Genomic DNA, 61,420 nt, shown 5'->3' with positions numbered 1-61,420 from the left:
GCTGCAACTCAATATTAAGAGGAAGGTGTTCCTGTATAGTCAGTGTATATGTGTATAATATATGTAAATGTATAAGTATGTGTAATACTTATATGCTCATATATGTGTGACACATGTAGTATTCAAATGTTTATTACATATACACTGAGTATACCAAACATTAGGAACACCTTCCTAATATTGAGTTGCAAACCCTGTTCAAAAGCACTTATTTTGTCTTGCCCATTCACCCTCTGAATGGCACACATACACAATCCATGTCTCAATTGTCTCAAGGCTTAAAAAGTATTCTTTAACCTGTCTCATCCCCTTTATCTACACGGATTGAAGTGGATTTAACAAGTGACATCAATGAGGGATCATAGCTTCCACCTGAATTCAACAGGTCAGTCTGTCATGGACAGAGCAGGTGTCCTTAATGCTTTGTACACTCAGTGTAGTATCCTATAGCAAAAGCCTACACTGCATGCCAGTCACATACTTCTGTCTGTGTAAAATCTCACACAGCAGGCCTAGCTACTGCTAAAAATCTATAGACTAAATCAAGTCAGTCTTCAAATGATTGATGATTGAATTGATGATGATCTAATTGATGATTGATATTTACAATAGATTACAGTTTTTCATGTGAAAATGTGTCCTTTACAGTTTTCCCTGATGGCACTTCCGCAAGGCACTCAAGGTCAGTCTGCTGAACTGATAGGTCAGTTTCTTCTTCACCTTGAAGATCTCTCCAGACTGGGTGTAGTTCCTCAGCGCCCTGGACATCTTCTGGTAGGTCATGGGCCTCCTGTTGCCTTTCCTCTGCCCCCAGAGTGCTGCTACCTGTTCCTTGTTCCGGGAAGAGAAGCGGAACCCTCCGTCTGCTGCCACTGGCACCCAGGAAACGCAGTGGGCCATGCCAAGGTTCTCCAGCATCTCAAACAAGAAGTGAAACAGACACACCTTTCTACCTGTAACCACAGTAACAATGATAAGATAGAGTGGAGCGGTTAACAATATCCCATCATAATTGATAATAAAAATCCCTTTTTGAGATGACCAGCTGTGATGGTGTTCAGTGGTAAAGTTGTATGTATGTAAAACGTACAGAGATAAGCGGTGTATGGGACCATTGTCCTTTACAGTTAAAGGCAGGTCTCTTTAGGCATTGGTCCCTCAGGGCAGCATGAGCTCCAGTGGCAGTATCTGCTAACCACAAAAAGGGAAGTTGCCTCTCTCACCAGGTCCAGTGTGGTGTGTGGGTGCTGGTCTTGCTGGCATAGTATGTGGCAATGTGTGGTCTGTCCCTTTCTCAGGCGGTGTAGTGTTGTTTTGGTCCAGTAGTGTTGTTGGGTAGCCACCATGTGATTGCAGGGCCTGAAAAACACGTTTTTTTTAACCAACTGAGTTGTATGACTGAGACAAGCAGAACATCGCCCAATAAACTATAGCCATATACTGTGTATCTTTCACAGATCAAAGTGCTGTCTATGACAGGCTGACCTAAGCATCATGGGGAGGCTTATATCATTGAATGCGTACCTTTTCCTCATGGCACCAGTGATCACAACAAGTTTCACCAGAGTTTCCTTCCATTGTCACTGGTGTAGGCAAAGCACAGACACCTCCCACTGCAATAGTGTAGAACAAGAGGTGGCATTAAAAATATACAATAATCCATTTATTTGTGTGATTCATAACGCTAATAGAGAATTACCTTTTTCTCTGCCATCTCCAGTGCCCTGTCTGTAGTGTTCCTCCAGAAAGTCCAAAATCACCTCCAGATCTGTCTGGTTGTCTTCGAAAGAATTCGGACAAAGATAACCGGTTCAAATTGCACAGCACTCACACATACAGTTCAGTTTGAAAGTGTGACATCAATATACATCACTGTGCAGTTATCCTTAAGCTTATAACCGTCTCATATTTACCATCGTTGCCGGATGCACGTAGATTGCTGCAGTCACAGGTCCTGATCCCAGGTTTTTCACAGAGTTGTGTGTTAGATGAAATGCATGAAGGAACTGTGTGACACCCAGGCTTTTATTATGCCTCCGCAACATGACAGCCAGTTGGGGCTGCCTTGCTTATCGCCTGGCCTGCACTTCTCACCACAACTACCGTAAATAAACCTTCACCACAGGAACAATGACCACCACCAGAGAAGCACTGTCTCCCAGGACTGACCACATCCTCACCGCTGGGCAAGATAAGAGCAGCCATGGGCTCTCTTGACAGGAAAACAGCACTTATCACAATGGTTTGCCTTTTGGGATAGCGATACACCTTGTGTTCATGTCTTACAGAGTGTGGATTGATGGGGAATTGTGAGTGAGGGGTAGACAGTGTTATTATTGCCGTTGCACAAGCAGACATATTTGGCTCATTCAACAAAGTTCATGGTTTTCTCTTTTTTTTCCTCTTTTTTTCCTAGGACACAACAAGGATGGGACACTTGTTGGAACTCATGACATTTTCGCCATTGTTAGGTAAGCAAGAATAGCACGGTTATGTAGTCAGTGTTGAAGTCAGTGTTGATGCAGTGATGAATAATTCATTGCCTAAAATAAAACCATATACACAGTACAAACACAAATGATACAAAAATGATTTATTAAAATACATCAATGTGTGTGAGATACAAAGGATTTAAATTCATTATTTACAAAATGACATGCAGTAATACATGTTCTTATTTGAATCCAACATTGTAGTTATTTCCCTTTACATGTACAGTACCCACACCGAAGGCTTGTAAACTGGTTCACAGTTCTCATAGGTAAAAAAAGTTGATATATTTTCATTATTTACATATTCAATGATCCACAATACCTGATCAATGGTCATTACATTTTCTTTTAAATGGCATAACTAACGGAGAGTAAACATTTTTACATTTCTTTATGTTTCGTTACGTTTCCTGACCCCCATAACACAATGGCTGCATAACAAGGCCCAGTTGTAGGCCCCCGCAGAAGAATGAGGGAGTAGCCGTATGAATTGACAGCTAGCTAAAGCAGCTTTTAACCTCTGTTATTTTCCACAGTGACATTACCTGAGTTCACGCCTTGGTGACTGTGGATGAAGTGAAGCTTGTGGCAAGATCACAGTCTCCCTGGAGGGAGTAATGTCCATACCAGTTGTGCCAGTCAGGTGCAGCAGCAGAGCCATAGTAAGCCTGTTCAGCTGGGGCATGTTGCTGGTGGAGGAGCACCTCCCGCCCAGGGTGGCCAGCCCCGGGGTGCCCGGCGGGGGGAATGACGTGACTGATGCCCCCAAGCCTCTGGATGATCGACGGGTTGAACTGGTAGGTGAGTTTGCGGCGCACCTTTACGATCTCGCCCGTTCGGCTGTAGTTGCGCAGCGCCCGTGCCATCTTCTGATAGGTCATGGTCTTGCGGTTGCCCTTGCGCTTGCCCCAGCACTCGGCCAACTTCTCTTTGTTCTTGGAGATGAAGTGGAAGGTGCCGCTGCCACGGTCCGTCCACTGGATGGAGTCAGCCGTGTTGGGATCGCCCAGAGCCTCATGCAGGTACTCATAAAGACGCAGCTTCTTGCGACCTGATGAGATGAAAAGGTTGACTTTAGTTATAATAAAATCATAAACAGGCAGAGATTCAGTTGTAACGATGTCAATTTGATACTTGCCAATCAAAAATCTGAGGTAGTAGAAACATGTTCAATTCCAGCATGTGTAGTTGTGCTCTGACATCTCTTACAGACATTGTCAACACTCATCGCTGATGGCCAAACACTGCTCACCTTTGCCGCTCCTCGGTGGCGGTGCGATGGAGTAGAACTGGGGGTAGTCCATGGTTACAGATGGACCCAGTGAGCCGTAAGGAACAACATGAGGCCATGACTGGCAGGACGAGGAGAGACAAACTGGTCAGGTCAGTCACATCCACATGAGACATGACACATACATGTACTGTAACCTTACATCACAGTTGTGCAAACTTGGAGAAGTCAGTCAATAGTACTATACTGGTAAAACACAACCACTTGTTCTGTACGCTCACCGTCTGCTCATTCCAGTCATATGGCCCTGGCACATCAGAAGGGTGGGTGATGGGGTAGCAGCACATTATGCTCGATCGCATTGGAGGCTCAAAGTACTTATACTCTAAGTAGAGGGAGAAAAATATAGTCATTGAATAGTCTTCACTGCCAGAACCAATGAGACTAAAATGTATTGAATAATTTTTCTGACATGCTCAATACAAAAAAAATATTAACAATAATGTCCGTGCCTAATATAATGATGGTGATTGTTAGCGTTCAGATTTAAATCTGGTTTTCTGGAATGAGTTTTGAAGTGTAAGTTTACCTGTATCACAATACGGATCGTCAGAGTGCCGTTGAATCACATCAATTGCATCCTGGAAGTGCTGGTTGATGTCATTATCCAGTGAGCTCTAGGAAAACATCAATAACATGCAATCAACTACAATGTCGTAATTAGGAGAAAAGTTAAGCTACAGAATGAATAGGAATAAATGCCTTATTCGAAAACAACATGGAATGTATTTAAAATTAAACTAAATTGATCTTCAATCCGTCATGACTCACCATTTTGTATATTTGAGTGTAAACTTCAGACAAGGCAAGCAGTGTCTGACCACTGTCTGTGTGAGATGGATGTACTTGTGCAGGTGTATATATAGTGGTGTAAGCCCCAATATTCACCTTTCGGCTAAAACAAAGTGTCAGATAAAGAGATTGGTCGATTTAAATGTGTCAACGTCAATTCGTGGTTGGCAACACTTCTCTTTTTGGAAGAGCAGATCAGATACACCTCCCACAATCACTCTTTCACACTGTTACTAGATCAGATCACATGAAGATCACATGAACAACAATAACCTCTCTTATGACTTAATTTATCCAGGAATATCTTCCAATAGCATTCTAATTAGCATTTCTGGGTAGATATTAATTAACATACATATTGTCTTATCATAAATGCTCTTCAGTAAATATAGACTTTCCTGTAAATTGAAATCTGAGACCCTTGAACTGCTGGGGGAAATGTGTATATAATTTCCATTATATCTTCTGTGTTTTAAGTGTATTGTCTGACGTGGCTAACACTTACAGAGCCTATAGAAAGTCTACTCTCCCTTTCACTTTATTTTCACAATATGATGCGCTAGAAAGTGGGGTTGAAATAGATTTCATTGTCATTCTTTGTCATTGATCTATGCAAAATGCTCCATAATGTCAAAGTCAAAAGAAAATTCTACACATTTTTACAAATTAATAAAATTTAATAACTAAAATATAGTCGTTGCATTTCAAGCACATATTCAAATACAAAGACCAGGGAGATTTTTGAAAACCTAATAAAGAAGGTCAGTGTTTGGTAGATGGGCAACAATAACAAATCAGACATTGAATATATCTTTAAGCATTGTCAAGTTAATAGTAATGCTGTGGATGATGTATTAAAGCACCCAGACACATCAAAGATGCAGTCGTCCTTTTGAACTGAACTGAGGACAGGAAGGAAACTGCTTAGGGATGTCACCAAAAGGCCATTGCTGATTTTTAAAACAGCTACAGAGTTCAATGGCTGTGATGGGAGAAAACAGGATGGGGTCAACGTTGCAGTGATTCCACAATAATTACCTAAATGATAGAGCGAAAAGAAGAATAAAATATACAGAATATGCATCCTGTTTTCAACAAGGCACTAAAGTAATCCTGAAGAAAACAAACACAGCAAAGGAATACACTTTTGGCCTAAATGCAATACCTTATGTTTGTAGAAAATCCTACACATCACTGAGTAACTGCCTCCTTATTTTCAAGCATGGTGGTGGTTGCATCATGGTATGGGTATGCTTGACATTGGCAAAGACGGGGATGTTTTTCAGGATGAAAATAAACAGCATGGAGCTAAGCACAGGCAAAATCCTAAAGGAAAACCTGCTTCATCTGCTTTCCACCAGACACTGAGAGAGGAATTCACCTTTCAGCAGGACAATAGCCAAGTCTACACTGGAGTTGCTTACCAAGAATACAGTGAGTGTTTTGACTTAAATCTGCTTGAAAAACTATGGCAAGACTTTAAAATCGCTGTCTAGCCATGATCCCCGATACCTTGACATAGCTTGAAGAATTTTGAAAAGAATAATGTGGGAATATTGCACAATCCAGGTGTGCAACGCTTTTATGAGACTTTCCCAGAAAGAGTTACAGCTGTAATCGCTGCGCGAGGTGTTTCTAACATGCTTTGACTTAGGGGAGTGAATACTTATCTAATCATATTTTTCATTCCTCTTTTTTTTTAATTAAATTTTTCTTCCACGTTGACATTACAGAATATGTGTAGATCGTTGACAAAAAAAGTACAATTCAATAATTTTTTTATCCCACTTTATAACATAATAAAATGTGAAGAAAATCCAAGGGGGTGTAGATTTTCTATAGGCACTGTATCTGTAACCAAACTGCAGTCATTGACATCAAGTGATAAAAACCCTATTAGTTTTCCATTCTAAAGCCTGAGTATAAGCTCCATGTAGCCTTTAGCCCATCTAGCCTTTTTTCATAGTTTTTTCACATAAGTTATTATGGACACACGGGATGGCTCCTGATCTATCAAAAGTAGTGAAAAGTGTTGCATCATGTCTGGTAAATAGTTGATCTGTATTTCAGTAGATTAGCAATCTGTTGGTTTTAGAATTGATACAATGTTGCTGATTTATCCTGACGTGTAATGGATATTACTGTATGCCTAAGGCAAACACAATAAGGTGTGCATGATGAGTGTTGATTTCAGCAGGAGACTGAAAAGTAAATGATTAAAAACCATACTTCCCTAATTCTAATAATGGAATCATCTGCACCTGTTAAAACCTTGTGTAACGTGATTGCACCCTCTGAACCACTAGGGATTGCTAATGTACTCACCACAATAACAGCATTTGTTGATTTCATTTTCACCCTTGATACTTCAAAGCATTAAACAAACTAGGTGATGATAAAAATAATAAAAATACAATACATAAGTACTGTAACTATAACTTGCTGTGAGTCAATTACATAGATTGAACCTTTTTGAGATGATTAACATAATTATTAAATATTTCAGTAAATCAATGTGGGCCACACCATATGGTCACTGTTGCAACCATATGTTGTACAGCTATCACAATTTTTTATAAATAGATATGTGTTGCTTGACTGGAACTGTGGAACTGATCTATGCATTATGTCATAAAAGCTATCGTTAATGATTCATAGTTCAAGTATAAGTATTTGTCTTGTCCGCAAATCCCAACTCCTCCCTCTCCAAATAAACAAGGGATTTTTGAGAAGTTCATTTCTTAGATGCTGCCAACATACGTTTTAAATATCAACGGATTGACTTCTGAAGTTCCCCTTTCAGGTTCGCTGAGTGTGAATACAGCGGTGATCTTGCCTGGATGGGTAGATTAAAAGATTATGGACACAATGCAATAAAGATGCACAGATTATATCTATCCGTATCCCTAGCCTACACAATGGCATATACTGTAAAACCGCTGTCTACACTCACTGAACTAGACCATACATTTACATTTATGTGTGTGCGTGTGTATAGATGTGCGTGTGCTTGTGTGGGGTTTTCTCTCGGTGACTAGCATTGCTCGAATGCTAGAAACCACAGTACCTAAACGTTCTCCCCCTCTAGCTTTCTTTCCATTGCACACATTAACATGGTCAAACTTCTGTCAAAAGTCAAATATAAATCAAAAACAACAACCATGCAACCAATAATGCAGGCTCCCTTGACTCCCTCTATTTACTAAATGTATTTGTATAGATTGTGATCAAGTACATGTTTTGATTACAACATCACAGCTATAGTTCTAACAATTAACCCATAGCAGGAAGAATGGGGTTGAAATATTTACCTGAGAGCGTTCTGTGCGTGCGTGGGTGTGTATGAGTGCGTGTCTGTGCCAAGGTGTTTACATTTAATCATAAAGCAGCCATGAGGGCGCTTTATCTCTTCAAACAAAGAAGCATTTTTCTTCCCCTTCTCTGCAGGCTCTATTGAAAAGGTCTATTTATATCAACACCAATGAGGGAAGAGCAGTGTAACCGCAACACGGTCGACACCTATTCAACTTCTTTATTTACTGGCACTCAATGAAAATCAAGAAGTACTAAAGCCACTGACACAGATTAGATCTGTGGAATAAAGTTTGTGAGGCAACAGGGTTGTAATACTATATCAGTGAGATCATGTTATGGTCAGGGCATATATTTAGATTATGGATGTTGAGTTTCTTTTGTTATTTTGTATCATTTTTTGTTCTGCAAGAATGTATTTCTCTCTCACTATATCAAAGTAACTGTAGATGCCACTGGTTCCTATTAACGGAGAATGAATGAATTTGAGACAGTCAATGTCAACAGTGTAGATAACGTTTGGCTTGTGGTCCAACATGCATAGAGAAAATTTAATCACATGTACTATATAGAAAATAATGTGATGTATATCTCTGAGATTGTTTTAGATATCATTTCAAATGAAATAATACAGAATTAATAACGTAATTTCTACTCTTTCCATTTGAAGTTTTAGCCAGTGAATCCATGGACATGGAAATGTGAACATGAGTCACTTATAATTTATATCCACAACAGGAAAAACTGTTCCACACATGGCCACTAGGAGGTAGTAAAGACACATCACACCATGTCAGAAAACTATAATAATACATCTAATTTAGTCAAGCCTTCAGTTCAAAGAAAAAACGGTATATGTATGTACTTCATAGAAAGTGTTAAAATGTATTACTTTTTATAACAGAGCGAGAATTAAGGTTGGGAATGTTTCCCAGAAAGTAACCATAGTGTGTTTCACAAGGAATAAAAATGGCAAAGGGACATTTGCTTATCAAATCTATTTCCCCCACACCGGCCAATGTCGGAAAATATTGGAGCAATCTGAGTGCATTCAATTCTCTAGGGCTTGCAGAATACCTTTATTGATCTGCCATGTTAAACCGGAAATCCATCTCTACAGTGTGTAGACAGCAAACTGAGCACCAGAGGGCAGTGCAGAGTCATTACTGTAAACCCAGATATCCACACCTGCTACATAAGCTTTGGCCCTTTGCTGATTTGTAGCTGAGTCACTATACAGATGAATATCCACTAATACATTTGATAAAAAACTAACATAGTCACTGAGTTTGCCCACAGTGACACAGAACAAGCAATTATACAATACCCCTTGAAGTGGATCAACTATAGTCATAATTAGTGTGTGTGTGTGTGTGTGTGTGTGTGTGTGTGTGTGTGCGTGGGCGGGCGTGCGTGTGTGCGGTTTTATTTTATAGTGCATTGACGGGGACAAAAAATAAACAACAAACAAAGATCTGCTTTTTCAGATATTTTAAAAGTGTAATTTCCTGTGAATTTACAGAGAAACCAAAATTCTTGCTCTTCCAAATCTCCTGAGCACTTCCGTGAACTGAGGTAGCACAGGAAATAGATAAAAAATGCAACCAACCTTCATAATACTACATAGATGCAAAGAAATGCATTGTGTAAAGTCCAGTATGTACTTGGTGGAATAGTTTAGAGTAGATTTGAAACGACCTGGGTTATATGGCTGCTGGGGCTCACAGGTTAGGGGTTTGCTACTTTCTGCAGTAGGCCACAGCCCCATAAGCTAACACTCCCACAATAGCCACCATTGCAGCGCCCCCACACAGCAGCACAGGTAGCTCAGTGGCAGGGAGCCATGTAGCAGGCTCAGCCTCTGTCTTCTCTGGCGGAACCTCCTGCATCACTGGTGGGATTTCCTGTGTCTCCTGGGCAGCGTGGAGCGAGACCGAGGACTCTGGTTGGCTGTTAGTTTGTCTCTCATCTGGTGGCTGTGGTGCTCCTGGTCCTAGGACCGGGGGAGGGTGGAGCTGCTCCTGCATAGAGTATTGGAGTTCTGAATGTAACTCAGCTAGTGTAGGTATTGAGGGGACAGGAGTAGAGGAGGCAGAGGGGGGCTCTAGCTTCCAAACTGGCATGGGCATAGAGACGGTGGTGGCGTGGGATACTTCAGCAGGCTCCTCTTGGACAAATAGCTCCTCAGCCACAGACATCATTAAATCCATAGTCTCTTGGTGGTCAGCTGACACCTCAGATGAAGGTAATAATTCCTGGGTGTCCAGCTCCTCTTCCCTGAGCTCAGCCAGTTCTCTTTCTCCCCCAAGCACACTCATCACACTGGCCTGCAGCTCCTCCTCTTCCCCCAGGCTCCCGTCCTCCTCCTCCTCCTCCTCTGCCAGCATCTCCTCCTCCTCCCGCTCTAGGTGGACCATGTCGGAGATGGAGGAGTGGTTCTCGCTGTGCTCCTCAGCTAGGTGGACCACTCCGTCGCTGCTGTCCAGGCTTTTGGTGTCCTCTGTGTCCATCATGTCTCCCACGGTGGACCAGGACTCTACCAGGCTGCTCTCTGTCTGCCAGGGGCCAGACCCGCCACTGTCTCCCTGGCTCAGCTGCAGCGTGGCAAGGCCCAGCCAATCAGGCTTCTGCTCTCCAGACAGGGAACTGACCTCACCACTGTCATCCCCTCTGGACACTGCTGGGACCTTGCCCTCCAGACTGAAAACCGGCCACTAGAGAGACACAACAGACAACCAACCATTAACATGAAAACATAAAATCAACAATAAATTAATCAACTGTAGTGAGTTGAATATAAAACCTTTATAACTACTTAATAGTTGCTAGAACGATTGTGTGTTTTAATGACACAGAATCTCATAGGGTCTGTTTCTGCTCTCTTGCCAACTACTTATGGAATTGTTTGGCTTGAAAATGGCAGCAATAGAGTTGGCAAGAGCACAAACCGATTTGGGACTAGGCTATCTCATAGCTGTGGTCCCTGGAAAAGGTTAACCAACATATTAGAAGATGTCCTTCAGTGACGTGGACCGATCAAGTTCTGTGTGGAAAAAGTAGCACCCTCTGTTCCGTGTTGCAGCATTCTTTTCTATGTATAGCCTGGCCCTCACATGTCTGACTATGTATAAGCCCTACATATGTATTTCCATTTCAGCCAGGAGCGGAAGCTATTCCAGAGATTTCACATGACGTGACGTGTGGTCGAGGGTGGGGATATAGAGGAGAAGGGATTTTTACAAACCCAGCATGAATGGAGTACTGCAGTTGTGTCATTGAAAATGTCTCACACAGGAAAACAGAGGACACAACGCATTGCACTTGCACAAAACATTAGAGGTCGAAAAATACAGTGCATTCAGAAAGTATTCAGACCCCTTGACTTTTTCCACATTTTGTAATGTTACAATCTTATTCTAAAATTGATTCAATTGCTTTACCCCCTCATCAATCTACACACAATACTCCATAATAAGCAAACACAGATTTTTTAGAAATGTTTGCTAATTTATATAAAATAAAATAAACTGAAATATCACATTTACATAAGTATTCAGACCCTTTACTCAGTACTTTGTTGAAGCACCTTTGGCAGCAATTACAGCCTCAAGTCTTCTTGGGTATGACGCTACAAGCTTGGCACACCTGTATTTGGGGAGTTTCTCCCATTCTTCTCTGCAGATCCTCTCAAGCTCTGTCAGGATGGATGGGAAGCGTCACTGCACAGCTATTTTCAGGTCTCCAGAGATGTTCGATCAGGTTCAAGTCCAGTCTCTGGCTGGGCCACTTAAGGACATTCAGAGACTTGTCCCAAAGCCACTCCTGCGTTGTCTTGGCTGTGTGATTATGGTCGTTGTCCTGTTGGAAGGTGAACCTTCGCCCCAGTCTGAGCACTCTGGAGCAGGTTTTCATCAAGGATCTCGCGGTACTTTGCTCCGTTCATCTTTTTATCGATCCTGACTAGTCTCCCAGTCCCTGCTGCTGAAAAACATCCCCACAGCATGATTCTGCCACCACCATGCTTCACTGTAGAGACGGTACCAGGTTTTCTCCAGACGTGACGCTTGGTATTCAGGCCAAAGAGTTCAATCTTGGTGTCATCAGACTAGAGAATCTTGTTTCTCGTGGTCTGAGAGTGTTTATGTGCCTTTTGGCAAACTCCAAGTGGGATGTCATGTGCCTTTTACTGAGGAGGGACTTCTGTCTGGCCACTCTACCATAAAGGCCTGATTGGTAGAGTGCTGCAGAGATGGCTATCCTTCTGGAAGATTCTCCCATCTCCACAGAGGAAGTCTAGAGCTCTCTCAGAGTGACCATCGGATTCTTGGGCACCTTCCTGACCAAGGCCCTTCTCCCCAGATTGCTCAGTTTGGCTGTGCGGCTAGCTCTAGGAAGAGTCTTGGTGATTCCAAACTTCTTCCATTTAAGAATGATGGAGGCCACTGTGTTTTTGGGGACCTTCAATGCTGCAGATTTGTTTTGGTACCCTTCCCCAGATCTGTGCCTCGACATAATCCTGTCTCGGAGCTCTACGGACAATTCCTTCGACCTCATGGCTTGGTTTTTGCTCTGACATGCACTGACAACTGTGTGACATTATATAGACAGATGTGTGCATTTCCAAATCATGTCCAATCAATTGAATTTACTACAGGTGGACTCCAAACAAGTTGTAGAAACATATCAAGGATGATCAATGGAAATAGGATGCACCTAAACTGAAAATTCAAGTCTTATATTGAAGGGTCTGAATACTTAAGGTAAATAAGGTATTTGTCATTATGAGGTATTGTGTATAGAATGTTTTTAAATTCCATTTTAGAAAAAGGCTGTAACGTAACAAAATTTGTAAAAAGTCAAGGGGTCTGAATACTTTTCGAGGGCACTGTATTCCCCCAACACCCACTCCTCACCCTCTTATTGTCCCCTTGTCTTTCAGTCCATCATTTCCATTTAAATGCCACCTGTATGTAATTGTTCATTCCTTGTATATTGAAGATTGAATACATCTGTCCTTCACTGAGTGACCCTGATTAATCATTATGGATGCATGTAAATCTCATCCCAGGCACAGAGTCAAAACACTGAGATCAAGTCAGAGCTGTTTATTACATAATGAAAAAGCATAGAACCACAGTGGCAGAGGACATAGAGGTCACCTTTATCCATGTTTACGATAAATATTTCCTGATTTGATCAACATTGAATGATCAAACAGCTCATGCACTTGTGCCGTGCTACTTGTGTTCCTCTGCACGGTTACAGAACGCATTGTGTGTTTGTCCTGAGATGGACTGTCTCTGAGAGGCACATCAGCAGAGACCGTGGATTAAATATCTGTTGGCTAAAGCTGAGTGTAAGCTGTAAGCATGCCGAGAAAGCTGCCCTCTCTCTAACATCGAGGCCTGCCAGGTGTATGTTACTAGGCATTTTGGCACAAGGGGAACCAGTGACATGGTGATCACACTCTCCCTGCAAGGCACAGAGCAGACCTATAGGCAGATATCCACAAACGTGTTTATGTGGAAGGTTATTGTACAGTACCTGTTCTAAAGCATATTAATTGCTAAATCTGTCCAATAAGACTCATTCACTCTTTGATTTATAGGTTTCCAATGATCCACCCCTGACAATGGCTTTTAACCCCCACAGAGTTTAATTAAAACAAATCCCTATAATGTGGAGTCCCACTCCTTTCCAGACCTGGGTTCAATTACTATTTGAAATCTTTCAGATACATTTAGTGTTTGGTCTTGTCTGTCTGGAGTGCTAAATGGACGAGGTTTGCACGTTTGCGACTATTCTATTGGCTCCATTGCGCCAGGAAACTTCGATCAAACCCAGATAAAGTATTTGCAATGATTTCAAATAGTATTTGAACCCAGGTTTGTTCTCTTCCCCATAGTATCAGATACCCATGGTACTGATGTCAGAGACTCATGGTCATGATATCAGAGCCCCAGAGATAAAAGGTCAGTCTGAATGTCAGACAGAGGAAACGAGACATTCTCAGCCCCTCGTGAACCATCTGATGATCTTATCCGATTGGATTTCTAGAAACAGACACATGACAACAGACACACACACGCATGTGCACACACAAACATATACACAGGGACGTACGGACACAGACACACACACTCGAGGAAAGGCCGCACAGAAGCTAGTATTTTCTGATGTCAATGACAAGTTAGCTGGACACAAGACTTCGAACATAGTCCTGCCCCTGTTGATTTAATCAGTTACTCATGACAACCACCAAACAACACCCGGAGAAACAGACTTCTTTACGTTGACAGGTGGTACACAAGGTTAAAACCTCTTGGAGTTGTGCCCTTCATAACATCAAAGAGCTCCATGATGGCTGATATAAATGGCTTTTATATTGGTTTAACAAAGCAAGCTTTTACAAGGCCCTCTCCCCTCAACTACATATATTACTACTACTTGTGTGTACTATTATGTCCTACTAATACTACTACAGTAGTATACACTCACACACCACAATTCCCCTAAAACTGGGCTCTCCAACCCTGCTCCCAGAGAGGTACCCTCCTGTAGATTTTTCGCTCCAACCCAAGTTGTAACTAACTTGATTCATCGTATCAACCAGCTAATTATTAGAGTCAGGTGTGCTCGATTAGGTTTGGAATAAAAACCTACAGGATGGTAGCTTTCCAAGAACAGAGTAAGGGAGCCCTGCCCTAAAACAACAACAACAAGATATCCTGTGATGCGGCCTTGCATTCCATTAATTAAGAGCAGAATAAAATAAGTGTCTTTCTTACCTGGCTCTTCTCTGTAAAGTGTTGAAAGTTGTAGGTGAGAGACAGATGTTGAAATAGAGTAAGAGACGTGCACTCGGACAGAAAGTCAGGGCTGAGGACACAGCGACAGAGAGGGTGACATACACGCTGTAGTTAGCAATGGACTACCAGCTGCTCCACAGAACACAGGAGCCTACCCCCCCCCCCCTCTCTATCTCACTCTTCCACTCTCTCTCCCACTCTCTCTTTCTCCATCCCCTGTCCAGTGCCCAGACTATGACATAACAGTTGGCTACAATGTGGCCATGCATGTTTTATGGAGGGAAAAATAAATATATTCCATTTGTAAGAGGCTGCTATAGAATTGCAGCATGCAAAGTGATTGAATACTTCATCATTGTGCCAGCTTGGTAAAATAGCTCTGCCTTCTATTATGCCTATTGTCTTGCACTGGGTAGACATAACTAGCTGTAAGTCAGTGAAAAACCTCTGAGTGGCATAATAGTTAACAGTACAGAGGAGGCAGAGAGGGTAGTGCTGTCACAGGCAGTTGGCCAAAGTTTTCTGACACACTTCCAGATGGCAGACAGTCATTCACTGTTCTGTAGAAGGAAAGAATGCAGACTGAGTCATAACCAGAATAGAAACTCTGTGCTATTTTTATGGAATTCCTCTAACCCTCTAGCATCATCTACTGGCAAGCACCATGGTCTGCACCATTGACTACATAGTCAGTCTGCAGCGTGCAAATGTTTTCCTGAGGATTATTACGAAAATCCTTTAAATAAATATTGGTGGGAGGGGCTACAGGAGGATGGGTTCATTGTAATGGATGGAATGGAATAAATGGGACAGAGTCAAACATGTGATTTCCATATGTTTGATGTGTTTTATACCGTTCCTTTCATTCCATTCCAGCCATTACAATTAGCCCATCCTCCTATAGCTCCTGTCACCAGCCTCCACTGATGTTGACTTTATCCACAATTGATTTCCTTCTCATTTTTATCATATTAGCTACAATTATGTATCAAATAATTTAACATATTAACATTTGAGAAAACATTTCAGTGAAAAGTCCATGCTTGACAGCTTTATTTAATTGAATACACGCATTCAGAAAGTATTCATACCCCTCGACTCATTCCACATTATGTTGTGTTACAGCCTGAATTCAAAATGGATTAAATATATGTTTTTCTCTCATCTACGCACAATACCCCATAAAGACAAAGTGAAAACATGTTTTTAGAAATGTTTGCAAATGTATTGAAAATGAAATACAGAAATATCTAATTTACGTAAGTATTCATACCCCTGAGTCAATACATGTTAAAAATAGCACAGAGTTTCCATTCTGGTTCTGACTCATTCTGGATTCTTTCCTTCTACAGCACAGTGAATGACTGTCTGCCATCTGGAAGTGTCTGCCTTTGGCAATGATTACAGCTGTGAGTCTTTCTGAGTAAGTCTCTAAGAGCTTTGCACACCTGGATTGTCAATATTTGCGAAATATTCTTTTTTAACATTCTTTATGCTCTGTCAAGTTGGTTGTTGATCATTGCTAGACAGCCATTTTCAAGTCTTGCCATAGATTTTTCAAGCTGATTTAAGTCAGAACTGTAACTAGGCCACTCAGGAACATTACATGTCATCTTGGTAACCAACTCCAGTGTATATTTGTGTTTTTTTTTACCTGTGCCCAACACTATTTTGTTTATTTTTTATCCTAAAAAGCTCCCTAGTCCTTGCCGATGAAAGGCATACCACAACATGATGCAGACACCACCATGCTTGACAATATGTATAGTCCTCAGAAATGTGTTGTGTTGGATTTGCCCCAAACATAACACTTTGTATTCAGGACATAATGTTAATTTCTTTGCCACATTCTTTGCAGTTTTACTTTAGTGCCTTATTGCAAACAGGATGTATGTTTTTATAATATTTGTGTTAGTATTGTGGAGTAACTATAATGTGGATCCATCCTCAGTTTTCTCCTATCACAGCCAGTAAACTCTGTAACAGTTTTAAAGTCACCATTTGCCTCGTGGTGAAATACCTGAGCGGTTTCCGGCAACTGAGTTAGGAAGGATGCCTCTATCTTTGTAGTGACTGGGTGTAATGATACACCATCCAAAGTTTAATTAATAACTTCACCCTGCTCAAAGAGATATTCTGCTTTTTTTTATATTTACCCATCTACCAATAGGTTCCCTTTTGTGCGAGGCATTGGAAAACCTCCCTGGTCTTTGTGGAATCTGTGTTTGAAATTCACTGCTCGACTGAGTGACCTTACATATAATTGTATGTGTGTGATATAGAGATTAGGTAGTCATTAAAAAACAATGTTAAACACTATTATTGCACACAGAGTGAGTCCATGGAACTTGTTAAGCAAATGTTTACTCCTGAACTTATTTAGGCTTACCATAACAAAGGGGTTGAATACTTCCTTTGAAGTACTACTTAAGTATTTTTGGGGGGTATCTGTACTTTACTTTACTATTTATATTTTTGACTACTTTTACTTATACTTCACTACATCCCTGAAGAAAATAATGTACTTTTTACTCTTTACATTTTCCCTAAGACCCAAAAGTACTCATTACGTTTTGAGTGCTTAGCAGGACAGGAAAATTGTCCAATTCAGGCACTTATCAAGAGAACATCCCTGGTCATCCCTACTGCCTCTGATCTGGCGGACTCACTGAACAAACACAAATGCTTCATTTGTAAATTATGTTTGAGTGTGAAAGAAAATGGTGGCGTCTGGTTTGCCTAATATAAGGAATTTGAAATTAGTTATACTTTTACTTTTGATACTTAAGTACATTTGTGTACAAGTGACTTTCACTTTTACTTGAGTCATTTAGGTATCTTTACTTTTACTCAAGTATGACAATTGGGTACTTTTTCCACCACTGTTTATTAGATATTTTACAAATGTATCCACTGCACTCACTCGTTTTTGTTAATATATACCCCTAATTTAACGTAGCAGGCATGATATACAGTGTCAGTAGTGTCTGCTCATCACTCGTGTTACTGGTGGGTGAGACCGGAAGTAAACATCATGTGACGTTGAAAATCAGCTGATCCAGCGTAGACGTCTTTAGTCACGACTACAACGATTAATCCATACATTCCTGGCTGTATTTCACTGGTATTTAATGAATTGATTGATACATCGCACTAAAGGATTTACAATATTGAAAACCATGTTGCATTTATTGTATTTATATCACGGTGTTTATATGTTATTCAAGGAAACAAGATACTAGACTGCTGCAACCATGGCGCTCAGCGATGCCGACGTTCAGAAGCAGGTACATTGCAATTACAGCCTTTTAACCTTAATCCAACTTCTGCTATATTGAGGCATTTTTCCTTTCCAATTATAAATGTTTGCAACTGTATATTTGTAAGGAGCATAATTGTGATTGTATTATGCCAAGGTTGTCCTTGAAAATAAATCAGAGATACTTCTACTAAAATACAATCACAATGTCTAGTATAATTAGGATGTTTAATTGTTAATACATTTAATTGAGACATCTAATTGCACAATACATTTACTCAGTGCTGTATTTGTGAGGTAGAGATGCAATATATGGTCACATGATGGTAAAACCCATGGTCAGCAGAGGAACTTGAGTGATCCTGGGTGTCTTGTCTCACCAACCCTTCTCATGCACTGTATATAAAGTAGAATAGATTAGGAGGCTTCATAATTACATTTCCCTCTGTAGTTTATGGTTTAGAAACATGTTTTGTTAGATGAAAATGATGAAACAGAAATGTAAGCTATATACATTCCACACAACATGGTTGAACCAAAAGAGAGGTTAATTAATGTACAGAGCAATGAAGCTTTCTAAGTCTGCCTCTTGACTCTCTTCAGTATGAAACATGACTTGGAAAGCATGCCTAATGTGGTGAGTCTTATACTGTCAAATCATCTCTAATTCACGCTGTTCTATCCCCCTGTATAGATCAAACACATGATGGCCTTCATTGAGCAGGAGGCCAATGAAAAGGCAGAAGAAATTGATGCCAAGGTACAGTGCTTATTCACAAGTGACTGGCATAGTTCAACACATACACAGTGTGTTTTCAGCAAACACAAACTCAAAAGATTTGCATAGGCACGTTCAACTGAAATAAGAAAGCATGATCACTCCCCTAAGACATGAGAATTTACTGAATTAAAGCAATCATTTTAGTACCTTTTAACAGTTCTACTGGTTCAATGCTTCTTAAAATGTATCCTCATAAAGACAGGGCCTCCTCATTGCATGCTCTGAGTGACAAGTGTCTCCCCCTGCAGGCGGAAGAGGAGTTCAACATCGAGAAGGGCCGTCTGGTGCAGACCCAGAGGTTGAAGATCATGGAGTATTACGAGAAGAAAGAGAAGCAGATCGAGCAGCAGAAGAAAATGTTAGTCACTCTTTTTCTTTACAGCTCAGGCAGTGTTGCTGCTAGTCTCTCAGCTCCCTCAGAGACTTCCTCAATCTCTTCTTTCTCTGACGAGGAATTTGTCTGACACACAACTTCCTTTTAAGTATTCTAAATTTGAAGTCACATTCAGCAGCTCATTCATTGTAACAAGCACAGTATATGTTACAGTAGCTTTAACTTACAACTGCTTGGACTTGTGATGTGGTCCTGTGCCACAGGTTTACTTACCTCTCTTCCTCTGCAGTCAAATGTCTAACCTGATGAACCAGGCTCGTCTGAAGGTATTAAAGGCTCGCGACGACATGATTTCAGTAAGTTTAATTTGTCTTGGCTGGAATATTGTTTTGTTCAAACACAGCCAGAGGCATGATGTTCTGCTACAGCAATGCATTCCATGTAAATAATAGGCTAACCCTCAATGTGTGCACTCAGGAAATGTTGAGCGAGGCGCGTCAACGGCTGGCCAACGTAGCCAAGGACCCAGCCAGGTACCCAGCACTGATGGACGGGCTGGTTCTGCAGGTGAGGCCTTTTTTGTAATAATGCAATACTTGTCACTGACACAGTTTTAGTGTTTTATTGGGTTTCCCATTAGCTATTGCTAAAGCAGCAACTACTCTTCCTGGGGTCCACACAGAACATAAAACATGACATAAATCGACAAGAACAGCTCAAGGAGAACGACATGCATGTAAAATAAGACCAATAGAACACAACGCTGAGAGCAACAGAAAGAACTATTACTCTAGGCCTACATTCATGTTACATTTTACATTCAGTAGCGTCTATCAGTTACACTCATGCAAACATGTCAGTATGCATTGACATAGGCCTGCATGTTGTTTAGGTCAAAGGCATTGTGCGGTGAGTTTCACTTTATTTGATGCAACTGTTTTGAATGTGTCTGTCGCTCTGTTGTTTAATATTAGGGTTTCTATCAGCTTCTTGAGACCAAAGTGACCATCCGCTGTCGTAAACAGGACCTGCAGGTGCTTCAGGTTAGAATGATCCTTTTCACTTGGTAACAGTTCAATGTTGTTCTAAGTGTATTTCCTTGTATACAGGGTTGATGCATGATTCATATGTTGTATTCCTATTCAGGCGGCTATCCAGAAGACTATTCCCAGCTATAAAGCAGCAGTGAAGAACAATATTGAGGTTCGCATCGACCAGGACAACTTCCTGTCTCCAGACATGTAAGAGGACAGTCCCTTGTCTCAATGTGAACCCATTCATTTCAAATAGGTTTTTACTTTGAATTAGTATTGATTGATTAACACGTTATTGAAAATAATTGTCTTCTGTGGTCTTTCTAAGGTGTAAGTCAAGGGTTCATGAGTTAATTCAAATATGTTTGTGTGTGTCTCTCAGTTCTGGAGGTATTGAAATCTACAACGCTGATGGGAAGATCAAGGTGTCCAACACCCTAGAGAGCAGACTGGACCTCATGGCTCAGCAGGTAAGGGCACAGGGACAGTCTCTCAGGAACTATAGTGGCACTATGAACAGCTAGCACATCTAGTTAATTGACATTTTCCCAATATAAACAACCAACAGTGTGAATATCCTTGCATGAAGCTATCGGCTTACCAAGATTCCTTAGATGTATACACTGTGTGAAGTTTTGCACATGATTGTACTGCAAATTCTCAGATATAGTTTGGCCCTGTTTTTCATGAGGTTCAGCTTGGCACTAATCCAGTGTCTGTCTTTCTGCTCAGATGATGCCTGAGATTCGAGTGGCTCTCTTTGGTCAGAACCAGAACCGCAAGTTTTTGGACTGAGTGTCTCCACCCATCGTCTTGAAGAGGAGTTTTATTTATTTTTGTTGTGTGAAAATTACCATTGCTGTGTCTGTGAAGAATTCCAAAAACGCAGTTAAAAAATGGAGAAGGCACCGTTTTGTCATGTATTATTGTATTTTTGTGCATCTTGGGACAGTATAAAAGTTGAACTTCATTGCAGATGTGAGTAGGAGGAGCAACTTTTGCACAGTGGTAATAGATCTGCTGCTCCCCTTGGGATCTTGGTTTACACACCGCAGTCATCTTTATTATGATTGGCTGGACAGTAATCATTTCAGTCTGATTGGATCAGGCTGCATGAGAGAAATAGAGTACCACAGTATGAGTCATAATTCCCATAAAACCTAGCAGTCAAACAAGGAAATGGTTCCAATCGTTTTTTCACCATACATTTTTCCCATATGGGATTTTTAGAAACACTCATAAGGGCTGTGTTTCATGGAGGCTTACCCTGGCAGGACGTTTTGATAACTGTAAATCTCTCTAGGACAAGGTGACTTGTATCAATGTATTAACCTAAAAAAAAAAATGAAATTCAAATGTGGCTATAATAAAGAACTACAAATGCCATGATGATCGGGACGAGACTGCCGAATCTAGGCAAATGTAAGAATCTCGGATTTGAGAGTAAATAGAGCTGAATATATTGATAAATCACCTTGTCCCAGAAATGTACATGGTTAACAAACCGCCAACCCATGGTAAGCCTACAAGAAATACAGCCCTTATTGTAAGTGTTTCTAAAATTACCTAAGGGGAAAACATGGTGGGGAAATTATTGGAACCATTTCATTGTTTGACTGTTAGGTTTTATGGGTATTATGACAGCTCCACTGTGGGAGTCTATTGTAGCCAATGCATCTTGTATCGGCTCCTTATTTCATCTAATAACATCTTCCTCTCATGAAAAAATATTATACAACATTGCATAGAGCATTGACTATTTGCTCCCATCTATCACAATTTAAATGAAGTGATGCTGGAAAAACATTGAAGACCAACTATGTCCTTGTTGAATCCAATTAAGTTATTGATATGTCTTTGCTGTTGTATCATGAAACAAGGAAGGGTCAACATTTAAGAGGTTATTGTGAAAATGTTATAAAGATTAAATCGATAGTATCAGTTGCCGGCTCTTTTTTGACTTACACCGATTTCTCTATCGTGCCACATTTTTTGGTGACAGGAGTTGCACTATAGTCTCTTATTTATTGAAGTGAATCATCCATGGCCCCTCCAGATAATCTCATGACATGCTACATTTGTGGTCTGCATTCTGCTGACTAGCAACAACCATTAAACAAGTGGGTATACCACAATGGTATTGTGAGCCCGTCAACTCAGACTAAATAGCATAGTACTGGGGTAGTTTATTGAGAGAGGTTTACACCCTTAAGAAGAAAAAAGTGAATAAGGGAAGTGTACAATACTTTGCTTCTGTTGCTTTTCATTTGTAAGTATGCTTTGTTAATGTAAACGTTGGTTGCATTCAATTGTTTGATTCAAATTGTATGATTATCTGAACATTCCTGTTCAGTGCTGTGTTTCATTGTTCTTAGAAATCCAATTTTATTTGCCACATACACGTGTTTAGCAGATGTTATTGCGAGTGTAGCGAAATGCTTGTGTTTCTAGCTCCAACAGTGCAGTAACGTCTAACAATACACACAATCTAAATTTAAGGAACGGAATTAAGAATAAATATTTTGATGAGCAATGTTGGAGCAGCATAGATTAAGATATAGTGAAATAGGATAGAATACAGTGTATACAGTTGAAGTCGGAAGTTTACACACACCGTAGCCAAATACATTTAAACTCAGTTTTTCACAATTCCTGACATTTAATCCTAGTAAACATTCCCTGTCTTAGGTCAGTTAGGATCACCACTTTATTTTAAGAATGTGAAATGTCAGAATAATAATAGAGAAAATGATTTATTTCAGCTTTTATTTCTTTCATCCCATTCCCAGTGGGTCAGAAGTTTACATACACTCAATTAGTATTTGGTAGCATTGCCTTTAAATTGTTTAACTTGGGTCAAACGTTTCAGGTAGCCTTCCACAAGCTTACCAAAATAAGTTGGGTGCATTTTGACCCATTCCTCCTGACAGAGCTGGTGTAACTGAGTCTGGTTTGTAGGCCTCCTTGCTCGCACATGCTTTTTCAGTTCTGCCCACAAATTTTCTATGGGATTGAGGTCAGGGCTTTGGAATGGCCACTCCAACACCTTGACTTTGTTGTCCTTAAGCCATTTTGCTACGACTTTGGAAGTATGCTTGGGTTCATTGTCCATTTGGAAGACCCATTTGTGACCAAGCTTTAACTTCCTGACTGATACCTTGAGATGTTGCTTCAATATATCCACATATTTTCCTACCTCATGATGCCATCTATTTTGTAAAGTTACCAGACCCTCCTGCAGCAAAGCACCCCCACAACATGATGCTGCCACCCCCGTGCTTCACAGTTGGGATGGTGTTCTTTGGCTTTTAAGCCTCCCCCTTTTTCCTCCAAACGTTATGTTTGTGGCCAAACAGTTCAATTTTTGTTTCATCAGACCAGAGGACATTTCTCCAAAAAGTATGATCTTTGTCCCCATGTGCAGTTGTAAACCGTAGTCGGGCTTTTTTATGGCGGTTTTGGAGCCGTGGCTTTTTCCTTGCTGAGCGGCCTTTCAGGTTATGTCGTTATAGGACTCATTTTACTGTGGATATAGGTAGCTTTGTGCCTGTTTCCTCCAGCATCTTCACAAGGTCATTTGCTGTTGTTCTGGGATTGATTTGTACTTTTTGCACCAAAGTACATTCATCTCTAGGAGACAGAATTTTGCAATTCTACAATTCTTTTTCTGAGGTCTTGACTGATTTCTTTTGATTTCCCCATGTTATCAGGCAAAGAGGCACTGAGTTTGAAGGTAGGCCTTGAAATACATCCACAGGTACACCTCCAATTGACTCAAATGATGTCAATTATCCTATCATAAGCTTCTAAAGCCATGATATCATTTTCTGGAATTTTACAAGCTGTTTAAAGGCACAGTCAATTTAGTGTATGTAAACTTCTGACCCACTGGAATTGTGATACAGTGAATTATAAGTGAAATAATCTGTCTGTAAACAATTGTTGGAAAAATTACTTGCACAAAGTAGATGTTCTAACTGACTTGCCAAAACTATAGTTTGTTAACAAGACATTTGTGGAGTGGTTTAAAAATGAGTTGTAATGATTCCAACCTAATTGTATGTAAACTTCCGGCTTCAACTGTATATATATATATATATGAGATGAGAAATGCAAAATATGTAAAAAATTAAGTGACTGTCATATTCTTTGTCGGAATGCTGGTGAGTTGCCGCCGCTCTGATTTCAAAAAGTTCTCCCCGGCTTTATGTAATAACACAAATTCCTGGGATAATAATGTAAGAAATAATACATAAACTAAATATTGTAATGTTTCCTAAGAGCATGAAGCACGGCAGCCCTATCCGTTGGTGCTATTTTCTCTTGCAGCATCAGCGTATAGGTTTACAGTAGTACCTTGTGTTCTAAATTACAATTTCTGAAAAAGTCTTTATTCATTGTTGAATAAAATGTAATATTTAGTTGAATGAGTGGCCTCCTCAAGAAGGATTTCCACAGCCGCTTCTTCCAACCTCCAATGACACTGCAGGACAAGGTGGTTTTGCCCTCTAGAGGGAACTATAACATCACCCTCCAGTTGGCAGCTGTGATGTGCTGTGTTACAGTATGTGACGGGACCCCGGACCCCAGTAAGAGGGAGACGATGTTGCACCAGGAGGCCTCCAGGCAGACAGGAGGCCGTGTGCAGTTGACAGGGGCAGAGCAGCGGCTCGACACAAACCTTCACAAGCTAAAAGAAGAAGAGATGGCTGCAGCCCAGTTCCCTCCTGCCATTCACTTCTTCAAGGCACGGCGCCTCATCCATAGGAGTCCCATCTTTAGCCTGCTGCAAATGATGCCCAAAGGTAACACAGTAATACAGTCCCACCTCCCTACAAATCTTTTCCATCGATTTATGTATGGTTAGTACATTCTCTATGCTGGGTCACAGGGGCAGCCCCCCACATCCACAGCTCATCCCTGGTTGATTGGCTGGTGAAGAACATCACATACAGGCCCCATTGTTACATCTGCTTCACATGGGGCAGGTCTGTACGGTTCGTCTTCTCTACCTGATACTGCCTCTACTGGCAACTGTTGAAGACCTTGAGAGCCAACATGGCGGATCCTACAGACAGTCCACTATATCATCAAAGCCAAGCAATACAAATAGGCGTCTGTGAATGAACACATGTAGTAGCAAAAAGACAACTTTCTTATTCATGGAAGGGTAGTTTATCTTTTTGGATGTTTTTCCAGCTTGATGCAAAACCTCACACTATCCAATGATGATCCAAACACTACCTACCCGAGCCAGGATGCAGTGTGGGAGAGGTTTGAGATGGCATTCGTGGCCATGGCTGGGCTGGTCAGCTACGCTCCTGTGTTTAAATACTTTCTCTACAAGGGCTTAGAACAGCTATTTCATGACAACATCACGTTCCTGGAACTAAGAACTGGGCTATCAAGGGTTCGTACTGTGGACCTTAATTGAAAGTATATTGGGAAATGTAGTGGGCTGGAATTACATGTTACCTAGGCTATTTTAGATAGCTATATTTTTTTTCTTCCCCCAAGGGTTTTTGGAGTTTTGAACTGTTTTTATTCTGCACATCCTGCAGAAATACGAGCTGGAAGCAACCATGATAAAGCCTGGTCCCTGAGGACTTATCAGGAAGGCACTCACCAGTTTGTGGCTGAACACCCTGGCTTTCTGGGAGCTCAACTCATCATTTCTGTCCCTAGGTACAGTACAGACATAATTATTTATAATCATTTCGGACACTCTATCTGTGCTTGACTGAGCTAGCATGTTGCAATGGAAACAATAGAATGATTGGCACTGCCCTTGTGTGCACCTTAGGGTTCTAAGTGTGTCTGATGTTAAAGCAGCTGTAAAAGAGGCCATTCAGATGCAGAAGGATTTCCCAGAGTTTGTTGCAGGATTCGACCTGGTGAGAATTCTTTTGAGGGGTAGAACCAATCATTATGTCCACTCATTACTGAAAATAAATACACAAACAATTTCCTGATTTAATACAATGTTTACAAACGTATTTATTACATTCCGTCTATTTGACATACCTTGTAAAGTGAACTGTTCTTTTGTGGTTTTAGGTTGTCAAGCTCTCGACCTGCAGAGCTTGGAGTCACGCTGCCATACTTCTTTCATGCAGGAGAGACTGGCAAGCATAGGATGATTGATTTAAAACAATTGTGTAATGAACAAAAACAAATCTACGGTATCTGCATATTAATGTGATGCACTTATAGTATAACGTGTGTGTGTGTGTGCACGCATTCATACGTTCGCAGACCATGAGGGCACTGAAGTGGATGAAAGCATTCTGGATGCCCTACTGTTCAACACCACACGTATTGAGAATGGGTGTTAGGTATGCGTAACTGGCTGTAAGGGAGTCAGGCACAGGAGAGCATAAGTTGGGCAGCCAAAGGAGCCTTTTATTTCGGAGAACAAAACACAAAACACAAGGCACTAAGAACACTAAACACAAAATGGGTTGACATAACCCAGCGCAAACCAGTCTAGCGTGCACATACACGACAACTCCCCACACAGACATGGGGGGGAACAGATGGTTATATACACGTCTAATACTGAGGGAATTGAAACCAGGTGTGTAGGAAAACAAGACAAGACAAATGGAAAAATTAAAGGTGGATCGGCGATGGCTATAAAGCCGGTGACGTCGACCTCCGAACGCCGCCCGAACAACGAGAGGAACCAACTTTGGCAGAAGTCGTGACAATGGGTATGCCTTGGCACACCACCCACTGGCAAAGGAGCTCTCCAGGAAAGACAACGTGGCCGTGGAAGTATGCCCCATCTCAAACCAGGTAAATGCCATTGTCTGTCAGTACTCATCATAATATTAACTAATTCCCATTGGTTAAATAAAAAAGCTGCACTGTAGGGTATTTCAGTTTGATGACAGTAAAGTTAATCTTAACTGTAACTCTAGATTTCTCTGTGTCAGTTGTCATTAGTCCATTGAGTTAAATCAGTGTTGCCGTCCCTGAATCCCTGTGTGTCAATGGCCAGGTGCTGAAGCTGGTGTCCGACCTAAGGAACCACCCTGCAGCTGTGCTGATGTCTGAGGGCCACCCCATGGTGGTCAGCTCTGATGACCCGTCCCTGTTTGGGACCACTGGACTTTCCTATGACTTCTATGAGGTGTTTGTGGGCATCGGTGGCTTGAGGGCTAACCTGGGCACTCTCAAGGAGCTGGCCATCAACTCCATAAGGTGAGGTCAAGAGTTGTTTAGAGAATTTCAATGTAATAGTATTTCATGTATCTCTATGGTATTACCTCTGTTTGCTCTGGATAATAAGTGTTTCATCTCTCATGGCTGTTAACATAGCTAGCTAGCGTATGGGTGATTGGGTTCGGAGACTACCAAGTTCTTAATTTGTAGTCGTGAAAAGTTTGTTTGACAAAGTAACCACGAATCTACCATAGATATAGCTCACTGCCATCACAGTTGAAGGAGAGAGGGCTGGCCATGTGGCAGAGGCCGTGGGATAAATTAATCTCTGAGAACTCATACAGTAATCCCTGAGCAGTCAAGGACGGGACTTCTTCAAAACCAGAATGATGTAAACTCAGCTCTATATGATGTAAATGCAGACACATATTCTATGACCCTATTTGGTGAAAATCTACAGAGAATCAGTAACAAACCACAAATGAGTGTAAATACAGGAATCATATTTATTCTTTCTTTGCTCAATAGCATTTCACATTCTGTGAAGGATGTAAATCTGTCCCCATGAAGCTATGTACAACCAACAGCTCACTAAGATCACACAGTCATCTCACTGCTGACTACCGATTGGCTTTTCAAAGCATGATGATAACTCCTATAGTCCTGCTGTATTGTCTATGGTACAGTAGGCCTAGACATCTCAGTGTATCAGAAGTCTTCTATCACATTCCGTATTTTCCAGTGCTGCCCACTGCACTCCTGAATGATGAGCTGGTAGTCAGTGTCCTCCCCTGGGGCAATCTCTTTGTCTGTCTGTTCTGGATGGCTTTTCCCTGTAAAACACAGCAAACATTCTACTGTACAATATCACACTAAAGTCAAAGACATCTCCCATGTTTCCAACAGTTTATAAGCATCAATTTCCCTATTTCATGTTGGAGTGCTTACCTGTTGAAATTCCCAGAGCATGTGGAATCCCTTCTGCTTGGCCTCCTTGCACTCATACAGTCCTGGGGTTTGAGTGCCAATGTCCATCAGACAGCGATTACTGTTGTACTTGTGAGACTTGATGCCTCCAATGTAGATCTCCCCGCTGGCTCGATAATAACAGTTCTGGACAGAGAGGATAGATATTTTGACAGTACTTTGCAATGTGGTATGGGTTGAATCCCGGCTCTGCTATGGGATGGACCATATTATACAACTAGTTAAATTCTAAAATACTAAGCAATGATTCTACAAACCTGTGGAGTAAAATAATTGCATCCATGTAAAATAGGTGTGTTCCCCGGAACTGGGCCTTGATCTATACAGAGATCCGTCTTCAGGTCATTGACCAGCTGTTGATTTTATGGATACAGATTAAACAATTATGAAAGTGCAAATTCCTATCCTGATAATGAGTTGGAATTATGACCCTGCATCCAATTGAAGAAGTAATTATATGCACCAAACACAGTTGGTGAGGAAATATACAGTGGGGCAAAAAAGTATTTAGTCAGCCACCAATTGTGCAAGTTCTCCCACTTAAACAGATGAGAGAGGCCTGTAATTTTCATCATAGGTACACTTCAACTATGACAGACAAAATGAGAACAACACATCTGAAAATCACATTGTAGGATTTTTTATGAATTTATTTGCAAATTATGGTGGAAAATAAGTATTTGGTTAATAACAAAAGTTTATCTCAATACTTTGTTATATACCCTTTTTTGGCAATGACAGAGGTCAAACATTTTCTTTAAGTCTTCACGAGGTTTTCACACACTGTTGCTGTTATTTTGGCCCATTCCTCCATGCAGATCTCCTCTAGAGCAGTGATGTTTTGGGGCTGTTGCTGGGCAACACAGACTTTCAACTCCCTCCAAAGATTTTCTATGGGGTTGAGATCTGGAGACTGGCTAGGCCACACCAGGACCTTGAAATGCTTCTTATGAAGCCACTCCTTCATTGCCCGGGCGGTGTGATTGGGATCATTGTCATGCTGAAAGACCCAGCAACGTTTCATCTTCTTCTTCTTTGGATGCAACTCAGCATTCTTTGTCCTCCAAACACGACGAGTTCAGTTTTTAACCACAAGTTCTATTTTGGTTTCATCTGACCATATGACATTCTCCCAATCTTCTTCTGGATCATCCAAATGCTCTCTAGCAAACTTCAGACGGGCCTGGACATGTACTGGCTTAAGCAGGGGGACATGTCTGGCACTGCAGGATTTGAGTCCCTGGCGGCGTAGTGTGTTACTGATGGTAGGCTTTGTTACTTTGGTCCCAGCTCTCTGCAGGTCATTCACTAGGTCCCCCCGTGTGGTTCTGGGATTTTTGCTCACCGTTCTTGTGATCATTTTGACCCCACGGGGTGAGATCTTGCGTGGAGCCCCAGATCGAGGGAGATTATCAGTGGTCTTGTATGTCTTCCATTTCCTAATAATTGCTCCCACAGTTCATTTCTTCAAACCAAGCTTACCTATTGCAGATTCAGTCTTCCCAGCCTGGTGCAGGTCTACAATTTTGTTTCTGGTGTCCTTTGACAGATCTTTGGTCTTGACCATAGTGGAGTTTGGAGTGTGACTGTTTGAGGTTGTGGACAGGTGTCTTTTATACTGATAACAAGTTCAAACAGGTGCCATTAATACAGGTAACAAGTGGAGGACAGAGGAGCCACTTAAAGAAGAAGTTACAGGTCTGTGAGAGCCAGAAATCTTGCTTGTTTGTAGGTGACCAAATACTTATTTTCCACCATAATTTGCAAATAAATTCATAAAAAATCCTACAATGTGATTATCAGGATTTTTTCCCCTAATTTTGTCTGTCATAGTTGAAGTGTACCTATGATGAAAATTACAGGCCTCTCTCATCTTTTTAAGTGGGAGAACTTGCACAACTGGTGGCTGACTAAATACTTTTTTGCCCCACTGTATCCAGAACAACAGTAACATTTTAGTATCACTCACAGCTCCATAACCAAGCAAGTCACCCAGGGGGTCTAACATTGGATACACATTGTCCAGATACCACTGGAAGGGTTTGCAGTTCAGACCCTCTCAACTTCTTCCTCTCTGAAACATCCCCAATGTCTATGTCATGATCCTGTGGTGAGAAAGAGGAAGATTTGTAAATCAGAAACACAGGCTGTGTGAGCAATCTACCTATTATCCACTTGATGATGGCTTACCGCCATCATTTTACAAAGATCTTATGATCTTTATTATGGCATTGAGTAATATAATATTTTTATAATATTGACTGTCTAGTCTACTTATTTTCAAACACAAAGCATGCATAACAGCGATGATTATTATTCCATAGGAGCAGCTGAAAAAACCCTATTTTTTGAATGGTTTGTTGTGTACAGTACCTTCAGTGGGAGGTTCCAGGCGATGTTGACATTATGTTTGTGTTCATCCATCCAGACCTCAGCCACTCTCAGAGCATTCCTCTTCATTGTAATGCTCGGGTCTGGGAGATCAGGTTTATGGGCCCTCCCTATGTGGGCTATTTTAGAACAAGGTATGACCTCGACACTTCCACCACACAGCCAAACCTAGACACACCAAACACCAAGAGACAAGAACGAGTTTATAGATATGGACTGAAGTGTCTGGATGTTGGACGTAGATTGGGTTGTTCAAACTAAACGACTCAAGAACAGAAAGCAAATCTGCAGACACACGTCTGCTTTGATTTCCAACATTCATTCATAAACTGTAGCAGAGGGGCTTACCCGGATGCCCAGTTCAACATTTTCACCTCCATAGATCTTCATACCACCATCCAGAGCACCAATTTCCCCAAAGAACAGGCGATCAACCACTAGTATGCCCATAATGGAGGGGCTCCTGACAAACATACACAACACATAATAGTAATTTCTAAAATGGGAGATGTGACATTCATTTTAATGAATAGATAACGCAAAATAACAATACAGGTGTAAATATTAGGTAAGATTTTCCTCCCAAAGCTGTTTTCCTTTTCCCCTTTTCAAACAGACTTGTGAAACAGCACTATCATCTGATGATGAAATCACAACCAACTCACTTTCCTGGCTGTGACTCATCTTTTAGGGCATAACACTCAGGTCTGAAGGACTCGTACATACACCACAGGGCCCAGTCAAAGGCGTTTGCACTCGGCCAATAACGTGTGACTGTCAAGTCATCGAAATGGACTTTGTCAAACACCGGCGTCAACACCAAAGAGGAGGCTCCGCCCTGTTCACAGAAACACAGAGTGAACACAGAGTGAAAACATTGTGTTAAAGGAGACTCAAAAAAATATCACTGAGTGTCTTTATAATACGTATATGGCACATGGAAACCAAATGAGGGTGGTCAATGGTGATAAGTGGGATGGGCTGAGAGTGGCTGAGGGGTGGGATTAAAGAGTTTACGTTTGATAATATATTATTGTTATGTGACTGCTTTATATAAAAGTACCATGTATGTAAAATGTATATGTAAAATGTATGTATATGTAGCAAAGTAGCTGTAAAAAAACTAAGACATTTGTCCTCTGAAGAGGGGGTTGGTGGAGGTGTTAAAAAAAGGACACTTGTAGTATAACTCCATGGCAGGAACCAAAGGCCTAAAATTTGGGATGTCTACTCTTACTAAGGACTTAAAATTGGCGATGATGTAGTGTCCCCCATGAGTGACAGAACACTAAGCCAATCACATCGCAATGTTGGCCTATATTCCATGAGACTTTTGGGGGAAAAAACATGCAGGGCTTGACATTAACCTGTTTATCCACTTGTCCGTCAGAAAGGGAGGTGACTGAAAATATTGTTATATTGTTTGATGTAAGAAACCACTTTCCAAATTAAATGTATTATTATTTCCATACCATTATTACAGAGAATAAGACAAATTATTCTACGCTCTGCTTATTGTCTACTTAGCTTTTTCAAGCCTGTCTCAAAATACAACACTGCCCCTTTAAGAAACGAACAAAGATCTTTACCTGACCTTCTATTCAAATATGTCTAGAAATGTATATGTTTTGTGCTCTTGTAGGAAGCAATCCCTCCCCTATTGTTCACAACAAATTATCTATAACAGGGCTAATAACTCACTAACTAGCTCCGATGTGTTCTGCCGACAACAATCTCTTGCATAGGTAATTTTGTTTCGGTATGTTGCACTGAAAGTGTCTAAAATTGCTTTGACTTGATCACAGTTGCCACATTAAAGGGAAATGTTGATAGTGTTAACAAGGAGAACTACAACAGTGGTCACCAACGTTTTCTGAGTCAAGGTCAATTTGAATCAAAATGCAAGCCGAGATCTACCTCTCAGATTAGTTTTTACATAACTTAAAAAATGTAAGCCAGTAACCAATTAAAAACAGTACTGTAGCAATGAGGTTTATGCAGTAAGCTATAGGCCCAATACATTATCACCGCATATTGGCTTTGCTGCCAATGCATTGTTGTTCAAGACATTTTTTAAAATTACATTTCAAAATTTGAGGTAGGCTATATGATCACAGAGGTAATAGATCTGTTGTAATATTACTTGTGAAGCACAGCTGAGTGGGCATACATTTAAATCATTTGTTTTTTATTTGTATTTTACTTGGCTGATGGTGCCTTCATTTGATGGTCAGTCTCAGCAGAGGGGAGAGCAGCAGACTGAGGGTCAGCCTCTCAACATCCCTCCGCTCTCTCTTTCCTCCACTGACACTGACCAAAAAGGGACACCGTCTTCCAGCTGATGGCGAAACTCAAGTCGCACCACATTATTTCTGCCTCATGCACAAATTCATGTTGTTACTCCTATGAACAGAGAAAGTGTAATATTCCTGGATATTAAAAAAAGACCCAAGCCGCTAATAATAACAACGCAAGCCTATAGGTTTCACTTTCCTACTCATTCATTACTGCTGCAGTGCTTGTTGTTTGCTGTATTCGTTGACAGTCTCTCTGCAGTCATAGTTTTAGACATTTTGAAATCTCTCTTGCTACTGCGTGCATGGGCACTCACACAGTTTAGAGGGAAGATTGCACTTAACACTAGTTGCTCCTGTATGTCACTCCGGATAGAAGCGTCTGTTAAATTACTCAAATGTAAAATACTTTTAACTTCTTATAGCTTGGGGGCAGTTTTTCAACGTCTGGATGAGAAGCGTGCCCAAAGTAAACTGCCTGTTACTCAGGCCCAGATGCTAGGATATGCATATTAATAATAATAATAATAATAATAATAATAATAATAATAATAATAATAATAACAATAGGTAGATTTGGATAGAAAACACTAAAGTTTGCAAAACTGTTAAAATAATGTCTATGAGTATAACAGAACTGATATGGCAGCCGAAAACCTGAGGAAAATCCATCCATGAAGTGGGATTTTTTTAAATTTTCAATTGAATGCCTATACAGTATCTAATGGGTTAGGACCCAGATTGCAGTTCTTATGGCTTCCACTAGATGTCAACAGTCTTTAGACATTGTTTCAGGCTTGTTTTCTGAAAAATGAAGAAGAATGAGACCTTTTGTCACTGGACTGAGGAAGAATGCAGAGCTGGTTTGCGCTCGTGACCGATTGCGCGCCCTTCTTTGTTTTTCCTTTCTATTGAATACGCTATTGTCCGGTTGAAATATTATCGATTATTTAGACAATTGATAACCTGAGGATTAATTATTAACATCGTTTGACATGTTTCGACGAACTTTACCGGTACTATTAGGATGTATTTGTGATAAGGTGCTTCTCGGTGAGAGGTGTAGGAGTCAGGCGCAGGAGAGCAGGGATTTTTGAGAAGCGTGCTTAATAAATATATATATAGATATATATCTATAGATATATATCTATATATCTATATCTATATCTATATCTATATCTATATATATATATCTATATCTATATATATATATATATATATATCTATATCTATATATATATATATATAGTCCACCAATACAAAAATGGCACAGACGAAAATCCAAAACTACGCTCTCGAAGAATCAGAAACTCGTGTCAACACACGGAGGAACAACCACAGTTCCGACACTTACATACATGTGCCTAAATAGTGAAAACAATACAGAAACTCATGCAAAACGCAAGGAGGAACAAACTCAGTTCCGAGACTTATATACACGTGCGTAATAGTGAAAACAATACAGAAACTCATGCAAAACGCAAGGAGGAACAAACTCAGTTCCGAAACTTACATACACGTGCGTAATAGTGAAAACAATAAACATCAAAGATAATCGAGCGCAAATACACACAAGCTTAATCCCGCACAAACTAAGGCAGGCAACAGGTGCCATATAAACACACAGAAATAAACGCAAATGAAACCAGGTGTGAAAAGGAACACAGACAAAACAACCAGAAAAGGAAAAAGGGATCGGTGGCGGCTAGTAAACCGGCGATGCCGAGCGCCGCCCGAACAGGGAGAGGAGTTACCTTCGGTTGAAGTCGTGACAGTATTCATCTGCATGTTTTGACCTCCTTTGAGCTAGTGGATTACTGAACAAAACGTGCCAACAAAACAGAGTTTTTGGGATATAAAGAGGGAATTTAACGAACAAAACAAACATTTTTGTGTAGCTGGGACTCTTGTGACTGCAACCATATGAAGATCTTCAAAGGTAAGTGATTAATTTTATCGCTATTTCTGACTTTTGTAATTCCTTTACTTGGTTGTAAAATGTTTGTATGCTTTTGTAAGAGGGGCGCTGTCCTCAGATAATCGCATGGTATGCTTTCGGATTAAAGCCTTTGCGAAATCTGACAAAGCGGCTGGATTAACAAGAAGTTTATCATTAAGCCGATGTATAACACTTGAATTTTTTATGAATGCTTATTATGGGTTAATCATCTCGAAGAGTAAGGCTTACATGTTCGTAAAAAGAGAAGTGCAACTTTTTCATGCATGCAGTGCATTGCCTTAGGCCATGTGATTGATGCTGACATTCTCCACACAGCCCCATCGAAAGTGACAGTCATTGCAGAGGGGACCTGCTCCCGAGAATGTAAGCCATCTGAAGTTATTCCTGGGCCTCCTGAACTACTACGGAAGTTAATCAAAAAGCTGGCATGAGTTAATGAGAGAGAACAAACTCTGGTCGTGGACAAAGGATTGTGACGCTACTTTCAAGAAGGAAAAGGCAGTGTTGATTGATAAGGTGTTGATTCACTTCAATTCATCCTTGCCAATTCAACTGGCTTGTGACACTTCCCCATATGAAGTTGCAGGAGAAGATAAGCCCATTGCCTTCATGTCAAGGACTGAAATACCCGCAGATTGAGAAAGAAGCGTTGGGTATTATCTTCAGGATCAAAAAGTTCCACACCTACCTGTTCGGATGGAGGTTCACCTTGCTGACAGAACATCATCCCCTGACCTCTATTTTCCTTCCCCACTCTGGCATAACTCTTCTGGCAGCAAGCAGAATGCAGCTTTGAGCACTAATCCTGAGTGCTCACAGCGATGACATCAAGTAATGGAAGGGCTGAAGCTCACGCCAGTGCTGTCAGCTTGTCATGGCTTCCCCGACGGGACAAGACTCTGAATGTCTTTGAGTGGCCCAGCCAGATTCCGGACTTGAACCCGATCGAACATCTCTGAAGAGACCTGAAAAGAGCTGTGCAGCGACCAACCTGACAGTGCTTGAGGGAATCTGCAGAGAAGAATGGGAGAAAGTCCCCAAATACAGGTGTGCCAAGCTTGTAGCATGATACCCAAGAAGACTATAGGCTGTATCGTTGCCAAAAGTTCTTCAACAAAGTACTGAGAAAAGGGTCAGAATAATTATGTATTTTTCCTTTGTCATTATGAGTTATTGTGTGAAGATTGATGAGGGAAAAAAAGAATTTAATCATTTTTAGAATAAGGCTGTAATTTAAGAATGTGGTAAAAGTAAAGGGGTCTGAATACTTTCCAAATGCACTGTATACCTCCATGCCACCAGAACTGTACGAGAGAGGGCCGGCCATCCATGGAATAAGTTTGTCTCGGAGAGCTCATAGAGCAGTCGAGGATGGGTCTTCTTCAAAACTACACTGATGTCAACTCAGCTCTATACCATGTCAATGCAGACACATTTTCTATAACCCTATTTGGTGAAAATCTACAGTGAATCAATAACAAATCACAAATGAGCGTAAATAAAGGAATCATATTTATTATTTCTCTGCATTTACAATCAGGACCAAGGAGAACACAGCTCAATAGCATTCCACATTCTGTGAAGAAACTGTGTATACAGTGCCTTGCGAAAGTATTCGGCCCCCTTGAACTTTGCGACCTTTTGCCACATTTCAGGCTTCAAACATAAAGATATAAAACTGTATTTTTTTGTGAAGAATCAACAACAAGTGGGACACAATCATGAAGTGGAACGACATTTATTGGATATTTCAAACTTTTTTAACAAATCAAAAACTGAAAAATTGGGCGTGCAAAATTATTCAGCCCCTTTACTTTCAGTGCAGCAAACTCTCTCCAGAAGTTCAGTGAGGATCTCTGAATGATCCAATGTTGACCTAAATGACTAATGATGATAAATACAATCCACCTGTGTGTAATTAAGTCTCCGTATAAATGCACCTGCACTGTGATAGTCTCAGAGGTCCGTTAAAAGCGCAGAGAGCATCATGAAGAACAAGGAACACACCAGGCAGGTCCGAGATACTGTTGTGAAGAAGTTTAAAGCCGGATTTGGATACAAAAAGATTTCCCAAGCTTTAAACATCCCAAGGAGCACTGTGCAAGCGATAATATTGAAATGGAAGGAGTATCAGACCACTGCAAATCTACCAAGACCTGGCCGTCCCTCTAAACTTTCAGCTCATACAAGGAGAAGACTGATCAGAGATGCAGCCAAGAGGCCCATGATCACTCTGGATGAACTGCAGAGATCTACAGCTGAGGTGGGAGACTCTGTCCATAGGACAACAATCAGTCGTATGTTGCACAAATCTGGCCTTTATGGAAGAGTGGCAAGAAGAAAGCCATTTCTTAAAGATATCCATAAAAAGTGTCGTTTAAAGTTTGCCACAAGCCTCCTGGGAGACACACCAAACATGTGGAAGAAGGTGCTCTGGTCAGATGAAACCAAAATTGAACTTTTTGGCAACAATACAAAACGTTACGTTTGGCGTAAAAGCAACACAGCTGAACACACCATCCCCACTGTCAAACATGGTGGTGGCAGCATCATGGTTTGGGCCTGCTTTTCTTCAGCAGGGACAGGGAAGATGGTTAAAATTGATGGGAAGATGGATGAAGCCAAATACAGGACCATTCTGGAAGAAAACCTGATGGAGTCTGCAAAAGACCTGAGACTGGGACGGAGATTTGTCTTCCAACAAGACAATGATCCAAAACATAAAGCAAAATCTACAATGGAATGGTTCAAAAATAAACATATCCAGGTGTTAGAATGGCCAAGTCAAAGTCCAGACCTGAATCCAATCGAGAATCTGTGGAAAGAACTGAAAACTGCTGTTCACAAATGCTCTCCATCCAACCTCACTGAGCTCGAGCTGTTTTGCAAGTAGGAATGGGAAAAAATGTCAGTCTCTCGATGTGCAAAACTGATAGAGACATACCCCAAGCGACTTACAGCTGTAATCGCAGCAAAATGTGGCGCTACAAAGTATTAACTTAAGGGGGCTGAATAATTTTGCACGCCCAATTTTTCAGTTTTTGATTTGTTAAAAAAGTTTGAAATATCCAATAAATGTCGTTCCACTTCATGATTGTGTCCCACTTGTTGATTCTTCACAAAAAAATACAGTTTTATATCTTTATGTTTGAAGCCTGAAATGTGGCAAAAGGTCGCAAAGTTCAAGGGGGCCGAATACTTTCGCAAGGCACTGTATGTCCCCATGAAGCTATGTCCAACCAGCAGTTCACTAAGATCATGCAGTCATCTCACTGCTGACCACTGATTGGCTTTTCAAAGTGTAATGATAATGCGGTGTTCATAAAGAAGTGGGAAGGTGGTAATTACCAGTTGTGAAGTCGTAAATATCAGTTGGATGTATTCACGTGCTTTGAACTCGTTGAGAACTCGTTGAGAAACTCAACGGCCAACAAGCTGTGTCAACCATAAACTATAAGTACAGCTATCGTGTTTGTACAAAAATTAGTGTTCAAAAACTTTGTGTAAATAATGTTTTGTTGTTGCATTTAACTACTGACAATGCTGTTTAAAAGGTCATTTCCTTAGTAGGTGACGTCAGAGGTTTCCCACTGGTAATCTCCCAGAATTTCCCACTGTTAATTACCAGTTGGAGGCGTGTTCAAGTGGATTTTTACCAATCGTTTGTGGTAAATACCAACTTCCCACTTGCTTATAATCGCAGGATAACTCCTACAGCCCCGCTGCATTGTCTCTGGTACAGTCGGCCTAACTATCTCAGTGTATCAGAACTCTTTTATCACATTCCGTATTAACCAGTGCTGCCCACTGCACTCCTGAATGATGAGCTGGTAGAAAGTGTCCTCCCCTGGGGCAATCTCCAGACATCTCTTTGTCTGTCTGTTCTGGATGGCTTTTCCCTGTAAAACACAGCAAACATTACACTGTACAACATCACACTAAAGTCAAAGACATCTCCCATGTTTCCAACAGTTAATAGGCATCAATTTCCCTATTTCATGTTGGAGTGCTTACCTGTTGAAATTCCCAGAGCATGTGGAATCCCTTCTGCTTGGCCTCCTTGCACTCATACAGTCCTGGGGTTTGAGTGCCAATGTCCATCAGACAGCGATTACTGTTGTACTTGTGAGACTTGATGCCTCCAATGTAGATCTCCCCGCTGGCTCGATAATAACAGTTCTGGACAGAGAGGATAGATATTTAGGCTTTTCTGTGTCTGTGGTATTGACAGTACTTTGCATTGTGGTATGGGTTGAATCCCGGTTCTGCTATGGGATGGACCATATTATACCGCTAGTTAAATTCTAAAATACTAAGCAATGATTATACAAACCTGTGGAGTAAAATAATGGCATCCATGTAAAATAGGTGTGTTCCCTGGAACTGGGCCTTGATCTATACAGAGATCCATATTCAGGTCATTGACCAGCTGTTGATTTAATGGACACAGATTAAACAATTATAAAAGTGCAAATTCCTATCCTGATAATGAGTTGGAATTATGACCCTGCATCCAATTGAAAAAAAGAATGACATGCACCAAACATATTTGATGAGGAAATTCCAGAACAACAGTAACATTTTAGCATCACTCACAGCTCCATAACCAAGCAAGTCACCCAGGGGGTCTAACATTGGATACACATTGTCCAGATACCACTGGAAGGGTTTGCAGTTCAGACTCTTTCTCAACTTCTTCCTCTCTGAAACATCCCCAATGTCTATGCCATGATCCTGTGGTGAGAAAGAGGAAGATTTGTAAATCAGAAACACAGGCTGTGAGCAATCTACCTATTATCCACTTGATGATGGCTTACCGCCATCATTTTACAAAGATCCTATGATCTTTATTATGGCATTGAGTAATAGACCATTCTTATAATATTTTGACTGTCTAGTCTACTTATTTTCAAGCACAAAGCATGCATAACAGCGATGATTGTTATTCCATAGGAGCAGCTGAACAAAACCTACTTTTTGAATGGTTTGTTGTGTACAGTACCTTCAGTGGGAGGTTCCAGGCAATGTTGACATTATGTTTGTATTCATCCATCCAGACCTCAGCCACTCTCAGAGCATTCCTCTTCATTGTAATGCTCAGGTCTGGGAGATAGGGTTTATGGGCCCTTTCGATGTGGGCTATTTTAGAACAAGGTATGACCTCGACACTTCCTCCACACAGCCACACCTAGACACACCAAACACCAAGAGACAAGTACGAGTTTATAGATATGGACTGAAGTGTCTGGATGTTGGACGTAGATTGGTTTGTTCAAACTGAACGACTCAAGAACAGAAAGCATTTCTGCAAACACAAGTCTGCTTTGATTTCCAACATTCATTCACAAACTGTAGCAGAGGGGCTTACCCGGATGCCCAGCTCAACATTTTCACCTCCATAGATCTTCATACCACCATCCAGAGCACCAATTTCCCCAAAGAACAGGCGATCAACCACTAGTATGCCCATAATGGAGGGGCTCCTGACAAACATACACAACACATAATGGTCATTTCTAAAAATGGGAGATGTGACATTCATTTTAATGAATAGATAACGCAAAATAACAATACAGGTGTAAATATTAGGTAAGATTTTCCTTCCAAAGCTGTTTTCCTTTTCCCCTTTTCAAACAGACTTGTGAAACAGGACATTCCTTCGTTGATGAAATCACAAACAACTCACTTTCCTGGCTGTGTCTCGTCTTTTAAGGCATACCACTCAGGTCTGAAGGACTCGTACATACACCACAGGGCCCAGTCAAAGGCGTTTGCATTCGGCCAATAACGTGTGACTGTCAAGTCATCGAAATGGACTTTGTCAAACACCGGTGTCAACACCAACGTGCGGTCCTCCTTTATCCGCGCTAACAGAGGCTCCGCCCTGTTCACAGAAACACAGAGTGAAAACATTGTGTTAAAGGAGACTCAAAAAATATCACTGAGTGTCTTTATAATACAGTGCATTGCGAAAGTATTCGGCCCCCTTGAACTTTGCGACCTTTTGCCACATTTCAGGCTTCAAACATAAAGATATAAAACTGTATTTTTTTGTGAAGAATCAACAACAAGTGGGACACAATCATGAAGTGGAACGACATTTATTGGATATTTCAAACTTTTTTAACAAATCAAAAACTGAAAAATTGGGCGTGCAAAATTATTCAGCCCCCTTAAGTTAATACTTTGTAGCACCACCTTTTGCTGCGATTACAGCTGTAAGTCGCTTGGGGTATGTCTCTATCAGTTTTGCACATGATTCCTCCTTGCAAAACAGCTCAAGCTCAGTGAGGTTGGATGGAGAGCATTTGTGAACAGCAGTTTTCAGTTCTTTCCACAGATTCTCGATTGGATTCAGGTCTGGACTTTGACTTGGCCATTCTAACACCTGGATATGTTTATTTTTGAACCATTCCATTGTAGATTTTGCTTTATGTTTTGGATCATTGTCTTGTTGGAAGACAAATCGCCGTCCCAGTCTCAGGTCTTTTGCAGACTCCATCAGGTTTTCTTCCAGAATGGTCCTGTATTTGGCTCCATCCATCTTCCCATCAATTTTAACCATCTTCCCTGTCCCTGCTGAAGAAAAGCAGGCCCAAACCATGATGCTGCCACCACCATGTTTGACAGTGGGGATGGTGTGTTCAGGGTGATGAGCTGTGTTGCTTTTACGCCAAACATAACGTTTTGCATTGTTGCCAAAAAGTTCAATTTTGGTTTCATCTGACCAGAGCACCTTCTTCCACATGTTTGGTGTGTCTCCCAGGTGGCTTGTGGCAAACTTTAAACAACACTTTTTATGGATATCTTTAAGAAATGGCTTTCTTGCCACTCTTCCATAAAGGCCAGATTTGTGCAATATACAACTGATTGTTGTCCTATGGACAGAGTCTCCCACCTCAGCTGTAGATCTCTGCAGTTCATCCAGAGTGATCATGGGCCTCTTGGCTGCATCTCTGATCAGTCTTCTCCTTGTATGAGCTGAAAGTTTAGAGGGACGGCCAGGTCTTGGTAGATTTGCAGTGGTCTGATACTCCTTCCATTTCAATATTATCGCTTGCACAGTGCTCCTTGGATGTTTAAAGCTTGGGAAATCTTTTTGTATCCAAATCCGGCTTTAAACTTCTTCACAACAGTATCTCGGACCTGCCTGGTGTGTTCCTTGTTCTTCATGATGCTCTCTGCGCTTTTAACGGACCTCTGAGACTATCACAGTGCAGGTGCATTTATACGGAGACTTGATTACACACAGGTGGATTGTATTTATCATCATGAGTCATTTAGGTCAACATTGGATCATTCAGAGTTCCTCACTGAACTTCTGGAGAGAGTTTGCTGCACTGAAAGTAAAGGGGCTGAATAATTTTGCACGTCCAATATTTCAGTTTTTGATTTGTTAAAAAAGTTTGAAATATCCAATAAATGTCGTTCCACTTCATGATTGTGTCCCACTTGTTGTTGATTCTTCCTAAAAAAATAAAGTTTTATATCTTTATGTTTGAAGCCTGAAATGTGGCAAAAGGTCGCAAAGTTCAAGGGGGCCGAATACTTTCGCAATGCACTGTATAAACCATTCAGACTACCATTCCACGTGAACTTCTATGTGGGCATCCAAGATGGCTACCACGTCTCCTTCAGCTTCCCTCCACCCTGAGAGGCGGGCCTGTGTGAGACCGAGCTGCTCCAGGTGTCTCACTCTCTTCAACAGGCCCGGACGCTCTTCATCGATGAAGCTGATGTAGGCATCCAACTTCTCCTTTAGGTCCTCTGCGAAAGCACACACTTGCAAATCATTGGGACACAACAAAAGTTGAAAGCCACACTTGAGTTCAAATATACTTTCAAATGTTTCTAGAGAGCATAGACAAAGAGCAGAGAGCTTAGACAAATTAGGCGAACCATTGGAGCTGTGGTCATCCACCAGTATGATGTTTTTGAGCAGGTGTTGGGGGGTCTTGTCTATGATGCTGCGGACAGCTCTCTTGATGATTGACAGGGCCTCGTCCAAGTAGATCAACACCACGCTGATGGTGGGCAGGTCATGGGGGTACTGGTGATTAGCACACCTGACACAACAAAACACAACAAAAACATTTGGTCTACCTCATATCATTCAGTCACTTCACCAAAGCTGCTGTTTCACTCTTAAAGTTAGTACATTTCAATGTCATTTGTCAAATTGCATTAAAAGTGCTGGAGATGGAATTGACCTCGGATGAGCGCTATGGAACAGACTGGTTAGAATTCAGAAGTCTTGAGTTATCCATAATTTTTTTGTGCAGAGGTGGCAGAGAGATGAGGAAAATAATTTACTTAGGATCGCGAGTATCAGGGATTTCCCTGTTCAGGGGTAGTCTGTCACTCAGGAAGGCGTTGTATCCATACATCTGAAACAACCCTTCTGCCTCTTTCTGCTCCTCCTCTGAGAGCTCATCACCCCAGGTTGTAAACAGAGCTGAGTTGGGGTACAACTTCTTCACCACCTTCCTCTCCTTCTTGACCTCGGTAGCCTTCACAGCCTGCCCCTCTTTCAGACTGATCCCGTTGTTGACTGACTTCACTGTGGACACATGACAGCTGCTCATCAAACTGACATTAATTGGTTGTTGCTGTGTATTTCAGATTGTTTAAGGCTGCCAGAATCAATTAAAGTCACTCCTTTTGATACACACAGATTATGACCTCATTTACATAACTACTGTTTTCATTTGATTTTTAAAAAGTTGATTAATAAGGTTTGTTCTGCCTTGGAGGATTACCTTGAAGTAGCTGTTTGGCACACATAAGTTGTTAGATCTAAATGTAACACATTTTGTACATCAAACAACAGTATGCAGGATTAAAGAACATTCTAAAAATTATTATTGGCCATATATCATAGATTTGATCTAATCCTTTATTTGTTTATTTAATTGGGAACAAATGTGACTGACAACCTCAATTCAGTTTTATGTTGTAAAAAATGTTAGTGTGTTTTTTACATGAGATAATAGTAGAGACTCAGAGCTAGAAAATGGTATTTCATACACTGCAGTTTAGGATCAATGCGACATTAATTCTGCATTGAAAGTTGATCAACTTGGTAGAAAATGGCCCTTGTACATCTACTAGACAACCCTTCTTTGCCTACACCTCTTCAGGAATGTTCACACCCTCTTAAGCCTTAGCCTCACCCGTCTCTTTAAGGATTCTAATGTGAAGACATGCTAAACGGAGTAAGTAGTTTAGTAAACAACCAAAGATTTCAATACTAAAAGTAGTAGCCTACAATAGTGAAAAACACTTCTTCTATTCCGTGGCCTATACCTTAATCTAACTTTGGTGCAGGTCATGTTGTTCTTTACATTACCATTGTCACGTCCTGACCTTAGTTCCTTGTTTATGTCTCAGGGCGTGAGTTGGGGTGGGCATTCTATGTTTTGTGTTCTATGTTTTCTATTTCTATGTGTTTGGCCTGGTATGGTTCCCAATCAGAGGCAGCTGGCTATCGTTTTCTCTGATTGAGAACCATAATTAGGCAGCCTGTTCCCCCACTATGGGTTGTGGGTAGTTGTTTCCTGTCTCTGCACCAGACAGAACTGTTCAGTTTTCGTTCGTTCGCTTGTCATTTTGTGTTCAGTTTAAATAAATATTAACATGGACACGTACCACGCTTCATATTGGTCCGGTCCTTAATACTCCTCCTCAGAAGAGGAGGTCAATCGTTACAACTGTCTCTGGTAAACACAAAACAAAGTGTCCAGATAAAAATATGTTATACATTTTGGTAATTTTTAGATTACTCTTACACACTAAATGGATGGGTCATGTGAAGGAAATGCTATAGCCACCCACAGTAACATCTCACTATTGTCTAGACATGTACAGTACACATGTTCATGAAATACAATAGATGGCCGTAATCGCCTGGATATCTTGATGGGTCATGCAATCATATGGCGAAGTGGAGTCTTTTGTTTAGACATGTAAAAATGTTTAGACATCTTGTTAAATCCTAGATGGCGTAGCAGTCGAACGTGTGTTTGTCTTGTCCCATGTATAAAGTCTTTCTAGTTTTTTTTTCTCGTATATATTTTAATCTCACATTCCATCTAAGAACTAAATATACTTTCCTGCAACCCGCCTCCCCCAATGTGGTACTGATCTGCTATTTTTATACTTTTTAACTGGAACCTCCATCAGCAGCTAGCCACCTGACTAGCCACGAGCTAGTAGTCATTGTTAGCCATTGGTAGCGGTCTTCACCTTTAGCTCGGACACCAGCCAGCTTTAGCTCGGTCAATACCTGCCAGTCTGCACAGCGCAAAATCAACCCAGAGCATATCGAAGCATATCAGACTGCTTTTCTCTACCACGTCACTGGATTCCTGCCGCAAGTTCTGGATCATTACACTGGACCATCGCAGCTGCAACCGAGTGGCTATTGCTGGCTAACGCTTCTGTCCTGAAGCAAAAACCAGATAGGCCTATCTCCCGGCTAGCCGACGAATGTATAGCAGCTAACTCTTGGGCTACAATACCTCTCATGCTAATTGGCCTGGACCCTTTATTGTCGACACGAGCCCTGCCGATCCATCACAACTGGTCTGCCGACGTAATCGTCCGATGTGGCTTCAACAGGATTTTCCGTTGCGATGTTGCCGAAGACCCACCTGCTAGCCCTGGCCCTCTAGCTTTCTGAACGCTGTGTCTCCCTCTCGTCTAGCGTAGTAGCGACTACCGAACGGCTCCCTGACATTCCTATTGCTGCTCATTGGACCCTATGATCACATGCAGAGACCTCACCGGGCTTAACTGGTACCTCCAGAGATGCAACCTCTCTCATTGTCACTCAATGCCTAGGTTTCCTTCACTGTTCTCACACCTTGTCTGTACATTATGCCCTGAATCTATTCTACCACGCTCAGAAATCTGCTCCTTTTATTCTCTGTTCCCAACACACTAGATGACCAGTTCTTATAGCATTTAGACGTACCCTTATCCTACTCCTCCTCTGTTCCTCTGGTGATGTAGAGCTTAACCCAAGCTCTGTAGCCCCCAATACTAGACCTATTTCCCAAGCGCTCTCATTTGTTGACTTCTGTAACCATAAAAGCCTTGGTTTAACATCAGAAGCCTCCTCCCTAAGTTTGTTTTATTCATTGCTTTAGCACACTCAGCCAAACCTGATGTCCTAGCCATGTCTGAATCCTGGCTTAGGAAGGCCACCAAAAACTCCACCTTTGCAGAAATAAGTGTCTCACTGTTGCCACTTGTTATAGACCCTCCTCAGCCCCCAGCTGTGCCCTGGACACCATATGTGAATTGAATGCCCCCCCATCTATCTTCAGAGTTCGTACTGTTAGGTGACCTAAACTGGGATATGCTTAACACTCCGGCCATTCTACAATCTAAGCTAGGAACTAACTAGCTAAGCTAGGAACCTACAAGGTACAGCCCTAAATCCTTAAACATGGGCACCCTTATAGATATCATCCTGATCAACTTGCCCTCTAAATACACCTCTGCTGTCTTATTGCCTGCATCCGTTATGGACCACCCCTCATCACTGTCAAACGCTCCCTAAAACACTTCAGCTAGCAGCTAGCAGGCCATTCTTATCGACCTGGCCTGGGTATCTTGGAAGGATATTGACCTCATCCCGTCGAGGACGCCTGGTTGTTCTTTAAAAGTATTTTTCTTACCATCTGAAATAAGTATGCCCCATCCCCAAAAAATGTAGAAAAAGAGCAGACATAGACCTTGGTTCACTTTAGACTTTACTGCCCTTGACCAGCATAAACCCCAGCAATATGCAGCTTTTTAGGGAAGTCAGGATCCAATATACACAGTCAGTTAGGAAAGCAAAGGCTAGCTTTTTAAACAGAAATTTGCATCCTGTAGCACTAATTCCCAAAATGTTTGGGACACTGTAAAGTTCATGGAGAATAAGAGCACCTCCTCCCAGCTGCTCACTGCACTGAGGCTAGGAAACACTGTCACCAGTGATAAATCTACGATAATCGAGAATTTCATTAAGCATTTTTCTACGGCTGGCCATGCTTTCCACCTGGCTACCCCTACCCCAGCCAATAGCTCTGCATCCCCGGTAGGAACATGCCCAAGCCCACCCCTCTTCTCCTTCACCCAAATCCAGATAGCTGATGTTCTGAAAGAGCTGCAAAATCTGGATCCCTACATATCAGCTGAGGTTAGACAATCTGGGCCCTCTTTTTCAAAAATTATAAGCCGAAATTGTTGCAACCCCTAATACTAGCCTGTTCAACCTCTAGTTTGTATCGTCTGAGATCCCTAAAGATTGTAAAGCTGCCGCGGTCATCCCCCTCTTCAAAGGGGGAGACACTCTAGACCCAAACTGTTACACACCTATATCTATCCTCCCCTGCCATTCTAAAGTCTAAGAAAGCCAAGTTAACAAACAGATCACCAACCATTTCGATTCCAACCATACCTTCTCCACTATGCAATCTGGTTTCCGAGCTGGTCATGGGTGCACCTCAGCAATGCTCAAGGTCCTAAACGATATCATAACCACCATCGATAAAAGACAGTACTGTGCAGCCGTCTTCATCGACCTGGCAAAGGCTTTCGATTCTGTCCATCACCGCATTCTAATCGGCTGACTCAATAGCCTGGGTTTCTCAAGTGACTGCCTCGCCTGGTTCACCAACTACTTCTCAGATAGAGTTCTGTGTGTCAAATTGGAGAGACTGTAGTCTGTACCTTTGGCGGTCTCTATGGGGGTGCCACAGGGTTCAATTCTCGGGCAGAGTCTTTTCTCTGTATATATCAATGATGTCGCTCTTGCTGCTGGTGATTCTCTGATAAACCTCTACGCAGACGACACCATTCTGTATACAATTAAAGTCAGATGTTAACATACACCTTAGCCAAATACATTTAAACTCCGTTTTGCACAATTCCTGACATTTAATCCTAGTACAAATTCCATGTCTTACGTCATTTAGGATCACCACTTTATTTTAAGAATGTTGAATAATAGTAGAGAGAATGATTTTTTTCATCTTTTATTTCTTTCATCACATTCCCAGTGGGTCAGAAGTCAATTATTATTTGGTTGCATTGCCTTTAAATTGTTTAACTTGGGTCAAACGTTTCAGGTAGCCTTCTACAAGCTTCCCCCCAATAAGTTGGGTGCATTTTGGCCCATTCCTCCTGACAGAGCTGGTGTAACTGAGTAAGTTTTTTAGGCCTCCTTGCTCGCACATGTTTTTTCAGTTCTGCCCACAAATTCTCTATGGGATTGAGGTCAGGGCTTTGGAATGGCCACTCCAATACCTTGACTTTGTTGTCCGTAAGCCATTTTGCCACAACTTTGGAAGTATGCTTGGGGTCATTGTCCATTTGAAAGACCCATTTGCGACCATGCTTTAACTTCCTGACTGATGTCTTGAGTTGTTGCTTCATTACATCCACATAATTTTCCGTCCTCATGATGCCATCGATTTTGTGAAGTGCACCAGACCCTCCTGCAGCAAAGCACCCCCACAACATGATGCTGCCACCCCCACAACATGATGCTGCCACCCCCATGCTTCACGGTTGGGATGGTGTAATTCGGTTTGCAAGCCTCCCCCTTTTTCCTCCAAACATAACAATGGTCCTTATGGCCAAGCAGTTCTATTTTTGTTTCATCAGACCAGAGGTCATTTCTCCAAAAAGTACAAACTTTGTCCTCATGTGCAGTTGCAAACCGTAGTCTGGCTTTTTTTAATGGCAGTTTTGGAGCAGTGGCTTCTTCCTTGCTGAGCGGCCTTTGAGGTTATATCAATATTGGACTCATTTTACTGTGGATATAGATACTTTTGTACCTGTTTCCTCCAGCATCTTCACAAGGTCCTTTGCTGTTGTTCTGGGATTGATTTGGACTTTTCGCTCCAAAGTATCTCAAGTTCATCTGTAGGAGACAGTAAGTTCATCTGTAAGTTCATCTGTAGGAGACAGAACGCGTCTCCTTTCTGAGCGGTATTATGGCTGCATGGTCCCATGGTGTTTACACTTGTTCATCTCTACAAACAATAGTATACGTGGTACCTTCAGGCGTTTGGATATTGCTCCCAAGGATGAACCAGACTTGGAGGTCTACACATTTTTTTCTGAGGTCTTGGCTAATTTATTTTGATTTTCCCATGATGTCAAGCAAAGTTTGAAGGTAGGCCTTGAAATACATCCATAGGTACACCTCCAATTTACTTAAATTATGCCAATTAGCCTATCAGAAGCTTCCATAACATCATTTTCTGGAATTTTCCAAGCTGTTTAAAGGCAGTCAACTTACTGTATGTAAACTTCTGACCCACTGGAATTGTGATACACTGAATTATAAGTGAAATAATCTGTCTGTAAACAATTGTTGGAAAAATGACTTTTGTCATGCACAATGTAGATATCCTAACCCACTTGCCAAACTATAGTTTGTTAACAAGATATTAGTAGAGTGGTTGAAAAATAGTTTTAATGACTCCAACCTAAGTGTATGTAAACGTCCGACTTTAAACTAGTTTTTCAACCACTCCACAACATTCTTATTATGCATCAGCTGTCAGAGCAGCTTACCGATCACTGCACCTGTACCATCTGTAAATATTCCACCCAACTTCCTCATCCCCATATTGTTATTTATGTTTCTTGCTCTTTTGCACCCCAGTATCTCTACTTGCACATCATCATCTGCACATCTATCACTCCAGTGTTAATGCTAAATTGTAATTATTTCACCACTATGGCCTATTTATTGCCTTACCTCCCTAATCTTACTACATTTGCACACACTGTACATTGATTTTTCTATTGTTTAATTGACTGTACGTTTGTTTATCCCATGTGTTGTTGTTTTTTCGCACTGCTTTGCTTTATCTTGGCCAGGACGCAGTTGTAAATGAGATTTTGTTCTCAACTGGCCTACCTGGTTAAATAAAGCTGAAATATATATATTTTTTAAAGAAATGTAAAAAAACATTTAGCTAACTAGCTAAACATTGAACCGGGACCTTCCCAACTCATGTTACTACCAATACAAACATTGTCGTACCTGTAGTATGAACCTGCAGGTACCTAAATCTAACATCTAGGTTCATTGTTAGCTTGCTAACATTAGGCTATAACTAGCAGTGCAAATGGATTTCTGATTTTAGTAATATTTCAACACAGATCACACATGTAGCATTAGCTACTAAATATATTCATATGTCACCAAATAATTTATTAAAATACACTGTTTTGCAATGAAGGTCTAAAGTAACTTCAAAAGCACTTTCTGAGGTCACACCATGGTGTAGCCAGAGGGCAGCTAGCTTCAGTCCTCATCTGGCTACATTGACTTCAATACAAAACCTAGGAGGCTCGTAGGCCTCACCCCCTTCCATAGACATACATGGTAATTGTGACCACTTCCGGAGGACTTCCTCCAACCAATCAAATCTTTGGCAATATGAACTGACATGTTGTCCATCCAATCATAGAATTGGGATCAGAGAATGAACATATGTGTGTTGAGAAGCTTGGTGTCATTGTTGGATAGAGACTAAGAGTGAAGAGTAATAGTTGAGCATTTTATTTATATTATTCAATTCAAATTCGTTTTTTCAAATTACAGTTGACGGAAGAGGTATATTATCAAAACAATTATTGGTTTTAGAACTTTGTGTCCAGTTATTGCAATTTATTTAACATTTTTAAAAGTTAGCCTTGTCATCTCCAGTAGCTAGTTAGCTACCAGTGCGAGTGTGCAATTTTCTGCATCAGAATGGTAGAATGTCCAACGCTGCCGAAAAGGTTGTGGACTTTTTGCGGAAAAAACTCTTTCATTCTCTGGGGTACATGGAAAAGGTGCAAATTAAAATCCAGGGTCAACCTCTACCTGAGATCAGTTTCATGAAGAAGGATGAACATGTGAGGGCGTTCAATATCAACAGGTATCAAAAGTATAGCTGCTTAACAGTGAGACTTTCATCAAGCTGCCTGTATTGCTGGCCTTGCCTGCTTTTTGGAAAGTCTGAGCCTTGGTCGAAAGGTGGGTACAGTGACCCGAAGAACATCAATCGTTCTGCTGAATGGCAAAACAAAAGCATGAGCATATAAATGCCCACATCAGATTCAAGTTTCTGGGAATAAACTGCATCGATAGAAGACACGGCGAGAGGGAAAGTTCCGCCTACAAGGGCAACTACAGTGAGCTTGCAGAGGTAATTGCGCATTACAACGCTTTACTTGCTGAACATATTGAACTTTCGACTGTCTTTTCTAGGATGTCGTAAACAATTCCGAATGATTTGATAGCTTCCATCGCATCATCCATTCAATTGTAGATAAAAGAGAGCGGTTGACGCAACACATTTTCTCGTTCGCTCCATTAGGCGTACCACTATACTCCGGTATTTATTTAGCAAAGATGATAACACATAATCACTCCGCACAGACACAAGCAAAAGCTCATTACATAAACGTTGCACCCAAACATTAGAAATCTGACATGCTGTATGGGATGAAAATGAGAGTATTTTTCAGTCTGATCAACTGTAGGCTACTAATAAGAGCAGCTGAATAACTTTACATCCTATGCGCCCTGTCTGTAAACTAATTGATAACGTTATGTATTTATCGTCCATTTGTGTGTCTGGAGAAAATGTAGTTTACATTCAAAATTGGGATGGCTAAGGCATACAGTTGCATTGGCCTGCATGATGCAAACATGCATAAAGCAAGCTCGGCTATGTGAGTTCTGTTGTCTATCAGTTGTTGTCTATGGGTAGAGTAAATCCCCCTCCTAATCCAGTCTAAATATAATTGATGAACAAATATAAAATAGCTGCAATTTGACAGAGTTAAAAAAAAAAAAACATGTGACCTGATTAGGAAAAACTGGTCCCATCATAGCCCATATAAAACGTTTTTACAACTGATTAATCACTGTCATACTTTATAGGGTCCAGAGTTTTCCTAGTTAGGTTAGCATATAAGGAAAAACTCCAGGCCCCAGAAGATAAAAATTAGCCCACCGCTCTGGGACCTATGGTGCCACCAGTCTGCATGCAGTTGTTAGTTATCAGGTATGTGAATGATCAGTGCTTCATTCCAGAATGTTTCTTGAGCTACATTGATGTGTCAAGTGGGTGAAATGCGCAGTCTGTGTTTGACTTTATGAATTTTGAGATTAAACTTAATAGAGATTCATTGTCCAAACCTACGATGGCACAGCTGTAATGGAATGTATCTGCTATTTATATTTACAGCTAAGTCCCCTCCTGTTCCCTGATTAAGAGGTGATGACCACGCTACTCCACGACCATTGTTAACTCTCATTACATGAACTGAAGTCACTTCTCTCATTTATTTTATTTAACCTTTATTTAACTAGGCAAGTCTGTTAAGAACAAATTCTTATTTACAATGACGGCCAAACTCGGACAGCGCTGGGCCGGATGTGATACAGCTTGTATTCAAACCAGGGACTCCTCTTGCACTGAGATGCAGTGCCTGAGACTGCTGTGCCACTCAGGAGCCCAGTTATTGTGTGTAAGGGTGCAATTACTTTTTCACACTGAGGAATTTGGTGTTGCATAACTTAATTGAGTAAATAAAACAAGTGTCCATTTTTTGTATTATTTGTAAACTCAGGTTTCCTTTATCTAATATTAGGTTTTGGTTGAAAATCTGATAACACCCAGGATCAAAAATAGTGAAAATCTGAAAGGGGGCCAATACTTTTTAACAGCACTTTTAGATGAAGGAAATTGATACCCACCCAGCTTCTCGATGTGAGCCTCCATCTTCTCCAGCCTCTTGAGCATGTCCTGACCCCTGACCGAGTCATCCTGATGGGCCCTCTGCAGTCTTTCCCCATGAGAATGAACCTCCCGCTTAATGGATGTGATGTAGAGTATTCCAGCGCCCATGGCCAGCAAAGAAGCCAGCCCTCGAACCCAGCTTAGCCTCATCGTCCCTCTGCGTGTGAGCGCTCAGCCTGGGGATGCAGACAGGATTTCCTTTCTCTCTCACTGAGGTCCAGGCTCGCCTGAAAGGAGGGAGGGGTGATGTAATAGAAAGTTCCAAGTAAAGAGAAGAGAAGTCACAGATAGTCAATCAAAAATCTATTTGTTTTACTAAACAGAGAGAGACCTCCAGCACAGAAGCAGAGAACATGTCTAACTGGCCTGCTCTGGACACACCCTTGTATCAGGATGAGGCTTGTAGGAAGTCAAAGGGCAGTGACTTTGTCAGCTGCTACAGAATCACAGTGTTTCACACAATACAATAATAATCAGTGTATCTTCTGTCTTTGTACCTTCAGTCTGCCGTCAACCATATCAGCAGAAATGAGTTTAATCCATAACATACAGCCTCTAGTCTAGTGACCACCAACCCAAGTGTTACAAACAGAACACTGGAAATCACGTGTATTACAAACTCTAAATTAAATATGTGACCGACCGGCTCGATTCGGTCTTATGTAGCAAAATTTGAAACTGTGTTTTTTACATTGGATAAAAGTAGACTTGAAAATGGTATATCATACACACAAGTTGAGAAACAATGGAAAAGTAATTCTGCTTTGAAAGTTGATAAACTTGTAACCCCCGTTTTGAGAAAATGGTCGTGGAATGTTTTGTTACACCTACTGGAGAGCTCTTGTCTGCACCCATTCAACGTCTTTCACACCCTCTTAAGCATCAGCCCCACCCATCTCTTTAAGGAGTCACATGTGAGGCCAAGAGCTAAACAGTGAATACAGTCGTGTACTCAACCAGAGATTTCAAGACTAAAGGCTGGTTCATACTACGTCTATCAACATGTCTGTATACAGTTGTCATTCATTATTACAGGAAACTCACAAGATCATTCTTTAAGTTATTTAAGCTAATTACAGAAAATAGCTTATGGTTGTGAGTGTGACAAAGCAAAAGCCGGGCATTCTACTAGAGCAGTGGTTCCCAAACTTTATAGTTCCGTACCCCTTCAAACATTCAACCTCCAGCTGCGTACTGCCTCTGGCCCCAGGGTCAGCGCACTTTAAAATTGAGTTTTTTGGCATCATTGTAAGACTGCCATACACACACACACACACTACACAATACATTTATTTAACATAAGAAAAAGTGTGATTTTGTCACAACCCTGTGCGTGGGAAGTGACAGAGCTCTTATAGGACCAGGGCACAAATAATAATATAACATTCAATCATTTTGCGCTTTATTTAACCAGCTTACATATAAAACCTTATTTGTTAATTGAAAACTGTGAATAACTCACCACAGGTTAATGAGAAGTGTGTGCTTGAAAGGATGCACATAACTCTGAAATGTTGGGTTGTATTGGAGAGAGTCTGTCTTAAAATGTGAATCACATTTTTATTTGGCGTACCCCCGATGGCATTGTGTGTATCCCAGTTTGGGAATACCTATGCTAGAGAATTTAGGCACTGTCTTGTTGGCCTGCACTTTGGTGCAGGTCATGTTCTTCGCATTACCATATCTGATAAACACACTATACCAAATAAAATCAACGTTCATTTGTCACATGCACAGGCCGGCTCATAGCCTGTGGCAAAAATGAGGGGACGTGAACAACAGGTATAGGGCAATTAAAACATGTTCTTTATTGTAAACAAAACTATTAACTTGTCACTAAGAAAAATGAATGAGGTGTGGAAGTATCATAATGTAAGGCGTGTAAAGTGCATGGATGCGTGAATCTGTGTGTGAATGACTGAAAACTATGCAAAACAGGTTCATTCCTGAGAGAGAAGAGAAGAGAGAGAAGAGAAGAGAAAGAGAGAAAGAGGAGAGAGAGAGAGAAGTGATTAGTGACAGTTTAAATATTTAGAGCCCAGGTGACTCCAATCACTAACGACCCTCCTCTGCCTGCAGGAAAACCGCCCCTGCACTGCAGAGGAGCCGTGACACCCCCCTCCTTAAAATGAGGGTCCCACCCTCAACGCAACTTCCTCCAACATATTCAAAACAATTCAGACCTCTCTCCCCCCCCCCTAAAAAAACAAAAAAAAGGATACCAGTCCCGGCTCCTAGTAGTGGCCCTGTGTCCCCCAACTGTCCGCCCCTCAAACTCTGCAGCCCTGGTACCTGGGGAGCAATTTAAGAGGAAAGAGGCACAGACAGCCTGTAGGGGTCAGCAGAGAGAAGATACAAACTAGGTTAAAGGAGCACGGGACAGAGCAGAAAAACTAGTGGGTTGTGGTCAGTGAACACAGTTAAAGGGGTCAAACCAGAACCAACAGACCTCGAAGTGCTGTAAAGCCCAAATGAGACCTAAAGCCTCCTTTTCAATCACAGAATAGTTTTTCTGATACTTATCAAATTTCCAGGAGAAGAAACTGACTGGACACTCAACATTGTTATCATTCTCCTGGAAAAGCACAGCCCCAGCGCCGATTTGACTGGCGTCTACCTGCAATTTGAAAGGTTTCCCAAAATTTGGGGCTGCCAATACAGGTGCCAAACACAAAAGAGCCCTAACTGCATCTTGACACTGGGTGGACCAGAAATTCAGCCTTGGCCTTCAACAGATTGGTCAGGGGGGGACACTACTACTGAAAAGTTTACAGAAAGCGCGGTAGTACCCCGCCATTCCCAGGAAGCGCATCAGTTCTCTTTGTGGACGGCTGTGGGAACTGCTTCACAGCCTGACCAACAACCTTGCCTAGGTATGCGACTGTAGCTTTGGCAAACTCACATTTTGCCAAATTAATAGTCAACCTGGCCCACACCAGTCTTTCAAACAGGGCTTGCACTTCAAACATGCTCCTCCCAGAAGTCTGAGTAGATGACCACGCCGTCCAAATACACGGCACACCCTTCCAGACCTGAGACCACCCGATTCATTAGCCCCTGGAAGGTGGCTGGAGCATTCCGCAAGCCGAAAGGCATTACTGTATAAGAGAACAAACCAGATGGAGTTATAAAGGCAGTAATCTCACAAGTTCTTTTGGTAAGGGGTACTTGCCAATATCCCTTTAAAAGATCAAAATTGCTAACATACTTTGCTGACCCAACTTGATCAATACAGTCCTCCATCCTAGGAAAAGGGTAAAGGTCTGCTTTAGTAACATTGCTAACTTTTCTATAATCAGTGCAAGGTCTGAAAGTGGAATCAGACTTTTTGACCAATTTGAACAACATGGCTCCGCAATACCATTGTCCATCATATACTGCACCTCTGTTTCCAGTTTCAATCTCTTCTCCTCAGATACACAATAAAATCTCTGTTTGATAGGCTTAGCATCTCCGATATCTATATCATGCTCAATGAAGTGGGTTTGCGATGGAGTCTCAGAAAACAAAACTGGGTAGTTTCTAATAAGAGCTACCAATTCATCACGTTTCTCAGAGTCTAAATGATCTACCAAAACCCGAAGGCTTTGCAAAGTCTGGGAGTTTTTCAACCAACCTTGTAAGACCTCATCCGAAACCCTAACGTCCTTCTTTTCTCCCCCCTCCACCAAATTAAAGCCACAAGATGCAGTGACTGGAGCAGCAGTCAACGCTGACCTCGCCGCTGGAGTGCCTTCAACTTTGCTTAGATCACGGGAGTGATAACATTTTAACAGGTTCACATGGCATAATTTAGAGGACTTCCTATGACTAGGGGTTTCAATAAGATAGTTCAAATCGGACACTTTATGCAACACATTGAAAGGACCACAATATTTTGCTGAAAAGGTGAACTTACAAGAGGCAGAAGAGCAAGTACACGATCACCGGGACTAAACTCACGCAGCTCAGCCTGTCCGTCATATTTCAGTTTCATTTTCCGTTGAGAAGATAGTTTTTTCTTTCGCCAGTTCACCAGCCCTATACAACTTCAACCTAAAACCATTTACGTCATCAATAAGGTTCTGAGGTGGTTCCTCAGGCAAACAACCATCCTGCAACACTGCTCAAGGCCCACGCACCTTATGACCAGACACTAAGTCATTTGGGCTAAACCCTGTGCTTTCTTGCACTACTTCACGAGCAGCTAGTAGCAGCCAAAGTAACCCCTCCTCCCAATCTGCAGACAGTTCTGTACAGTATGCACGAAGCAAGGATTTTAAAGTTTGATGAAAATGTTCCAAAGCTCCCTGGCTCTGGGCATGGAGCGCAGTAGACTTGTTGTGTTTAACTTTAAGCTGTTTGAGAACCTGAGCAAATAAATGGGAGGTAAAGTTAGACCCCAGATCTGACTGAATGATTTTTGGAATCCCAAATGTTGAAATAAATTGAGTTAACGCTTTAACTACTGATTTTGAAGTTATGGTACGCAAGGAAAAAGCTGCCGGATATCTGGTTGCTTGACACATAAGTTAATAAGTAGCTATGACCTGACTTGGACCTTGGTAAAGGCCCAACACAATCGATAATAAGATGCTCAAAAGGTTGCCCTATGGCTGGTATTGGATACAAAAGGTGCTGGCTTTACAACCTGGTTTGGCTTGCTTGTGCGCTGACACGTATCACAAGTTTTAATAAACTGACATACATCCCGCTTTAAACGTGGCCAGAAAAAATAATGAAGTATGCGATCATAAGTTTTACAAACACCCATATGACCTGCCACATCACCATGTGAAGTTTGCAACACTTTATTTCGCAAAGTAGTAGGTACAACTATTTGAAAGACTGGTTCTCCTAGACCCTGATCATAGTGTGGAACCCATTTCCTGACCAACAGCCCATCCAGAAGAAAACAACAGAGCACTATTCCTCACCACTGAATCAGGAATAACTTTATCAAACAGATCAGCCAAGGTAGTATTGGCCTTTTGCTCAGCCATCAATGAATCTCTAGAATCAAATCAAATTTATTTATATAGCCCTTCGTACATCAGCTGATATCTCAAAGTGCTGTACAGAAACCCAGCCTAGAACTAGTCAACTGTTCTGTCTGGAGTTTGACTGGCAACTCAAGACTCTTTGGCTTACTCTCAATCTCCTTACGAGAGTCTGCGCGGGTAACCGCACAAACTGGAAATACCTCAGGACACATACAGTTTTAATCTTGCGATTCCCTTGCAGGTGACACTGAAGGTTGCTTCTTACAGATGTTTAGTTTGCCATCTGCCCACACCTTACTACCTGCCCGGTCATTCCCCAAAATCATGTGGACTCCCTCTACTGGCAACTGGGGTCTAACCCCAACATCTACATCACCCTCTACCAGACCACATTTTAGGGTAACTTCATGTAAAGGGCAAGAGAATGGAACTAAACCCATACCACATACCATTACACAACTGCTAGTATCAGACTCTTTAGAGAACGGCAAAACAGATTCCAGAATAAAATAATCTAAAGCTCCAGTGTCTCTTAAGATCATCTACCAGGGACACTACACCATCTGAAATAAAGGCTGAAAAATCAGTGGGAAGACTGAGAATCAAACTCAACGAGTGGCTGAAAAAGCTCACCCTGGTGGTCAGAGGCTGCAACAGGACTTGCCATCACAGCAGGTTTAACTTGACCTGACTTTTTTTATTTAAGCAGAGGACAATCTTTCTTCCAATGTCCTTCAACTAAACAGTAGCGACAGGTATTAGCATTAACCGGTGCTTTAAGTCCTCCAGACCCAAACTTCTGCTGAGGTCTTTGGAAAGAAGCCCCAGAAAAAGGTGACCTACTATTCCTAGGAGTAAAGTTATTTTTATGGTACATGTCACGGTTTGACTCAAAATGGCTTTTATGTGTTAGCCTGTACTCATCTGCAAGGATTGCTGCATCACTTGGAGACTTAACTTTACATTCATTCATGTATGTAGCAACCTGGTCAGACATAATTTTTGAACTGTTCTAACACAATCAAATTAGACAGACCCTCAAAAGTACTAACTTCAGAAGCTGTACACCAACAATTAAATGCAGAAGTCAAATCACAAACAAACTCAGAATAGGTTTGTGAATCTAACTTTTTCCTGTAACGAAAACGTTGACGATATGCCTCTGCCACAAGCTCGTAGACCTTCAGAACTGCTGATTTAACTTTAGCAAAAACTTTACTGTCAGCTACACTCAGTGCTGTAAAAGCCTCACGTGCTTTACCTGTAAGTACACATTGCAACAACATAGTCATTAACAAATCTGCCCTGGTCTTCGTGCAGTCACATGTGGTGTGGGGTTTTATGCACACAAAACCAGTGGAGTGGAAAAGACAACCAGAAACTGGCGGCTCCCCCCATAACCACAGAGGTGCTCCCGAGCCAATGTAAGGGAAAGGGATGCTCTACCCACGTTCACTGCCACCTAAAACACAAGCCTCCTATTGACATTAGAGGACTCCCACCTGAACAAAACCCAGAGTGAATTGTTAACCAAATTTAGCTACCAAGTTAACTGAACCAAAAGAACACATGGCTCTCAATGCTCTCTCCAATATTGGCCCAACCAAAACATCCCCTCAAACAAAAAATTTGGCAATCTGAACTAAACTAACCCAAGTTAACTACAAAACGATAATCAAATAAGCCAAATTACAAATAAACAAACATATCAATAATAAGACAGACCATCTAGACAAAACCTTAACTATAACAAAATGTTAAAGTAAACTAAAATAAAGACTGAAGTACAATTAACTTTAACTTACAGACCAGCCCTCACTTGTCATAGCCTGTGGCAAAAATGCGGGGACGCGAACAACAGGTATAAGCCAATTAAATAATGTTCTTTATTGTAAACAAAACTTAACTTTAAACTAAGAAAAAGAAACGAGGTGTGGAAGTATCATAATGTAAGGTGTGTAAAGTGCATGGATGTGTGAATCTGTGTGTGTGAATGACTGAGTGAAAAATATGCAAAACATACAAAACAGGTTCATACCTGGAGGAGCAGAAAGAGAGTAGTGATTAGTGACACAGTTTAAATACTTAGAGCCCAGGTGACTCCAATCACTAACGACCCTCCTCTGCCTGCAGGAGGAACCGCCCCTGCACTGCAGGGGAGGAGCCGTGACAGGATACAGAAGGTGTAAACGGTACAGTGAAATGGTTACTTGCATAGTGGATTATTTTGTTTAGCCATGTAGCTAGCTAGTTAGCCAAGCAATGAACGATGATCCCAACTCATGTTACACCCTGCATGACTCTACAGATATTTAAACGTTAACCAACTAGGTTCAATATTAGCTCGCTAGCTAACATTAGGCTACAACTAGCAATGCAAATGGCTAGGAGAAACGAATAATATTACTACACTAATCATACAAGTAATGTTAGCTAGCGAGCTAACCAGCTAACTTTAGCTAGCTAGTTCACAGTACGCTTTAACTTGCAATGAAAATGACTTCATGCCAAAATTTTAAACGTAAAATATCTGAAAATGTAGTTAGCTCGACACTCTTACATGGAACACTTCTCCCTTTCTGTCATGGATGCCATGTCCCCCTTAGTTTTAAGATGTAATCCGGAGACAGGTGGTGACAGGTGATTTATCCAACAGCCTTCTGTGTTCTCTTCTCGATTCCCCCTGCATTTGTAATCAAATGCCTGAGGTTTCTCCATCTCCTTAGCTATCATACTCTGCTTCCACCGGGCATTCCACTGATTTCAAAACCCGGTCCTCCAGAAAGTGGAGCTCTATCTTTAAAAAAAAATGCTCGTTAGAAAGGATTACCTACAAATACTGAGCAGCTCATTCTAGACAGAAGAAGAGTGCTACATGGCAGACCAATCCGAACTCATCTCTTGACATAACCATTCTCTCAGCCAATCATGGCCAGCGAGAAGGTTCCTGCTTTTTTCCCCGTGGCTGAACCAACTAGGCTCGTAATTTCATGATTTTATTTGTATTTACAGATGTAATGCAAGTTTTTTTTATTAAGGCACATAAAAGTTCACATGTTCCAGAAGGCATTTCTGCCAAAAAAATGCATTTTGATAAAAAAAACATTTATTTTACATTCAAATGCCTCTCCTGTGAAGTTGTGACCTGTGACATACGCCTAGTTTCCTGAAACAAGTCACATATTTATTTCACCTTTATTTATATGAATTATTTATATGAACTTTAGTCATCTTAAATATTTCCATTAGGTGAGCACAGTCACGTATATTTGCCTCTGGCCCATGAATATTTACCTTGTAACATCATAGTCTTTTGTCTTGAAAAATTTATCAACAATGAAAAACTAGGCTATAATGAGATAATCAAACATGCATACTTGTGCAGACCAGGTGGGCACTGAAGTGGAGGAAATTCCTCTCGAGAAGTATGAGAGTCTTTAAATCCTCAGAGGAGCAGTGACCAAAAATCTTGCGGCCATTTTTGGGATGTGGCAATCCGCTCAAAACAGAATAAAATATTCATTGATGTTTTCGTTGAAATGCGGTACAAGCTGGCTGTTCTGACCAAGATCAAACTCTGTTGGCCTGACTGGATTCGGAGTGCTTCCAGATCTATCTCTCTTTGTCGCGCTCCCAGCTCCATCTCTTAACTGAATGGCATGCGTACGTTCTTCTTGTTGTGGTCTGGCTGCATATTCTCGTTCTTTGGCTGCATGTTCATCTGATCT

At 41.3% G+C, this 61,420-nt stretch overlaps 4 protein-coding genes and 1 pseudogene across 5 annotated transcripts; 2 read left to right on the top strand and 3 right to left on the bottom strand.

Annotated features, from left to right (window-relative positions):
* Positions 1 to 2,811: 2,811 nt before the first annotated feature.
* Positions 2,812 to 5,197, bottom strand: LOC110490417 (transcription factor Spi-C-like). The gene is made up of 5 exons (XM_021563800.2): positions 4,555 to 5,197; positions 4,313 to 4,400; positions 4,005 to 4,108; positions 3,745 to 3,844; positions 2,812 to 3,543 (listed from the first exon to the last, which is right to left on the bottom strand). Exons 1-5 carry the CDS (start codon positions 4,555 to 4,557, stop codon positions 3,044 to 3,046), a joined length of 795 nt encoding a protein of 264 aa, XP_021419475.1. The 5' UTR covers positions 4,558 to 5,197; the 3' UTR covers positions 2,812 to 3,043.
* Positions 5,198 to 9,363: 4,166 nt separating this feature from the next.
* Positions 9,364 to 14,848, bottom strand: LOC110490416 (bcl-2-like protein 13). Its single transcript, XM_021563799.2, has 2 exons — positions 14,676 to 14,848; positions 9,364 to 10,601 (listed from the first exon to the last, which is right to left on the bottom strand). The coding sequence occupies exon 2, from the start codon at positions 10,398 to 10,400 to the stop codon at positions 9,627 to 9,629; it is 774 nt and encodes a 257-aa protein (XP_021419474.2). The 5' UTR covers positions 10,401 to 10,601; positions 14,676 to 14,848; the 3' UTR covers positions 9,364 to 9,626.
* A 2,815-nt stretch (positions 14,849 to 17,663) lies between these two features.
* LOC110490415 (V-type proton ATPase subunit E 1) lies at positions 17,664 to 22,045 on the top strand. The gene is made up of 10 exons (XM_021563798.2): positions 17,664 to 17,820; positions 17,924 to 17,983; positions 18,650 to 18,715; positions 18,985 to 19,094; positions 19,360 to 19,426; positions 19,548 to 19,637; positions 20,045 to 20,113; positions 20,217 to 20,311; positions 20,487 to 20,574; positions 20,837 to 22,045. The coding sequence occupies exons 2-10, from the start codon at positions 17,951 to 17,953 to the stop codon at positions 20,897 to 20,899; spliced, it is 681 nt and encodes a 226-aa protein (XP_021419473.2). The 5' UTR covers positions 17,664 to 17,820; positions 17,924 to 17,950; the 3' UTR covers positions 20,900 to 22,045.
* A 2,485-nt stretch (positions 22,046 to 24,530) lies between these two features.
* Positions 24,531 to 27,625, top strand: LOC110490764 (annotated as a pseudogene).
* Positions 27,626 to 27,745: 120 nt separating this feature from the next.
* On the bottom strand, positions 27,746 to 53,090 carry LOC110490413 (probable polypeptide N-acetylgalactosaminyltransferase 8). Of its 2 annotated transcripts, none has more exons than XM_036944784.1 (11): positions 52,668 to 53,090; positions 43,217 to 43,463; positions 42,803 to 42,969; positions 42,487 to 42,670; positions 40,590 to 40,787; positions 40,272 to 40,386; positions 39,906 to 40,091; positions 39,500 to 39,637; positions 28,516 to 28,611; positions 28,220 to 28,384; positions 27,746 to 28,104 (listed from the first exon to the last, which is right to left on the bottom strand). In XM_036944784.1, the coding sequence occupies exons 1-11, from the start codon at positions 52,858 to 52,860 to the stop codon at positions 27,994 to 27,996; spliced, it is 1,800 nt and encodes a 599-aa protein (XP_036800679.1). In that variant the 5' UTR covers positions 52,861 to 53,090; the 3' UTR covers positions 27,746 to 27,993. The 2 variants fall into 2 exon arrangements, with proteins under 2 accessions (XP_036800679.1, XP_036800678.1); XM_036944783.1 differs by lacking the exons at positions 27,746 to 28,104; positions 28,220 to 28,384; positions 28,516 to 28,611 and adding exons at positions 38,027 to 38,802; positions 38,918 to 39,082; positions 39,237 to 39,332 and having other exon boundaries at positions 52,668 to 53,087.
* Positions 53,091 to 61,420: the final 8,330 nt, after the last annotated feature.

This window comes from Oncorhynchus mykiss, chromosome 15 (genome assembly GCF_013265735.2).
Source record: "Oncorhynchus mykiss isolate Arlee chromosome 15, USDA_OmykA_1.1, whole genome shotgun sequence".
Lineage (NCBI taxonomy): Eukaryota > Metazoa > Chordata > Actinopteri > Salmoniformes > Salmonidae > Oncorhynchus > Oncorhynchus mykiss.
The sequence above is the reverse complement of the archived record's forward strand: the minus strand, read 5'-3'. Positions and strand labels throughout refer to the sequence as shown.

What these genes read in the sequence shown, in the direction of transcription:
- LOC110490417 (XM_021563800.2), bottom strand. An exon ending in ATGACTGGAATGAGCAGACG is followed by an intron (nt 3,845 to 4,004) that starts GTGAGCGTACAG and finishes TCGTCCTGCCAG; the next exon opens with TCATGGCCTCATGTTGTTCC. An exon ending in GCCACCGAGGAGCGGCAAAG is followed by an intron (nt 3,544 to 3,744) that starts GTGAGCAGTGTT and finishes TCATCTCATCAG; the next exon opens with GTCGCAAGAAGCTGCGTCTT.
- LOC110490416 (XM_021563799.2), bottom strand. Translation starts at nt 10,400, where the DNA reads ATGATGGACACAGAGGACACCAAAAGCCTGGACAGCAGCGACGGAGTG.
- LOC110490415 (XM_021563798.2), top strand. Translation starts at nt 17,951, where the DNA reads ATGGCGCTCAGCGATGCCGACGTTCAGAAGCAG. An exon ending in TGGACGGGCTGGTTCTGCAG is followed by an intron (nt 19,638 to 20,044) that starts GTGAGGCCTTTT and finishes GTTTAATATTAG; the next exon opens with GGTTTCTATCAGCTTCTTGA. An exon ending in TGGACCTCATGGCTCAGCAG is followed by an intron (nt 20,575 to 20,836) that starts GTAAGGGCACAG and finishes CTTTCTGCTCAG; the next exon opens with ATGATGCCTGAGATTCGAGT.
- LOC110490413 (XM_036944783.1), bottom strand. Translation starts at nt 52,860, where the DNA reads ATGAGGCTAAGCTGGGTTCGAGGGCTGGCTTCTTTGCTGGCCATGGGC. An exon ending in GGCTCACATCGAGAAGCTGG is followed by an intron (nt 43,464 to 52,667) that starts GTGGGTATCAAT and finishes ATGTGTCCACAG; the next exon opens with TGAAGTCAGTCAACAACGGG. An exon ending in TGCTCTGGGAATTTCAACAG is followed by an intron (nt 38,803 to 38,917) that starts GTAAGCACTCCA and finishes TGTGTTTTACAG; the next exon opens with GGAAAAGCCATCCAGAACAG.